We start from the raw sequence: 72,089 nt of genomic DNA, 5'->3' as shown, positions 1-72,089 counted from the left end.
ACTTGAAAAAAGACCCGAGGACATTGAAGTAGCTATAAAGAAGTTAAAAGAGGCAAAGGAGAAAAACAAAGAAAGGTTTGACGAAAAGCATCAATTGCATCCTTAACTAATTCAAAATGATGATTTAGTATTGGTTTATGATGGTATTGTAGACAACCAATATAGCATGGTAAAGAAATTTGCAAGAAGATAGCTTGGACTTTTTATTGTCAAACAAGTATATGACAATAGAACATACTTATTGCGAAAACTTAATGGTACAGAATTAAAGATACCTATAGAAAGGAAGAAAATCAAGTTATTTAAGTAAAGAAGAGAAAATATTAATTTTGATGAGCAACAAAATCCATTATAAGACATTGAGATGGGAGAAGAAGAGCAAATTAAAGGTCAAGAATCTAACTAAGACAAAGAACACTCTATATCAACATATTGAAGAATTAATAGTGCATGCAAGAGGATGCACAAGTTCAGGAAAAATAGATGTCATGATGTAACATGACTAATAGGTGAAAAGAATAAAAAATCTATTATATTATAAAATATCTTACTTCAAATATTGTAATAAATTATCTTAGAAAATAGACAATAGTCTAAAAGAAAGTTGAACTAAAGGTTTAAATACTATCTTTTTATAAAGTAGGCTTCTATTTATTTTGTAAGACCATAAATAAGACAAAAAAAAATAAATTAGAAAAATAAAGAATATAAACATATGTAGGAAGAAGTTAGGAGTTGTTTGGAATAAAAATTAACACAAAAGTACAATATTTGATATCTTAAGAGGACTAGATATCAACCTAGGTTGAAATCAGATCCCGAGGTACAAAACTAAGCACCTATAACAACTTAGAGATTTTTTTAGCAGATTGAAGAGTGGAATTTGAGAGCAAATTTAATAGGATTTCTTTGAGCATTAATTTTGAAAGAATTTAGTATATAATAACTTTATAAGAGCTTTGCAAAGTCACAATTTTTTTGGATGACTTTGGAATTTGTGAAATAAAAGGAATATAATATTTTGGAGAATTTTGTGAGTTTTGTAGTAGATCTATAATTCAAATTTTGATAATTTATGAGAATAGTTATCTAAAGTGTAGGCTATAAGTTTGAGCTTGATCAAATAATTGAATTGAAGGTTATTAAATTTCAAATAGGTTGAAGTCTCAAAAATTGGACTTTGAAAGGCTATTATGATTTCTGAGATGTATAGCAATCTATAACTTGGATTGAAATAAAATTTATATTTGAGAGTAATTGACTTGATTTTCTACTCACATATAAAATTTGAGAACAATTGAAAAGTTTTATAAGGAGATATTGACACTGGAATTTCAATATTCAGATTGGAGTAAGAAGCTAGCCAACACCTAAGCGGAATTGAGGATTTTTCTTCTATTTGGTAAGTGCAATTATCTTCAAAATTTGTGTAATTATTGCCAAATAAATTTTTGAAACTTGTATATATTTTTAAGTAGAATCAAAGATTCATTTGATAGATATTGAGGTTCTAAATTGTATAAGGATTAAATTGAATAAGATTAGGATTTGGTTTAGAATCTAAGGTTTAATCTAGGATTTGATTTTGGATTTGATTTAAGGTTTGATTTAGGATTAAGGTTTTGTCTAAGGTTTGATTTAGGATTTGATTTAGGATCTAAGATTTGATCTACAGATTGATTTAGAATTAAGGATTTGTCTTGGATTTGATTGAAATTCATTAAGATTTTAATTGGGTTAAATTAGAACTTAGTTGAGATTTATTTAAGATATATTTTTGATTATTCTAATATTTTTTTAGAAATTCTTAAAGATTCTTTTAAGATTTATTGTGAATATTTTTTTAATAATTTTTAAGATTTCTTATTATTTCTTTTGTAATTTCTTTACGATTTCTTTTGAATTTGATTCAAGCTTATTTAGCATTCTTAAGGTTTAATTAGAATTTATTTAGTATTCTATTAAAATTAGGATTTTATTGTTATAATTTCTATTCTCTCTTCCATAGTCAAGTACGTGTTGCACTCTCAAGCAAGACTTCAAATAATATAATAATATATCTTAATTTAGAAGGTAAGTTTTTTATATGTATACTACATAATTAACTTGTTTTGCAAGCTATTAATACATGGTTAACTTATTTACTAAGTTTTAAATTTATTAATTAATTATAGATATATGTAAAGTCAAAATAGCATCTATAAAGCTTCTAGGAAGATTTTATCCATGATATCCATCACAGTACCTTTCTTACAAGGACTACATTAGCTGTTGGTCATCTTATTTTTTATTAGTAGATCAAATAATTTTTTTCATTTTTGACTTTACCATGGTATTCAAAAATATCCAATCAGTGTAAGATCCTTGCATGGCTTTCAAATCTTGCTCCATTTCTTCATAATGGCTTTCAAAGTAATAAAACTCATTTGCTACCAAAGTCTTAAAAATTACTCTAAAAATTCTAAATAAATCATAAATAAATTCTAAAAATTCTAATAATAGTTATATAATACAAATATCAATTTAAGGCTATAATTTTTTATCTTTATTTTTTTATAGTAATAAAAAAATTTAAATCTACTATAAATTTTATTTTTTATATAAATAATTAAAAAGACATGAGGTTCTTTCTTATGCTTCTAATAACTAACTAATATTTATAGTTTTTTATAAGTAATACATATAAATAAAAGAAGAATATAAATAAAAGAAGAATATAAATATTTATTTCAATAAATAATATTTAATATTTAATAATAAATAAAAATACTAAATAAAATAAGATAATTGCTTCAAAACTTACAAAGACTCCATCTCTACAACTACTATTTTAATTTTCTATCTTTCTAAGGATTTCTATATGACTCACTATATATTGTAATTTTAAGCATTCCAAATGTATCTGTTTCTCCTAAGATATTTAATACGTCCATTTGATGGTTAAAAATATATATATATATATATATATATATCTAACTTTTCTTTAAGATATTTTCAAGGATATAACTTGATAAAAATAAATAAATAAGTCAAAATTTTCTCAAAGAAATATGAAAAAATAGAAATAACTCAATATGTATATTAAGAAAGAAATTGGAATGGCTATTGCCAAAAGACAAGAAAACTAAAGATCCTTGAAATTACACTAGAAACAAGAAAGGAGTTGACAAGAGTAAAGAAGGCTTCAGTCTTATCTCAATATATATTATCTACCTAGCAGCTACGTGGCGATGTTCTATACGACCTCCAAAAACTTGTTGACTTTGTACAACACGTATCTTAACTTGCAAGGCAAGTTTTCTATGTACGTACCACATAGTTAGCATGTTCCGTAAGCTACCAATAAGTGTGGCACGTGATTAACTTGTTGACCAAGTTTCTAATCTATCAATCAAGTATAAATACATATAAAGTCAAAGCAGCATCTATGAAGCTTTTAGAAAGCTTCTCTAGAAGATATAATACAATTAATCTATTTTTTTCTACTTTTATCTATTCATATCACCTAGATAATAATTATAGTAAATCTATGTCCATATCATTACCCCCCCTTCTAAAGACGAGTTCCACGAGGAGTGGAGATCACATGTCGAGAAAGTCTATGATGCGACAAATTATATTTATCACATACTGTGGTCTTTGTTCTCTTTGAAGATGATTGATAGGGCCTCTCAACCATCGATAGTGTTCCATATTAAGGCGAAAAGACCACCTTATTATTTGATCATTGTTAAGGCCTTTATAACTTCCTTCAAATAAAACATTTGGAACACTATCAGGAATTGTTCCTACTTCTAGTAAAATCACCAAATATCGGAAGTCCTTTCTAAGGTCGTAATATCAAATACATTGTATCTTGCCATCTATTTGAGAAAGAATATGTCATTCTTGAGGATCTTCATCTTGATTACATCTTCAAAAAGGTTGTAACAATCGTAATGTTTCATCCAATAGGTCAGCAAATGAAGGTTCTTGAGTCGAATCCACTGGTTGTTGATTCTCCATCTCTTTAGCATCACAAGTATAAGTAAACTACAAACAAGGATTGAAAGTAGAATGTTATCTTGTCTAGATCTTATTTCTTTTATAAAAAAGGTTTTCATCTTGATTTTGATGGATATTGTCGATGAAAAGCCTCCACCGCCTTTGCTACATTTGCAAGATTCTGTACTGGCTTCCATGTGCATTCACTAATATTATATCCATGCCAATGGACAAGATATTCTAATTTGTTTCGGTGCCACCTTGAATCTAAGACTTCTTCCACTTCAAACTCTTCATTATTTTCCACTTCTATAGGAGGAGGTGGAGCTTGTCATCTTCTTGGTATGTCCACTGTTTTGTATGATTTAAGAAGAGACACATGGAATACAGGATGGATTTTCATTGACTCCAATAGATGTAAAAAATATGCAACTGGATTGATTTGTGCAAAAATAAAAAAATGGTCCAAGCCTTCCATAGTCCAACTTGTCACAAAGACAAGTGGTCTTGATATTGCGACAAAAGAACCATACCTTGTCACCCATATCGAATGATGGTTGTTTCTTTCGATAGACATCCGCATTGATCTTTTGTTGTTCTTGAGCTTCTTTTAATTGCACCTTCATCGTTGCATGTAGCTCTAACAAATGAATTGCCAAATCTTTCACAGCAGGATTATCAATTTTTAAAAAGTCAAAAGTATCAAGTCATAGATGATAACCATAATTGGTAAAGAAAGGTGTTTGTTTTATAGAAGAATGTACTGTGTTATTGTAAACAAACTTTGCCAATGACAAAAGAGTTGTCTAATCATCTTGTTGGTAGTTGATGGTACATCTTAAATACTGCTCCAAAACTTGATAAACTCACTCTGTTTATCCATCAGTTTCAGGATGGATTGCCTAAGATAGTTTTATATCCATTTTTAGAATCTTAAAAAGAGTCCACTAAAATCTTGATACAAATTGAGTTCCCTTATGTGATATAATATCCTTGGATAATCCATGATAGCGATAGATATTGTCAAGAAAGAGCTTAGTTGTTTCTTCACCTGTAATAGATTTTGTACATAGTACAAAATGTGCCATCTTTGTAAAACGATCTACTATCACGAATATAGAATCATAAAAACTTGAGATTGGAAGATCCATGATGAAATCCATAGAAACAAAAGACCATTATTGTTTTAAAATGGATAATGGCTGAAGAAGTTCATAAGATCGATGACGAGGAGTTTTTGAACTTGAGCAAACATCACAAGATTGTACAAAATCTTTGACTGCTTTCCACATTTGTGGCCACCAAAAGTCTTAAGATATTAGTTCCAAAGTTTTATTGTATCTAAAATGTCCTGCTGCTAGAAAGTCATGATAAGATTGAAGAATACGTAATTGAGCTTCATCTTCTGGAACATATAGGCGTTCTTCAAAATATAGTAGATTATTCTTGAATTCAAACTTAGAAGTATCATGAAACTTTGAAGGATTTTCATTAATATCATGAATAAGTGGATTACAAGATATACTTGAATGAACTTACTTAATGAAAGTTGAATCAATAGTTGGTGTTGATTTCATTGCTCGAAGATGAAGATGCTCTAGCTTCAAGAGAATTATCTGTTGTTGATCAAAAACATCTCCTTCATTTTGGTGTAAAATAAGATCATTTAGAGAGTGCATCCGACAAACTTGGTCATTTTTCTAATCAATAAGTGATCTTGAATTCAAATCTTGATAAAGATATACTCCAACAAGCTTAGCGACGATTCAAAATACATGTTGACAAAAAATATTCAAGGTTCTTATAATCCGTATACACTGTGACTGAGCTAGAAGCACCTTCTAGATAATGGCATCATTCTTGAAACGAATCTATGATTGTAAGAAGTTTTTTGTCGTGGATCTTGTAGTTGATGTCGACTGCTAAAAATTTTCAGGAATAAAAAGCTATTGGGTGAAGTTTATCATTTCTTTCCATTTGTGACAATACGACACTCAAAGTAAAATCTAATGCGCTTGTTTCCATAAAAAATGGCTTAGAAAAACTAACGCGATACAAGATTTGTGCAAAAACAAACGCTATCTTCAAAGCTTCAAATGCTACTTCTGCTTTCTAATTCTATTGAAGTTTGTCTTTGCAAGTCAAACGTGTAAGTAGAGCTGCAACTTGAGAGAAGTCTTTGATGAAGATCCAATAGTAGTTGGCAAATCCCAAAAAGCATAGGACATCTCTTACCATTTTTGGGATCTTTCAATCCATAATAATTTGAACATTCTGAGGATCCATCATAAGTCCGTCATTTGAAATGATGTATTCTAAGAAGTTGACTTGAGTAGTGTAAAATACACATTTTTCTATTTTTGCATAGAATTCTACATCTCTTAGTTTTTGTAATACTTGGCGAACATGAAGTTCATATTCTTTTGGGTTCTTAGAATAGATTAAAATATCGTTTAGGTAACAGACAACAAAATCATCTAAAAACTCTCGAAAGACATCATTTATTAGATGTTAGAATGCTGTTGGTGCATTTGTAAGTCCAAAAGGCATGACGTTGTATTTGCAATGTCCATACCTTGTTCGAAACGCAATCTTCGATTCATCTCTTTCTTTGATGCATACTCGATTGTATGCTCTTCATGGATCTATTTTTGTATAGATCTTAGCTTGATTCAACTGATCAAAAAGTCTAGATATCAAAAGTAGTAAGTACATATTTTTGATAGTGATTTTGTTGAGTCCTCGATAATCAATACACATCCACAATGATCCATCTTTTTTCTTCACAAATAAAATTGGAGCTCCTGCTGGAGATTTGGAATGGTGTATGAAGTTCTTGCCAAATTTTCTTTAATATACTCCTTGAATTCAAGCAACTCATTTTGTGATAAAATGTAGATTGATCCAAATCGTGGTTGTGTTCTTTTTTGAAGGTCAATTGAAGAGTCATAGGAATGATGTTTTGGAAGAGTATCCACATTCTTCTTCTCAAATACATCTTAAAAATCTTGATATTGGCTTGGAATGCCACTTGAAATCTTTCTACCAATAGAAATAAGTGCGGCATAAATGACACGAGGTAATCCTTCTTTTCCAACATGCAAGAAAGCTCTTGTATCTACAAATATAGATTTAATTATACTAGACTTATGACTTTTTACTTGATTAATTATGCTCTTAGTTATACTTTCTGAAAAGTCAAGACTACGAGAAGTCCAAACTATTTTAGGATTATATTTTTCTAGCCATGATAAACTTAAAATGATTGAATTAGAGGAAGATCTAATGATATTAAATATTACAAAGCTATTATGACCATTAGGTGCTATTTCTATAGGAAAGATTTCATGAGTAACATCTCCTGAAGACAATGCACGACCATCTATGACTTCTACATGAACAGGTTTAGTTTTTTTTACTAAAAATATGTTATGTCTTTTAGCAAATTTTTCATCTAAGAAACATGTTGAGGCTCTTGAATCTAGTAAGGCAGAGGCTTTGAGATGTTTAGGTCTTAAAATAATACTTATCGTAAAACATGGAGAGGATTCTAAGGAGAGAATAGGACCTTCACTAGGTATTGTACAAGGTTCCAGCCGCACAATCTCTATTTTAGCTAAAAAAACTCATTTTCCAACATGCTATCTTTTTCATAGCCAAATTCCTCATTTTATGGTTATATCACTTCTTTGGACAATGTTGAGCAGTGTACTTAGGTTCTCCACAATATAAGCACAATCCTTTTTGACGACGATGAGTCTTTTCTTGCTCAGTAAGAGGTTTGAAACATATTGCATCAATTTATATATCCTCTACTTTTGAATGTATGTGTTGAAGAGATATTGGTGTTGCTATTGAATTATAGTAACATTGAGGTCCACTTGTATGGTTTTCATATCAAAATTCAAAAAGGTAATTGTCGCACTTCACAACAAAGTCAATTGCTTGACTCATTGTTTGAGGATCAGGTAAGTTGAGCATTAATTTTTTTACCTCATATTATAATCCGTAGAAAAATTGGCTAATAAGTGCAACATCATCCTACTTTATATGAATTATAAGTTGTCAAAATTATGAAACATATATCGTTATTGATCAATTTCCTTGTTAGAAAATATAGATCTTATTAATTGCAACATGACTTGCATCATGTTCTCCATACATGGATAGAAATTCTACCAAAAAAGCCTCTAGATTATCCAATATTAGATCTTGTCGTTCAAGAAAAGATGAAATCCATGATAATACTGAATTTGAAAGAAGCGTTCCAATGAATCTAACTTTCAATCCTAGAGTTGGATAGCTTTGGGGTTGAAGTTCAATCACAAGTTGTACTTGATTGATAAATCCTCTAAAATTTAATCTAGTACCATCAAACTTCTTGAATATTGAATTCTTGGTTTTCTAACACTAGAAGGAAATTCCACCATAGGATGAGAGACATGATTTGATAGAGATGTTGAAGCAGCTCCAATCATTTCTATATCTTCACTTCTTGCTAATCTTGTTGCTCCTTGTGGTAGTAAATTGAGTTGATGCATCGCAAGCATTAACTTCCTCAAGTACTCTTGCATTTGTGCCATTGCACTCTTCATTTCAGCAAGTTCTGTCATGATAAGACTTAGAAAAGAGATGATGTCTAATATTGCTGAAGACAAATAGAAGAGAGGACTAAAGAACAAAAAAAATACTAAAGACAATATCAATTTAGAAGAGGGTAATCCACAACTTCTACTATGTTTATGTCTTATCAAGAAAAAGGAGTAATCCACTCTTAATCAAGATTAGGTAAAGCTTTGATATTGTAAGTGTACTCTTTTCAATCTGTCAAGGACAAGAACTTAATAAAGATAAATAAATAAGTGAGACTTCTTTCAAAGAAAGTTGTCAAAATAGAAATAAATTGATATGTATATTAAAAAAGAAACGAGAATGGCTATTGCCAAAAGATAAGAAAAGTAGAGACCCTTGAAACTAAACTGGAAGCAAGAAAGGAGTTGACAAGAGTGAAGAAGGCTTCAGTCTTGTCTCTATATATATTATCTAACTAAGGGCTATGTGGTGATGTTCTATAAGACCTCCAATATGTGTTGACTTTGTAGGACACATGACTTGACTTACAAGGCAAGTTTTTCTATGTGTGGGCTACATAATTAGCTTGGTCTTTAAGCTAACAACATGTGTGGCACATGGCCAACTTGTTGATCACGTTTTTAATCCAAAAAGTCAATTAAAGTTACCTATAAAGTCAAAGTAATGTCTATGAAGCTTTTAAGAATCTTCCATATCAAATACTATAGAATTAACTTATTTTTATCTACTTTTACTTATTTCTACTTATTTATATATGTAATTATTGGCTTACATGAATATGTCCATGACAGTCCAGATATCAAAGGTAGCGAGTATGTGTTCTTGATGGTGATTTTGTTGAGTCCTTGATAATAGGCACACATCTGCAATGATCCATCATTTTTCTTCACAAATAAAATCGGAGCTCCTGCTCGAGATTTAAAATGACATATGAAGTTCTTAGCCAAATTCTCTTTAATATACTTCTTCACTTCAATCAACTCATTTTGTGATAAACTGTAGATTGGTATCACGGACATACACATGTAAGCCAGTAATTCCATGTATAAATAGATAGAAGTAAGTAAAAGTAGATAAAAGTAAGTTCATTCTATAATATTTGATTTGAAAGCTTTTTAGAAGCAACATAGATGCTGGTTTAACTTTATAGGTATCTTTCATTGACTTTTTGGATTAAAAACGGGGTCAATAAGTTGGCCATGTACCACACATATTGTTAGCTAAAGTCCAAGCAATCTTTGTGGCCCACACGTAGAAAAACTTGTATATATCCTATAAAGTCAGCACATATTGGAGGTCGTGTAGAACATCACCATGTAGCCCTTAGTTAGATAGTATATATAGAGACAAGAATGAATCCCTCTTCACTTTTGTCAACTCCTTTCTTGCTTATAGTCTAATTTCTAGGATCTTTAGTTTTCTTGATTTTTGGCGATAGCCATTCCAGTTTTTTTTTTTTTTTTTTTTTTAATATACATATTTAGTTATTTTTATTTTTTCATCTTTCTTTCAAAAAAGTCTCACTTATTTATTTATTTTTATCAAGTTCTTATCCTTGAAAAATTGATAAGAATCCTACTTACAATATCAGAGCTTTGCCAAATCTTGATTAAAAGTGGATTACTTCTTTTTTTTTATAAGACATAAGCATATTAGAAGTTGCGGATTACCCTCTTCTAAACTAATATTGTCCTTAGCATTTTCTTTGTTCTCAAGCCCTCTCTTCTATTTGTCTTGAGCGATATTAGACATCTTCTTTTTTCTAAGTGTTATTATGGCAGAACTTGCTGAAATGAAGAGTGCAATGGCACAAATGCAAGAACAATTGAGAGAGTTAATGCTTGCGATGTATCAACTTAATTTACTACAACAAGGAGCAACAAGATTGGCAGGAAGTGAAGATATAGAAATAATTGGAGCTGCTTCAACATTTGCACCAAATCATGTCCCTTCTATAGTGGAACATCCCTCTAGTGTTAGAGAACCAAGAATTGCCCTACCCGAGAAGCTTGATTGTACCAAATCAAAGTTTAGAAGATTTATCAATCAACTACAACATGTGATTGAACTTCAACTCCAAAGCTATCCAACTTCAGGATTGAAAGTTAGATTCATTGGTATGCTTCTTTCAGGTTTAGCATTATTATGTTTTTCAGCTTCTCTTGAATGACGAGATTCAATATTGGATAATGTGGAGGCTTTTTTGGAGAATTTTTAATCCATGCATAGAGAACATGATGCAATTCATGTTGCAACCAACAAGATCCATATTTTGTAACAAGACAATCAATCAGTAATATTAAACGCTTCACAATTTTGACAACTTATAATTCATATAAAGTAGGATGATGTTGCACTTATTAGCCAATTTTTCTACGGATTATAATACGAGGTAAAAAAATTAATGCTCAACTTACCTGATCCTCAAACAATGAGTCAAGCAATTGACTTTGTTGTGAAGTGCGACAATTACCTTTTTGAATTTTGATATGAAAACCATACAAGTGGACCTCAATGTTACTATAATTCAATAGCAACATCAATATCTCTTCAACACATACATTCAAAAGTAGAGGATATATAAATTGATGCAATATGTTTCAAACCTCTTACTGAGCAAGAAAAGACTCATCGTCGTCAAAAAGGATTGTGCTTATATTGTGGAGAACCTAAGTACACTGCTCAACATTGTCCAAAGAAGTGATATAACCATAAAATGAGGAATATGGCTATGAAAAAGATAGCATGTTGGAAAATGAGTTTTTTTAGCTAAAATAGAGATTGTACGGCTGGAACCTTGTACAATACCTAGTGAAGGTCCTATTCTCTCCTTAGAATCCTCTCCATGTTTTACGATAAGTATTATTTTAAGACCTAAACATCTCAAAGCCTCTGCCTTACTAGATTCAAGAGCCTCAACATGTTTCTTAGATGAAAAATTTGCTAAAAGACATAACATATTTTTAGTAAAAAAAACTAAACCTGTTCATGTAGAAGTCATAGATGGTCGTGCATTGTCTTCAGGAGATGTTACTCATGAAATCTTTCCTATAGAAATAGCACCTAATGGTCATAATAGCTTTGTAATATTTAATATCATTAGATCTTCCTCTAATTCAATCATTTTAAGTTTATCATGGCTAGAAAAATATAATCCTAAAATAGTTTGGACTTCTCGTAGTCTTGACTTTTCAGAAAGTATAACTAAGAGCATAATTAATCAAGTAAAAAGTCATAAGTCTAGTATAATTAAATCTATATTTGTAGATACAAGAGCTTTCTTGCATGTTGGAAAAGAAGGATTACCTCGTGTCATTTATGCCGCACTTATTTCTATTGGTAGAAAGATTTCAAGTGGCATTCCAAGCCAATATCAAGATTTTTAAGATGTATTTGAGAAGAAGAATGTGGATACTCTTCCAAAACATCATTCCTATGACTCTTCAATTGACCTTCAAAAAAGAACACAACCACGATTTGGATCAATCTACATTTTATCACAAAATGAGTTGCTTGAATTCAAGGAGTATATTAAAGAAAATTTGGCAAGAACTTCATACACCATTCCAAATCTCCAGCAGGAGCTCCAATTTTATTTGTGAAGAAAAAAGATGGATCATTGTGGATATGTATTGATTATCGAGGACTCAACAAAATCACTATCAAAAACATGTACTTACTACTTTTGATATCTAGACTTTTTGATCAGTTGAATCAAGCTAAGATCTATACAAAAATAGATCCATGAAGAGCATACAATCGAGTATGCATCAAAGAAAGAGATGAATCGAAGACTGCGTTTCGAACAAGGTATGGACATTGCAAATACAACGTCATGCCTTTTGGACTTACAAATGCACCAACAGCATTCTAACATCTAATAAATGATGTCTTTCGAGAGTTTTTAGATAATTTTGTTGTCTGTTACCTAAACGATATTTTAATCTATTCTAAGAACCCAAAAGAATATGAACTTCATGTTCGCCAAGTATTACAAAAACTAAGAGATGTAGAATTCTATGCAAAAATAGAAAAATGTGTATTTTACACTACTCAAGTCAACTTCTTAGAATACATCATTTCAAATGACGGACTTATGATGGATCCTCAGAATGTTCAAATTATTATGGATTGGAAGATCCCAAAAATGGTAAGAGATGTCCTATGCTTTTTGGGATTTACCAACTACTATTGGATCTTCATCAAAGACTTCTCTCAAGTTGCAGCTCTACTTACACGTTTGACTTGCAAAGACAAACTTCAATAGAATTAGAAAGCAGAAGTAGCATTTGAAGCTTTGAAGATAGCGTTTGTTTTTGCACAAATCTTGTATCGCGTTAGTTTTTCTAAGCCATTTTTTATGGAAACAAGCGCATTAGATTTTACTTTGAGTGTCGTATTGTCACAAATGGGAATAGATGATAAACTTCATCAAATAGCTTTTCATTCCAAAAAAATTTTAATAGTCGAGATCAACTATGAGATCCACAACAAAGAACTTCTTGTAATGATGGATTTGTTTCAAGAATAGTGCCATTATCTAGAAGGTGCTTCTAGTCCAGTCATCATATATACGGATCACAAGAATCTTGAATATTTTATGTTAGTACGTATTTTGAATCATCGCCAAGCTCGTTAGAATATGTCTTTGTCAAGATTCAAATTCAAGATCACTTATCGACTAGAAAAATAACAAGGTTTGTCAGAAGCACTCTCTAGATAATCTTACCTTATACCAAAGGAAGGAAATGCAGCTTTTGATCAACAACAGATAATTCTCTTGAAGCTAGAGCATCTTCATCTTCGAGCAATGAAATCAATACTAATTGTTGATTCAACTTTCATTAAGCAAGTTCATTCAAGTATATCTTGTAATCCACTTATTCGTGATATTAACAAAAATCCTTCAAAGTCTCATATTACTTCTAAGTTTGAATTCAAGAACAATCTACTATATTTTGAGGAATGCCTATATGTTCCAGAAGGTGAAGCTCAATTACGTGTTCTTCAATCTTATCATGACTTTCTAGCAGCAGGATATTTTGAGTACAATAAAACTTTGGAACTAATATCTAAAGACTTTTGGTGGCCACAAATGTGGAAAGCAGTCAAAGATTTTGTACAATCTTGTGATGTTTGCTCAAGATCAAAAACTCCTCGTCATCGACCTTATGAACTTCTTCAGCCATTATCCATTCCAAAACAATCATTGTCTTTTGTTTCTATGGATTTCATCATGGATCTTTCAATCTCAAGTTTTTATGATTCTATATTTGTGATAGTAGATCGTTTTACGAAGATGGCACATTTTGTACCATGTACAAAATCCATCACAAGTGAAGAAACAACTAAGTTCTTTCTTCACAATATCTATCACTATCATGGATTATCCAAGGATATTATATCACATAGGGAAACTCAATTTGTATCAAGATTTTGGTGGACTCTTTTCAAGATTCTAAAAGTGGATATAAAACTATTTTCGACATTCTATCCTCAAACTGATACACAAACGGAGCGTGTTAATCAAGTTTTAGAGTAGTATTTAAGATGTACCATCAACTACCAACAAGATGATTGGACAACTTTTTTGCCATTGATAGAATTTACTTATAATAACACGATACATTCTTCTATAAAATAAACACCTTTCTTTGCCAATTATGGTTATCATTCATGATTTGATATTTTTAACTTTTCAAAAGTTGATAATCTTGCTGCAAAAGATTAAACAAATTATTTGTCAGAGCTACATGCAACAATAAAGCTGTAGTTAAAAGAAGCTCAAGAACAACAATAGATCAATGTAGATGTCTATCGAAAGGAACAACCATCATTCGATATGGGTGACAAGGTATGGTTCTTTTGTCGCAATATCAAGACCACTTGTCTTTGTGACAAGTTGGACTATGGAAGGCTTGGACCATTTTCTATTTCTGCATAAATCAATCTAGTTGCATATTGTTTACACCTATCAGAGTCAATAAAAATCCATCCAGTATTTCAAGTATCTCTTCTTGAAGCATACAAGATAGTGGACATACCAAGAAGAAGACAAGCTCCACCTCCTCCTATAGAAATGGACAATAATAAAGAGTTTGAAGTGAAAGAAGTCTTAGATTTAAGGTGGCACCGAAATAAATTAGAATATCTTGTTTATTGGCATGGATATGATATTAGTGAATGCACATGGGAGCCAGTAAAGAATCTTGCAAATGTAGTAAAGGTAGTGGAGGCTTTTCATCGATGACATCCAACAAAATCAAGATAAAAACCTTCTTTATAAAAGAAACAAGATTTAGGCAAGATAAAATTCTACTTTCAATCCTTGTTTGTAGTTTCTTTGTAGTTATGACACTGAGGAGATGGAGAATCAACAAACAACGAATTTGACTCAAGAGCCTTCGCTTGCTGACCTACTGGATAAGACATTACAATTGTTATAACCTTCAAGAGGATGTTATCAAGATGAAGATCCTCAAGAATGACATATCCTTTCTCGAATAGATGATAAGATACAATGTATTTGATATCACGACCTTAGAAAGGACTCCTGATATTTGGTGATTTTACTAGAGGTAGGAACAATTCTTCATAGTGTTCCAAATATTTTATTTGAAGGAAGTTATGAAGGCCTCAACAACGATCAAATAAGAGAGTGGTCTTTCCGCCTTAGTATGGGACACTATCAATCATCTTTGAAGAGAACAAAGATCACAGTATGTAACAAATATAATTTGTCGCATCATAGATTTCTTCATTATATGATGACTGCTTCTCATAGAACTCATTTTTAGAAAGAGGGATAATGTCATGGACATATGCATGTAAGCCAGTAATTACATGTATAAATAAGTAGAAGTAAGTAAAAATAGGTAAAAATAAGTTAATTCTATAATATTTACTATAAAATCTTCTTAGAAGCTTCATAGATACTACTTTGACTTTATAGGTGTCTTTAATTAACTTTTTGGATTAGAAACATAGTCAATAAGTTGGCCATGTGCCACACATGTTGTTAGCTTGAAGATCAGGCTAACTATATGGCTCTCACATATAAAAACTTGTCTTGTAAGTCAAGGCATGTGTCTTACAAAGTCAATACATATTAGAGGTCCTATAGAACATTGCCACGTAGCTGCTAGGTAGATAGTATATATAGAGACAAGAGTGAAGCCTTCTTCACTCTTGTCAATTCCTTTCTTGCTTCTAGTCTAATTTCAAGGATCTCTAGTTTTCTTGTCTTTTAGCAATAGCCATTCCAATTTCTTTTCTAATATACATATTGAGTTATTTCTATTTTTTCATATTTCTTTGAAAAAAGTCTTACTTGTTTATTTATTTTTATCATGTTCTTGTCTTTAGCAATTGGTCCAAATGGTGGTTGTGCTCTTTTTTGAGGGTCAATTGAACAGTCATAGGAATGTTGTTTTGGAAGAGTATCCACATTCTTCTTCTCAAATACATCTTGAAAAACTTGATATTGGCTTGGAATGCCATTTGAAAGCTTTTTATCAATAGAAACAAGTGTGGCATAAATGACACAAGGTAATCCTTCTTTTGCAGCATGCAAGAAAGCTTTTGCAACTACAAATATAGATTTAATTGTACTAGACTTATGACTTTCTACTAGTTTAATTATGCTCTTAGATATACTTTTTGAAAAGTCAAGACTACGAGAAGTCCAATCCATTTTAGGATTATATTTTTCTAGCCATGATAAATCTAAAATGACTGGATTAGAAGAAGATCTAATGATATTAAATATTACAAAGCTATTATGACCATTAGTTGCTACTTCTATAGGAAGGATTTCAAGAGTAACATCTCTTAAAGACAACAGATGACCATCTATGACTTCTACATGAACAAGTTTAGTTTTCTTCACTAAAAGTATGCTATGTCTTTTAGCAAATTTTTCATCTAAGAAACATCCTGAGGTTCTAGAATCTAACAAGACAAAAGCTTTGTGATGTTTAGATCCTACAATAACATTTATCGTAAAACAAAGAGAGGGTTCTAAGGAGAAAATAGGACCTTCACTAGGTGTTGTACAAGGTTCTAGCCGCACGATCCCTATTTTAGCTAGAAAAAATTATTTTCCAACATGCTATCTTTTTTCATAGCCATACTCTTCATTTTATGGTTGTGTCACTTCTTTGAGCAATGTTGAGCATTGTGCTTAGGTTCTCCACAATATAAGCACAATCTTTCTTGATGACGATGAGTCTTTTTTTGCTCAGTAAGAGATTTGAAATGTATCGCATCAATTTACATATTCTTTACTTCCGACGTTACAACGTTATTGATCGATTGCCATGTTGCAAAATATAAATCTTGTTGGTTGCAACACGAATTGCATCATGTTTTCCATACGTGGATTGAAACTCCGCCAAAAAAGCCTCTAGATTATCCAATATTGGATCTCGTCGTTCAAGAAAAGTTAAAAACCTTGATAATGCTGAACTTGATAGAAGCGTACCAATGAATCTAACTTACAATCTTGGAGTTGGATAGCTTTGGGGTTGAAGTTCAATCACAAGTTGTAGTTGATTGATAAATCTTCTAAATTTTGATCTCATGCAATCAAACTTATCGGGTTGGGCAATTCTTGGTTCTTTAACTTTGGAAGGGTGTTCCACTATAGAAGAGACATGATTTGGTGCAAATATTGAAGCAACTCCAATCATTTCTATATCTTCACTTCTTGCCAATCTTGTTGCTCCTTATTGTGGTAAATTGAGTTGATGCATCGCAAGCATTAACTCCCTCAATTACTCTTGCATTTCTACCATTGCACTCTTCATTTCAATAAGTTCTGCCATGATAACACTTAGAAAAGAGAAGATGTCTAATATCGCTCAAGACAAATAGAAGTAAGGACTTGAGAACAAAGAAAATACTAAAAAAAATATCAGTTTAGAAGAGGGTAGTCCGCAACTTCAAATACACTTATGACTTATCAAGAAAAAGAAGTAATCCATTCTTAATTAAGATTAAACAAAGCTCTAATATTGTAAGTGGATTCTTCTTAATCTATCAACGATAAGAACTTGATAAAAATAAATAAATAAGTGAGACTTCTTTCAAAGAAAGATGAAATAATAGAAATAATTAAATATTTATATTGAGAAAGAAACTGGAATGGCTATCGCCAAAAGTTAAGAAAACTAAAGATCCTTGAAATTAGACTATAAGTAAGAAAAGAGTTGAAAAAAGTGAAGAGGGCTTCATTCTTGCCTCTATATATACTATCTACCTAGGAGCTATGTGGTGACGTTCTATAGAACCTCCAAAAATATGTTGACATTGCACAACACATATCTTAACTTAAAAGGCAAGTTTTCTATGTAGGTGCCACATAGTTAGCTTGTTCCGCAAGCTACCAATATGTGTGGCATGTGGTTAACTTGTTGACGAAGTTTCTAACCTACCAATCAAGTAGAAATACATGTAAAGTCAAAGTAGTGTCTATAAAGCTTCTAGGAAGCTTTTCTAGAAGATATAATAAAATTAATCTACTTTTATCTATTTCTACCTATTCATATCACCTAGGTTACATTTATAGTAAATATATGTCTATAACAAATATTTAGTCACAAATGAAAGCATATAACAAGCTCCACTTAGTAGCTTTTTATTCCAAGAAATTTTTAGCAGCTAAGATTAATTACAAGATTCACAATAAAGAACTTCTTGTAATTATAGATTCATTTTAAGAATAATATCATTATTTAGAAGGCACCTCTAATATAGTCACTATATATATGGATAATAAGAACCTTAAGTATTTCATGTTGACATGTGTTTTGAATTGTCACCAAGTCGGTTAGAGCATGTCTTAATTAAGATTTGATTTCAAGATCACTTATCGATCTAAAAAATAATAAGGTTTGTTAGATGCTATTTTTAAATATTTTTTATCTTAAATAAAAAGAAGAAGATGGAGCTTATAATCAATAAAGAACAAATCTATTGAAATTGGAGCATTTTCATCTTTAAGCATTAAAATTAATATTGACTATTGACTCAATCTCAAGTAAGTTTAAACTTCTATGTTTCCTAATATTTTGAAGTTTGAATTTAAGAATAATCTACTCTATTTTAAAGCATGATTATACATTCCACATGATTACTTGTTCTTCAAGCTCATCTTAATTTTTTTAGCAACTAAAGATTTTAGATACAAGATTTTGGAGCTAATATTTAGAGATTTTCAATGGTTTTAAATATGAATAGGAATTAAATATTTTATACAATCATGTGATATTTTTTTAATATAAAAAAGAACTCCTTGTTATCAATACTATGGACTTCTTTAGACATTAACTATTCTAAATCAACCATGGTCTTTTGTTTCTATGGATTTTATCATAAATTTTTTAATCTTAAGTTTGTATGATTCTATATTTGTGATAGTAGATTGTTTTATTAAGATGTCACATTTTATATCAAATATAAAATCTATGATAGATGAAAAAGCTTTCTCTTGATAATATCTTTTGCTATCATAGATTATTCAAGGATATTATATTGAATAAGAGGATTCAATTTGTATTAAGATTTTAAAGAATTATTTTTAAGATTCCAAAGGTGAATATAGAGCTTTTTTTGGCTTCTCATCCTCTAATCAATAGACAAATGGAGTGCATAAATTAAATTTTGAAGCAATATTTTTCATAGACCATCAATTTCTAATAAGATTATTGAATGATTCTTTTGCCATTTGTAGACTTTGCTTATAATAATATGGTATATTTTTCTATTCATTTAATACCTTTCTTATCTAATTATGATTAATATCCATAATTTGATGCTTTTAACTTTTTTAAAGTTGATAATCCTATAATAGAAGATTTACTAATTATTTTATTTAAGCTATATATAACAATGAAGGCATAGTTAAAAGTAGCTCAAGAACAACAAAAGACTAGTGCAGATGCCTATTATAAAGAGAAAACCTCAATTTTATGTTGGCAACAAGATATAGATACTTTGTTATAATATCAAGTTTAGCTATCCTTGTCAAAAGTTGAATTACCATTGGCTAAACCATTTTCTATTTGTAAACAAATAATTGACTATAAATTACATCTATCAGAGTCCATGAAGATCCATCCCATATTCCATGTATCTCTTCTTAAGCCATATAAAACAATGAATATCTTGAGAAGAAAATAAATGCCACATTGTTGTATAGTAACATTGCCATTAAATGAAAGAAGACAAAAAATATTTTATTATAGAAGAGCTTAATTAAAAAGATATGAAGTAATAAAATCTTGTAGTATTAGAATTATCTTTTATGAAAATAAAATCTACTTAATTTATAAGATTATAAATAAATAAAAAATAAATTATACCTATATATATATATATATATATATATATATATAAGCATATATAAGAAAAAATTAGAAGTTTATTTTAGCAAAAATTACTTCAACAAAATAAGAATTAATACCCAAAGAAGATTGGTTACGAACTAGGGTCAAAATCAAACTTTGAAATACAAAACTGAGTACCTATACTATTTTTGAAGTTTTTTTATCAATTAGAAGGTAGAATTTGAAAGCAAACTTGAGATAAAATTTTTAAAAGTTGATTTTATATCATTTGAATTAATATTGAGATTTTGAGAGATTTTCAAAGTGATGTATTCAAAAGATTTAGATTTTGAGAAATAAAGTTATGTTTATAAATTTGAGGATTTTGTGAGTTTTATATCATATTTATAAATAAAAATTTATCAATTTTTTTTGTGCTTGTTATAAATGTCGATGAAGAATTTGAAGTCAATTAAAGAATATAAATTTTTTGTAGATTATGGTTTCAAAAATTAAGATTTAGAGGACTAGTAAGGATTTCTAAGATATTTGTCAATTTGCTTATTGGATTAAATTATAATTTTTCTCAAAGTTAGTTATCTTAACTTTCAATACTTATGTAAAGTTTGGAACCAATTAAATGGTGAAATTAAGAAATCATGGTTTAAGAATATTAACATCAAGGTTGGAGAAATAAGCTAGTCAACCTTTGAGTGGAGTTTAGAGATTATCATCTCTTTGATATATGCAATCTTCTTCAAAAAATTTACACTTATTTCTAATTTATTTTTTGGAATGTTTACAACTTTTGAATCAAAATCATCAGTTCAAGTCTTAGTTATTGGATTTTCAATCTACTATAGGATTTATTAAGAATTTATTCAAGATTTAGGATTTGATTAAAAATTGATTAGAATAAGTTTAAAATCTAAGACTCAATTAGGATCTATTTAGAATTTAATTTAATATTTTTTTAGGATTTGATTATAAATGTTTTAGGATTTGATTAATATTTTATTAGAATATAGGATTTTATTAAGATTTGGTCTAGGATTAGGATTTAAGATTTGATTAGGATTTAGAAATGATTTCATTAGGATTTCATTAGAATTTGGTTTAAAATTTGATTAAGATTGGTTTAAGATTTTATTAAGATTTTTTGATGATTATATTAAGATTTGATTAGAATTTGATAAAAACTTCTATTTTTAAAAATTTTAAAATATTTTTAAAATATCTCTTTAAGATTTTTTTATTATATCTATATTTCATTAAGATTAATTTATGACTTTTTTATGTTTCTATTATAAATTCTTAAAACTTTTAATAATTTAATTAATAATTAATTAGTATTATTATAATTTAATTGAATACAGTTTTGATATTATATGTATTTATAGTTGATTGGTAGGTTAGAAATTTGGTCAACAAATTAGCTACATATTACATGTACTAGTAGCTTGTAAAACAAGCTAACTATGGGATGTACATATAAAAAACATGCTTTAAGAGTAAAGACATATGTCTCACAATTTGAACATGTGTTGAAGGCCCTACAGAATGTCATCACGTAGTTGTTACTTAGCTAATATATATGGAGGCAAGACTGAAGCCTTCTTCATTATTATCAATATTTTCATAATACGTGATGTCTTATTTGGAAATGCACTGTGCACTTGGCTGTGGAAGGTGAAGTTGTGTTTTACAAGTATTCAAGAAATTTTAATAGGTTTGATCCATATAAGAAGAATGTAATTTTAATTTTAATTCAAAAGTACTAAAAATCAATACAAAGTGCTCAAAACTACTCTTTTTACTAACCTCAACCATACATAAATCCCAATTACCTTATTACTTTCATATTTAGGTAATTTTGATTTCTCTTTGCAAGTCCTAACACTAGTTAGTGAGATTTGGTGAACTATAATTCCTAATTTGATTGTTCTTTTAGTACAAAAAATTTCATACAAATGTCATTATAAGTCTTCTACATGCTTAAAAAAATTCAGCCCAATCCAACTTACAAATTGTCAAAAAAAGCCCAAAAATCATATTGATGTTACTTGGCCGCCAACTTGAAAGTTGATGCAAATGTTTTAATAGCGATTTCTTTTCCTTCAACCATTAACTTCAATTCAAAATCAATATATAGCTTGATCTTAAAGTCTTCTACTACCATGCCAAATTTCATCTTAATTCTAGATCTTCAAATATCATAGAAATCCTATCTAACTTCAAACCGCCAACTTCTAATACCCTCTTGTTTCAAAATCTAGATGTCTTCTAATTGCATCATTAGATTGATATGAAATTTTATACACACTTAGTATACCTAATTAACTAAGCTTAGTTAAATTTTGAATTATAGATGTAACATCAATTGCACAAACTAGCTGAGAGTGATAGGCCAAATCATATTGCATAAATTCCAAATCATTGATACAAATCCTAACTTTGAACAACAATTGCAAAATCATTCCAAGCCCTCTGAAAACAAACCTTTTATCTCTGAAATTACCCTAAAGCTAGCTCACCAATCCTAATTGCCAATCTTCAAATGTCCCTATACTTTGTCCTAGGCAGTCTTTTTAGTGGCTGAAGATCTGATTTCATCCCTGTCCCACAAATAGCCAATCCCTAGGTATCAATCTAACCTATCTTAGGGATTTTTTAGCCCAATCCTATTCTAAACTTAACCTTAGTATCAACAATGCTAATTATTTATATCTTTTAACTTGATTTTATTAATTTATGAACTTTCTGTGGTAGTAAAAGAGTTTCTACAACCTATAAGGTAAAATTACTAACAACCTTTAATCTACTAGCTATTAAGACAAGAAAATAAACTAAAAGACTTTTATGAAAGCCATTTTTAAATATCTTGAATTATTATTGAGCCAAGATGATTAGATATTAATTAAAAATTCATTTTTGATTATATTTTCACATTATAGTCATGTTACAACACAACATCTACGCCCTTTGAATGTGCGCATCTTTTGGTATGGGCCAAATGAACCATATGTCATAATTGGCATCACATTATGTCTTTTTTTTCTCATCTTTTGTACTTTTATAATTTCTCTATATAGTTGTACTCTCCAAAATTCTTAAATTCTTTAACAACTTTGGGCAATGGCCTCTCACTTCAATCTATCTCGATTATATTCATGATGAAGAAGCACAGTTAGAAATTATACCGATTTTCTTCTATCTTCACTATATATCATTATATAGGCGGAACCATCATTAAGCACTTTTATTTCTATCCGTGTTGCCATAATATAATATTGTCCTAAAATCATTAGATACAATGTCATATCTTGAACAAAGAAATATTGTTCTATTGCAACATCTAAAAACCAAAATGCTTACATAACAAGTATCTAATTTTTGGAGTGTTTTTGTAGTAGCTTCATAAATTCATATACTTCTAAGAAAATTTTATATTATCATATGAAAAATCCAAAGATATTTGAAAATCCAATTTATATCTACATAAGTTTTATAATATTTTACAAAGTTAAAATACTTGTTTCAAATGTTCATATTTTCTAATGTTTACTCTAATATGCTTTTTAATTGATTAATGTTTTATAAAGAATTTGATAATAGTTAGATGCATTATAATTGTGGTTTTTTTCTTAAAAGAAGGATTAAAAAGAGCCAACTCTTTATGGCTTAATTTAAGCTCAATATAGATTTTGTAATTACTAATATGAATTCACTTTACTAGTAAATTTTGCAAATATTAATGAAGTAAAGATTCAACATGTTAATCGCATATATAAAGACTATGATATAATTTTGAAAAAAATTCTTATTTGTAATTGTATCTTCATTTTAAAGCATAAAAAATTAAAATTTTTTGGCATATGTATCTATAATAATTTATAATTGAATAATTTAATATTTTATAAAATTTGATATTTAAAAAAACTTAAAGCACGATTAAAAAACATATTATCTTTTTAATACGAAATATTTTTTAGTTTGATTTATTATTTTAAATATAATTATTGATTATTATTTTTATATTATAATAATATTTATCTATATTTTTTTTCTTAATATAAAAATATTATCTAATTTTTTTTAAAAAAATATTTATTACAAAATTTTATTATACTATTCTAATTTTAAAATATTAGGTTTTATTTTATTTATAATTTTAATTAGGATTTTTATACCAAATAGACAGATTAGAATTCAGCAATGGAATTGTTGAAAATGCTACGATTTTTTTCATGTATGTATATATTACTATTCTTGTATTGAATTTTAAGAATTAATTCTTTTTATCAATACAAATGTTAAATTTTTTGCACATTTTTTTTATTAGATTGTTGTGTATATTTAGGAAAACCAAAACACACAAAATCTAAATTTTGTCTAGTTGACCAAAATTTACAAAAAATATATATATTATTTCTGCTTTAAATTGTTACAACATTACAGGAACTTTTAAATCTTTCTTAATACTTCTTAAAAAAAAAATTTAACATTTGTGTTGTACTATTAATTTTTTTTAAAAAAATTCTGTTAAAATTGAATTTATATCTTTTTTTAAGGTGTTATAATTTTTTTATTAAAATTTTATTATTTAAAAATTATATTTAAAAATTATTTTAATATGGATGTTTTAAAAAATAGTTTTTCAATTTATATTTTTTTATCAACGTTAATAAATATTAATTTCAGATAAGCTTTTCAAGTATACAATTACTTATAGTTAATGCTTTACAATCATTCACAATAAGTCTATCAAATGTACATGACACAAATTATCTTTCAAAAGCAAAATTTATTTATTATACTACTTTTTATTATGTTTCGGTTCGTCACAAGATTTATATGAAAACAAACGTGCAAGTGTACGTACTTGTACAACGTGATACCAATCATTAACAAAATATATGGTGCGAGCCACCATAATGATGGTTCCAAAACAGTGGTCTCTAGCTTGACGGCAAGTTCTTTCGACGTTCGATCTACTGAGTTAGCAACAAGTTGTGGTAACCTCCAGAGAAGTCTTGTAGAAATTTGTTTAAGACTATGTTCCAACAGAACTAAGGATTTTGTTCGCCATGAGAGGCCACAATCGTTTCTGGAAAATTTGAATAACGTCCTTCAAGTTAAATAAGATTAAAATGGGTAGAGTCAAAGCTCAAACATCGCACAAGTTAATAAAGAGATTTTGATATTGCTGAGGCATGGTATGCAGTAATGTTGCCAAAAAATATCACAGTAATACTTGCAGTCAGTTGACATATTCAACACAAGATTTAGCATTTTAGCGTGCTGAAAGAGAAACAAAAAGAACGCGTATACCCAGGTCCATCATCTCTCATGGTTTGAAGCATTTGTTTACAGTCGGTATGACATTAAGCACACCCCAACATGTGGAGTGTAGAACATCGAACAGAGTATTCGAGTACAAATTGCAATTCCACCACTAAAGATGTGAATTGGGAATATTTATGCTTCATCAATCTGCACAATCATTGTGATCATAAATCAAAGTGAGTATTCTGTCACACTTTTCCTCCAGCTTCACATTCAAGGATCTTGTTAACAGATAACGGCAATTCTCGCACTACTTAGATTGATTTTTTGGTTGAAGCATTTTGAACAATTCCATTAAAGAAAGAACTGCATGTGAAACTCTATAATAGTGCAATCTTCATGGAACAGGATGAGTCATGCTAGCATCTGATTCACCTTTTCGACCCTGACAACAGAAGCTCTTTCAAGACACTTGAACACTAAGCTCAGTCTCACGCTCCTTGAGAGTGTCAACCATGTATAAAATGTGATGAAATCACTCCGAAAAGCCATGCTGAAATAGTTTGGCCTTTCATTCGGTCGCAGGATATAGTAAGTGACAATCTCTCAGAAATTGTAATATACCTGCACCAAAGTCAGGCGACTGTGAATTCCATACCTGTGGAGAGGAAACTCGTTGAAGTAAAACCTTTGCAGACAGTGCGGTGGATGAGAAGATCTCAGAATCCTTCATTCGCTGCTACTGAGTAAACGAAAGTATGGATGATTTTACTTGCACGATGCACCCTCCCTGAACCATTAAAAACATGAAAAACAAATTAGACCCACCCGGAAATCACAATTTCGCCATCCACCTTTGACGACTCATGTGAGCCAACCACTGAAGTAAGGTGTTTGAAAGATAGAATTGTAAACAATATTATGAAACACCAATCTGTTTCATGTCATGCAAGCATATTCCATTGCAAAGTTTTGAAGTACAACTAAAATCACTACCTGCTCATAAAGTTCATCATAAAGTCTCGAGACCCTCCAGCGGAATAGCAATGAATGAAGCCTTGTGACTGAACAACACCCTGAGTGCACAATACGATTTTAAGAACTCTTTTTAATGAATAAGGATTTTTTGATGCAAAATCAACATACACAATTAAATAGTTAAGAACACCAAGACAGTCAAAACTCTACAAATTGATTGCTAAATTTGAAAACATCAGTCCTGCAACATGAGGATCTATTGTTAAATATGAGCGCCTCCAAAAGCATATCCATGTACACGAAATGTTGTTTACTTCAGTGTGAGTGTGTGAGAGAGATAGAATGAGAGATAGAATGAGAGATGAATAGAGAAGTTAAGTAAGTACATAGATGAAAGACCTGAGGTTTAGACTTGTCTTGTTTCACAAATAGTAGTCCCAACGGATTCCCTTGCTCATCCATATAAGCTTTTCTACTCTCTATGAGCTCCATAACCCATTCGTAAAGCTGAACAGAAAAAACACACACAAAAAAACGCATTAGCTAGAATGGTTTACAGAACGATAGCATGGGTTTCACAAATTCCAGCTGCAAGAAATGATAGTAAAGCCACAATCGACTTACCTGATTTAATCGAAAGCGTGGACGTTCAAGGTGTGAACCTTCCAATTTTATACCTGTACCTTGACATTCAGGACAAAAGATGCTTGTCTCAGATGTGAACTCAGTCTCGGTTCCGCACCAATCTTGCCCACCATCAACGCCATATGCGGGACGCTGAACATTCAGATGCACAGTTTTTCGACGCTTCAGCTTGCGACTCATGGTCAAAGACGCATTCCAAGTTTTTGCTTCGCAGAAAGCTACCCACTCTATCAAGCAGGCACTGTGAAAGACATGGAAAACCTGCAAGTTCTGAAACTTTTTTGGTGAGCTCTCTGACAATATGCGATTGTAAACCAAAATAACGTTCATAAGAAATCTTTAAGCTCCTTAATTCAAACGCCTTCAATTTCTTAAAAACCGGTTTAGTCACGCATTCGAGAAGATGCAGAAACCATTATGCCTTGAAAAACTTACCCCTCTCCTGTTACGACTTCCACAAATCATCTGCCCCGACTTCACGTTCACCAGAGCAGCGACATCTTGACTTGGAGGCAACCTCTGGTGACAAATAAAACAAATTCTATCTGGGTTCTTGGCTTGCTTCCGCTTCCATATTTTTTGAAACGTGACAGGACCTTCCTTCTCGAACCCTTTCTCGACAGGTTCACCATCAATTTCAAGCACTTCGCCGGACACCAATTTTGAGGGCTCAGTTCTCATTGTTAATGTCAATGGTGATAGTGGTGCTTTGGGACGAGGTGTAAGAGAAGTCTCTGTGCTAACAAAAAATTCTCGAGAAACTTGAGCTGAAAGCCTCATCGTCGCTCCTGGAACTTTGACACCTGGTTTGCGTCCATTGCGCAGGCCCTTATTCTCTGAGGTCAGAATGGCTTTCGTTCCTGGAAGGCTTAACGACGACCAGTCACCACCTCTACCAATTCCGTTACTGTAAGGGAACACAACTAGAGCATACTCCATTCTAGTCGCATTGATTTTGCCATTCCAGCTCCTCTCCACGGACTTGTACATGCCCTGCCAAGAAAACCAAGAAGCTTCCACGAATGGTGAACCTGTGGCCTTCGACCTCAAGAAAAGCTCACCACTGCCAATCCACTTCAAGGACGTCGTTGAAGTAGTAGTGGAAGCTACAACTGCACCCTTACTCTCTGATCCACTCCACGAAGATGTCGGTTCCAGCTTCACGCCACCATCTTCCGACGAAGCAAGAGAGGACTTCTTCTCTCCATCCCACCTGGAGAGGAAGTCAAAGCTCTGTTCCTCGCTCTCGTAACTAAGACTCCTTTTCGAAGTATTATTCTTCAAGCCTCTAACCTCGGCGCGCACGGACTCGTAATGGCGTGCATGGCCCTTCCCGTTCAAGTGATCCGCAATAGCGCTATCGTTATAACATCTTGTGCCACATAAAGCACAGTAAAACACCGCAGTGACGCCGTCCCGCCGAAGCTCCACATGCTCATGGCCCTGCTGTCGCAAATCGCGCAGTACTGCTCTCGCCAATTTCTCTCTCATCCCTCCTCTACCGTTGCTTCACTGCTGTCCTAACCACATATTGGAAAATCACAACACCTACAGCCATGTAAGGAACTCCTATTCTGTTGTATTCGTGAACAGCTACCTGTTTCCTCTCCCCTTAAACTCAGTCGCCTCTCACAAATCTCTCCTGCAATCGACCTTGTCCTCTCCATTCCTTCCTCTCCCACTTATAGTCTCTAAACTTGAACAAAAATCTTCGAAAGCTCCTCCCACCCCCGTCACTCCACTTCAACACCCTCCTGGACGCAAACTCCACCAAAAAAACCGATCCCGCTATCAACAGAAAGCTAATGAAGTACAAAAATTGCGAAAAGCATAATAGAACACACTCAACTACAGCGACAGCAAGTGCAATCAGTCGCCTCGCCCTCAACAACCATTGCCAGCAACGTAACGCTACTGCCCCCACCCCCGAGTGACTGTGAGTGAGAGTCCCCTGCACGACACCGCATGGATGAAGGCAATGCGTCCCCCGTCATAGAATTCATCTATCAATCCACTAATTCATCCATCAATTCAATGCTTTCCAATGTGGCTGGTGTCGACGTCAGGGAACTGGCATGATGACGCTCTCCCGCTAATTGTATTCATCGTTCAGTCGCAGCCCAAAATCTAGAATCAGGCACATATGCAAGCAATCACGGCCCCATCTACGAATTCCCTTGTTAGTTCTCTAAGCTGAATAAATATATACATATATACTAGTGGAAACTTTGCTGTTGTCAAAAAAAAAAATTGTAAACTACCAATTATAAATTAATCTTTGTTTGAAGCTTCATATGATGTGAAACTCCATGTTACATGTTGTTCCATGTTGTGGTACTTCTGAGGTCCATGCATCGTGATCTTGTAGCACTACTCTCACCAATTTGCAACAACATGTCAATTTTCATCTCATTGATCAAAAGTTGACTTATTGCTTCATTTTTGATGAAAACAATGAGATATGCAGCCAATCTTAGATGGTTTTTTGTTTCCTCTGGTTTGTCGGATTGAATTACCCCCTTGACTTGTTTTATATAAGAAAAATATATATGCATCCTCATCTTCCTCAACAGTTGAAGAAAGGAAAGAAGTTAGAAAGAAAGTTAGAAAGAAAGCATCCAGAATAAAGGGCCGAGGTGGGGGGAGGGGTGAGGGTGGAGGTGCACTGGGGTTGGAGTGTGATTGTGTGATTGATTGGCTCCATAAGCATAGGGACTCAATGCACTTCTTCTTCTTGTTTTCCATCTTGTGTTCTCCATCTTGTGTTCTCCATATTGAAAAATAAAATAAAATATGGCAACTGTGTTCATGTATTATTGATGTAAATAATATTTGGAAGCAGTCAGTTCATGTGAGCTCAACAAGTTGCAATGATTTACTTATCTTTAAGCCTTCAGTATTATTATAATTTTGTGACAAATGAAGGGTACTTCATCATGACTTTCAAAATGCAACATAAATTGACTATTTTAGTTACCAAGGCTCATTTAACATTTGAAAACTTGCATAATGAAGCCCCATGATGGTGTAAATTGCTAACAAAATTAAATTGATTGTGTTGTTTACAAACTAATAGATTGTTCTTTCATCAAAGTATATATGTACATATTAAACTATATTTTAAACAATAGTTATATTTTTGTTGACTGAATTTTCTTTATTATATTTCTTTAGTATATAAATGTAATTTAACAAACAGCATCTTTTAAATGTGATACCGCATCATCCTTTAGTTTATTATATCAAAAATATTTTTTAGGTAGATTTTTCTTTTTAATGTAAACCAAAATTTATCGATAACCAAGTATACTTTAATACCTTGACCTATGAAGTTAAATAATATTCGATTTGAGTTCCACAGTTTGGATTCATTCTTCAGTTTTGTATACATTGTGCATTTCATGGGAACTAAAATTTTATCAGATACAACCATGTTAGGAATCTCCATGACATACTTAGATGGGAAAAACTTATAACAAATTATTGCTGATTATTATTTTTAATTATATTTAAAATTTTAGTGGTATGACCTTTATATACTCAATAATAAATAATTAAGAAAAAAATTAAAGTGAAATAATTTGAATTATACAGCTCTTATTGATTACAAAGTATAAAATTAGAGGACCTATAATTAAAACTATTACACAAGAATATATATATATATATATATATATAGGCAAAACTGTAAGCAAATTTGGTCTTGCCTTGACATGTACCAATCAAGAAATAAAACTACGTGGAAGTATTTTAAAGACCACAAGGTTTGCAATTCAAGTCTCAAAGTTGGCAAAAGCTTCTATGGTGGCTTTTTAGATCTAAAATAATTCTAAAAAACATATCCATAGTCACGTTGTGTATCTACAGACACTTATTTTTAATTCTAAAAAGACTTCTTGAGACAAATGTTAACCATCTAACATATTATTGTTTATTTATTGTTTATTTGAACATTATATGTACTATTAAAAACATCATAAGAATTATTTGTTCAAATGACACAGCATTAACATTTTAGACTCAATTCTGATTTTAGCATAGATTGTATGAATTTAAATCTATAAGAAAAATCTGTATCCAAATAGTAAATATAACATCAACGTTAAGAGTTATAACGCAATTTTATTAATATAAGATTATTACACCACACAACTTTTAATTAAATAAAAAGTATGAATATAAATATTTCACATTACAAAACAGATGTGTTGCCTTTTCTATTGCATTTATCACTTCCTGAAAATTAAAAAGAAAAATACAAACAAAATCAAAGATTTTCACTGTTCCTAAGTTTTATGATTTAAGTTTTAGAAAATAATTTCTTGTGCCAACATATTTGGTCCTCAATGTACAACCACCAACAATAGCAGCATTCAGCATTCCTTATCCTGTAGTTATCAAATCTATGACCAAATACATGCACAAATTAGAATTTTTGTGTTGATTTGCTGCCAGAATCATGGAACTCAAAATAGCACCTGAGGTAAGACTTAAGATGTAAACTCTTGAGCAATTGTAAATCAGAAGTCTTTTACTGTTGTCTATTGTCAAGTAATGGTCAGTAGGACACCATTTTTCCTGATTTTGGAATCCCCCTTCAGCAGGTTCTGCTTTGGCTCCACTTGGAGCTGAGCCTCATTGGGCTTGATGATCAACTCTGTGATTCCATGTGCATCTCAATGTGGATCAATACAAAATTTCACATGTGAAAGCCTGTGCAACTTTTAATATGCATGCCTTTCAAATACTGTTGCTGCAATATCAATTGAATATAATGGGAACTAGATTAGATTATTATTATTTTTATTTATTTTCTGGCGTTTGTGAGTTACAAAATATGCTTTCAATAAAACCCATGATTCATAAATATCTGACACATGTTTTGATAGAAGAATTTTAAAGGATGAATATAAATTCGAGTTCCTAACTAATGAATAATATCATCAATTGCAGAAACTATTATCGTTAGAGGTAACAGGTAGATGGAGTCTAAATTGAAGTACTCAAAACGTCTTGACTTTTTATTGTAATTTATCTGATAAATTAGCAAATTTAAGATTCAATAGTTTAACTACTATCACGTTAAATACATTCTTTTAATTAATGAGGTATTTTTTTGTACGATATTCCAAGAATATCCTTAATGAGACACATCTTTGAAGTATTTAAGGTTTGAAAGCAACATCAGGATTAATTTTTCTAGCAAGCCAAATACCATTTAATATGCCCTCTAGAGGTTATCTATTCTAACCTATGTGGCTCTTTTCTAATTCTTTTATTATTAGACTTGAAATATGTTATTACTTTCATTTATGAGTTTTAAAAAATAATGTAGATAGATTTTATTGCTCATAAAAGTCAAAGTCTTAATAAGTTCTTCAAATTTAGAGAATTGGTAGAATTCAAATCAGAAAGAAAATTAGTAGAATCAAAAGTGATTGCGGTAAAAATTATACTTCACAAGCCTTTATTTATTATTGGAAAAACCATAGTATAGACAAAAATAACTTATTACAAAATATAGTTTGCAACATAACAATATTTTCAATTGAATAATACCACATTACTTGAAATAATTAGAAGTCTTTTTTTTGGTACAAAAATCTTAGTACAACTTTGAAAAGAGGCCATTAAAACCTCATTATATAAATAATAGGTACCTAATCCAAGCACTAAATAAGTTAATTTCTAAAGAGGTATGTACAAACATCAAACTTGATACTTCTATCCTTGAGATTTACAGATTTGTTGTGTTTGTTCACATCTTAGATGTAATATGTACCAAGCTACATTCAAAAAAAATTTAATGCATTCTAATTGGATATAATAATCTTAGAAAAATCCATCTTATTTATAATCCTACTACAAAAAAAAAAAATCACAAATAGTAAAGATGTGTTCTTTAATAAAATCAAATGTAGAATTTTAATCGCCATTGAATATGAGCCACTTGAGGATATACTATCTTAGGCTAATTTTTGGATTGTCTAATAAATTTTGCTTCATCTCTTTTATTTCTACTATCCAATGTCGTAAGTGCTTAATACCTCTATGTTTGCCATTTTCATCCTCATCCATTGCCACTTCTCTAATTGCAACTAATTTCTTTAAAAATCCTTGTACAACTTTACTAACACAATGGACCAACCAACCTTCATTTAAAATTCAATAGTCTCAGCTACCTACATCAATATAACTACCAATCTTCTAGTTACATAAACAAGGCATGCAAAGCATCAAGGTACATGACTATGATATTTACTATTCAACATCCAACTTTAATATGTATATTATCAAACTTGATTTGGTTGAGGTTTACACAACCAAGCTTGCAAAGGAAGACATGACAATAAATTGCACAAGATGCAAAAAAGATACTAGCAACAAAAAAAGAAATAAAATCAATTAAAAAGAATCACACCTAATCATTAGTACCTTTGCCAAAAGAAAATCAAGAAATTACTACAAAATAAAATTTCAAATTTAAAACATAAATAAAAGAAGGATATGAGATATTAAAGGCTATTAACAAGATATGTATTGAACTAATAACTTAAGCCAATAAAAATGTCACTGTAAGAATAAATCTTGTATTTATTACTATACAAATTATAGTAACTATGTTTGACTAGTTTGATGAAGATTAAGATAGATGAAGACTAGAATGAATGAAATTTTTTTAAATAAAGACCAAAATGGATGAAGATTGGTTGAATAAAGATTGATCACATGAAGACCATGATGCATGAAGATTCATCAGATAAAGACTAAAATGGATGAAAATTGATTGAATGAAGATTGGCCAAATAAAGACCAAGATGGATAAAAATTGGTTGGATAGTAATTAATTGGATAAAAAATAAGATAGATGAAGATTATGTTAAGACAAAAGTTAAAATTTGGATGATGGCTAGGATTTCTTTAGTAGCTAGGATTTGAAGAGGAATTTTAAAGACTTTTAATTTACTTTTCCATCAAATTATTGTATGTATATTGGTAATATTTGTATTATTATTTTTATTAGAGAGTTGTAGGAATTTGTAGGATCATTTTAGCTAGGAAAGACTTATGAAGCTAATTTAAGACTAATATATAATATTTATATTAATCTATATCTAATGGTACAATCTTTAGTATTAAAAGAAGTAAAATCCTATATTATAAGTTCTTTTATTATATAGAAAGTTTTGAATAAATCTAATATATTGATATTATAGATCTAATTGTTGTAGAAATGGATTTGTTTTAGATATAAGTAAAAAGGTGAAAACTGATTTTAGATTTAGGTTTTAGGAATTTATGATCAAAAATTGTTGTTAGGCCAAAGATAATACTTAAGACAAGAACTCATTCTTTTAAAATTTTGAAAGATAAGTGGTTGTTATCATCTTTCATGGAAATAGAAAAAACTTTTTTTTTATAAATGCAAGTCTTTTAATTCAAGGATTTGAGCAAAGATATGACACTGACTACCAAAACAACAATTGCCCATGTACTCAAATGGTTTATAATTCAAGTAATAATTTACATAGCAACATCAAAAAAATAGACTATACATCAAATAGACATCAAGTTTGCATTCTCAAACATAAACCTAAATAAAGATATCTATTTATAATAACCTTAAAGATGTATTGAATCTAGATAAAAAGACCTAGCATATAAACTACACAAATCTTTGTACAATCTTAGACAATCTCTCAAAGCTTGATATGATAAGATAGATGATGAGCTTAAAATATATATATATATATATATATATATATATAGGTTTAATGTAGACTATAATCTATATATTCTGAAGATTGATAACATCCTCACAATTTTAGTCTTTATATAGATGACTTATTCATTTCCAAGAACGATGAAAATAATATTAAGAAGATAAAAATAAAGCTCAAAATTTAGATTTAAAATGGTCAACTCTAAAAGGCTAAAGAAATTTTTAGAAGTCATATTTAATTATCTGCTTTATTAAATCTACCTAAATCAAACACAATATGCTACAGACCTCCTTATAAAACTAGCCATGATGAACAAAAGCCATGTAATACTTGTAAGTCCTATCAATACATCTTAATTTGTAGATTGGTTAAAAATATAGTTTTAAATTATTTAATTATAAAAATATTAATTTTAGAAAGTTTTTTTAACTATTTAAGTATTTATTAAAATTTAGAAATATTTATAAGTTATAAAAGTCTTATTAGAAGAAAAGTTATAAAAAAAGAGTTTTAATAAGTCTTGGAGGGAGTTATCTTACTTTATTTAGTATTTTTATTTATTATCAAGTATTAAGGATTAGTTATTGAAACCAATGTCTTCATGTATTATTTATAAAAATCATATCAATTATTAGTTTGTACTTAGAAGAAGCATAAAAATGAAATTCATATCTTTTTAGTTAATTACATAAAAAATAAAAATTTAAGTGGATTTAAATTGATTTTATTATCATAAAAATCACCAAGGTATAAAATATATCCTTAAATGGATATTATTATTATTAAAATATTTTAAAATATAAAATTTATTTAGAATTTATTTAGAATTTTTAAAGAAATTTTAGAGAAGATTTCAAGACTTTGGTGAAATAGAATTTTAAAATCTTGGAAGCCATCATAAAAAAATGGAACAAGATTTGAAGGCCATATAAGTTTTATAAGCTATTTTAATATTTTTAAATATCATGGTAAAGTTAAAAATATGAAAATATGAAATCTATTAGTAAAAAATATGAGGACCAACAACTAATCTAGTCCTTGTAGAAAGAGAGGTTTACAAGGTGGATAAGGTACATAAGGTGCTACAATCCATATAGGTAGGTAGATAAGACTAAGAACCATATGAGCTGTAGCATCTCGGATGTAGGTAGGTAGATAAGACTAAGGTTTTAAGGCCTCTTTAGACAACCTATATACACTACATGTGAATCTTTGTGAGGCTCAAAATCTTCATCTATAAGCAAGTTATCCTTGAAGTAAAATAATTTTAGTTAAATTTTTAATTATTCAATTTATATTTTTAAAATTTTATGATTTATCTATTATAATTTGAATTTATATGTTATTCATCTCATTAGAGAGATATCAAAATTATTTATTTAAAAAAATATATTTTTTAATATATATATAAAAATAAAATAAAAAAATATATAAATATAAATATATATATAAATATATATATATATAAATATAAATATATATATAAATATAAATATATATATATATATAAATATAAATATATATATATATATATAAATATAAATATATATATAAATATATATATATATATATAAATATAAATATATATATATATATTTATTAGATGAAAAATTAGTGAATAGATTGTAAATTATTTTTGTTATATGTAATTACTTGATTGCATTTATTTTGTATTATTTTTTCTTTTATTCTTATTTATTGAATCTTTCACTTTACACCACTAATTACAAGCAACTCTCAATTGAGACCATCTTATAATTTAGATTAAAAGAGAAATTTAACTTTACAGGATTTTACTTCTAAAAGACATCAATTTGACTTCAAGAATAATATTTTAATGTAGTTCATTATATACTTAGATTATTTTGTACAACCATACATTACAAGATTAACTACATTTGTGGAACATACCTAAAAATTATAAGTTACACAAATATAGAGTGGACTTAGACATAGAAACCAAATAGAGCATAGAAAGAAGAAGGGAACCTATAGATGGTGCACTAATTACTTGATAAAGTAAATATCAACCTACTATTTTTCACTCTTCTACTAAGAGTAAGTACAAAGCACAATCTAACAATGTATAGTAAGCAATTTGGATTTATAAACTAGTTATTAATCTCAAATTTTTAAAAAATAAATTTAATTGAATATAAATAATAAACATATTTCATCAAATATTCTACCATCTATCTAATTTTATTGTAATAATCAAGAATCCATAAAATCAGCTAATCATTCCATCTTTTATATACATACAAAATACATAGAAATCCATCATTACTTTATTATTAAAAAATTAATTGATAAACACATTCAATTAGAATATATCCACATAAACCTTCAACTTATAGAATAATATTTAAGAAATATATGACTAATATTGAAGTAATTATAATAGAGATTAACTAGCAAGAAAAATTCTTACTTTAATGCAATTCTATTGATGAATTGAAGGCTCTACAGCAATCAATTGATAAGCCTTCACTATTATAGCATCTCATAATAACCATAATGAGACTATCAAAATTCTTAAATTTATTATGATCAAATATTAGTATTATTTTTAAGTCTAAAATTAAAATAAATTGGCTTAGCACAAATATTCCATTAAAGCTGTATTTGCATTATAAGATCATTGCCAAGAGTCTAAATTAATATGTTTTGATACATATCTTATAGCCACAAATATAAAAAAATTGACTTAATGTTGATGATGCATCTATTAAAGGCAAAGTTTTCCATAACATTGCTAGTTTGCTTCCATTAAATAAATATATGCTTTGGCTAACTTTTATTGCAAGCTTAATTTTAACTTCTAATGAGTTCTCTCTTCTACCAAAAATTAATATGTCTATGATTATAAAGTCTGTATGCCTTGGCAGTAATTATCAATAATCTACATAAAATTACTTTTTTTACTAAAAATAATCCAAAATCAATAAAAGAATCAATAACAACTCAAAAAATAACTATAGTAAGATAAGAAGGAATAAGAATCACTAAAAAAGAGTTATTATTTTTGATTTAGATATGGTTGAGGAAAAAGAAGATCACAAATTTGAGACACTAGTAATCCCAAAAGTGGCATACATTAATAAGTTCCACTGCTAAAAAGTACTACTAAAGATGCGGTTTATTAACTACAAACTAAAGTCATAGAATTTAAGCAATAAAGCCACTACAATCTATAAGAAGCAAAAAAAGAGATTGACTTGCAAACAAAATATTGACATAAAAATAATAAAAAAAAAGATATAACTGCAGATTGAGACAAGGAAAAATAAAATAATATTTTAATTCTAATAAAAATAAAAAAAATATATTAAAAATATATTTTATAAGATTTTATATTCTAGTATTATATAATTATATTAAAAAAGGACTTCCATAGTGAAAAATTTAAATATTAATAAATATTAAAATAAAAAATAATTTTAGAATCAATCATTTATAATGAAATATTATCAAAGATATGAATCTTGAAGAATTAAAAGATCTGGATACTCTTATGTCATTCAAAAAGACTAAATAATTACTCAAAGATGATATAATATTAAATTAGATTTGCTATTGTCAAAGACAAGAACATTAGAAAGTCTTGAAAATAATACTAAAGACTAAAAAAGCATTGACAAGAGTGAAAAAGGCTTCATTCTTTCCTCCATATATATTCTTAACTAAGAGTTATGTGGCTATGTCTTATAAAACCTCCAAAATGTGTTGAATTTTCAAGACATATATCTTAACCTACAAGGTAAGTTTTATATATGTACGCCACATAATTAGCTTTTTTTTGTAAGCTATCAATATGTGATTAACTTGTTGACTAAGTTTCTAATATACCAATCAACTACAAATACATGTAAAGTCAAAGTAGCATCTATAAAGCTTCTAGGAAGCTTATCTAAATAATATTATGAAATAAATTTACTTTCCTTTCTTCTACTTAATGACATAGGTAAATATTTGAGTAAATATATATGTTCATGATATTATTTGCTCTTCAAGGGATAAATTTTGATGCATTCTAATTGGATATGATAATCTTAGTAAAATCATGAAAAATAGTCATCATCTTTTATTGATGTTATAATTCTTTATGTTAATTTTGATGAATTTTATTGATAAAAAGCTTCAATCTCTTTAGTTTCATTTGTAAGATTCTTTGTTGGCTCCTATGTACATTCTCTAATATCATATCTGCACCAATGAACAAAATATTTCAACCTATTTTGGCATTGACTTAAATCTAAGACTTCTTCTACTTTCAATTCTTAATTATTATCTACTTCTGTAAGAAAAAGTGGCATTTATTTTCTTTCCAAGATATTCATTATCTTATATGGCTCAAAAAAAGACATATGGAAGGTGGAATGGATCTTCATAGACTCCTACAGATGTAATCAATAAGCAATAGGATTCACTTATTTACAAATAGAAAAATTTTCAAGTCTACAATAGTCCAACTTGTCATAAGAATAAGTAGTCTTGATATTACGACTAAGTAATCATACCTTCTTACGAATATTAAATTATATTTGTTTCTTATGATAAGTATCTACAATGATCTTTTATTGTTCTTGAGGTTCCTTTAATTACACCTTTATTGTTGCATATAGCTCTGATAAATGATTTATTAAATCTTTTGCAGCAAGATTATTTATTTTTAAAAATTCAAAAGTATTAAATCATTATTGATGACCATAATTAGAAAAAATATTATTTTTTAAATAGAAAAATATATCAAATTATTATATGTAAACTCTACCAAGAAGAAAAGAGTTGTCTAATCATCTTCATAATAATTGATGGTATACCTTAAATATTGCTCAAGAACTTGATTCACTTCTTTTGTTTATCTATTAATTTGAGGATAAAAATTTAAGTAGAGCTTTATATCTATATTTAGAATTTTAGAAAGGATTTTTCAAAATCTTGATACAAATTGAGTTCTCATATTCAATATAATATCTATAGGCAATTCATGATAGCAATAGATATTGTTAAGAAAAAGCTTTGTTATTTCTTTAAATGTGATAGATTTTGTACATGGTAAAAAAGAACTATCTTGGTAAAATAATCTACTATAAAAAATATAGAATCATACAAATCTAAAAATAAAATATTTATCATAAAATCTATAGAAACAAAAGACCATAATTGTTTTGAAATAAGTAATGGTTGAAGAAGTCTATAAGGTCAATTGCAAGAAATTTTCGATCTTAAAAAAATATCATATAATTGTACAAAGTCTTTGACTATCTTCTATATTTAAAGCTATCAAAATCTCTCAATATTAATTCTAAAGTCTTATATCTAAAATATTCAAGTGCTAGAAAGTCATAATAAGCTTGAAAAACATGTTGTCATATTATATATGTTCTTGCTTGAGGATGCATTAATGTTATATTTTAATTTTTTATAATATATAAAAATTAACTAAAATATATAATGTATTTATAACTATTCATGTATATAAGAATAGTTAGTAGGCTAATTTAAATAAAGTTGATATAAGAAAATTTATCTTAAAATTTATCTATTTTGATTATAGTCTTTAAATTATATAAAATTTAGATATTTAGTATAAATTTTTTTTAAAATATTGGGACTCAAAGATGAAGATTCAAACCTCTAAGAAGCTTATTTGGGGAGAAAAACATAAGATATGGATGGATAATGGCAAGAAATGAGGGTCTTCATTCTTATTAGTCAAAAACCATATCCAATAGGCTCTTAAGAGGCTATCCACGACCATAACAAGAATTTTGATGACTTCAAAAGAAGAATTTGAGAATCATTTATAAGGCTTAGGATTTGAGCTATAATTTTTGTAAAAAATTTAAAAGATTTGGAGTTAAAATGAAGAAGTTATAGTTGTTTGAAGTTAAGGTATCTTTTTAAGATATACTATTTTTCTTTTGAAAATATGAGGATATATACAATAGCTTTTGAAGTTTAGCAAAAGCAACTACAAAGGTGGTTTTAAGACCTACATCTTTTGTAAAAGAATTGTTACATTTGAAATTTTTATGAAGGAGTTATAGAGTGTTGAAGACAACTCATGTAATTTAAAGGTAATAAGTGAGTTGTTTTCTTGATAGTAATGGTTGGAGTCATATCTTAAATTTTTTAATGAATTTTTGGCTCAATTTTTCTAAAAATGTGAATTATTAGGTTAAAAAGCTATATATCAAAATTTTATGGTATTTGAGTATTTAATTTATGAAATATGAAGAAAATTGCACGTAAATATTTATAAGCAAGGATTTGAAGCTACTCTTAGGATTTTGGTGATATCTCAAGATTCATAACAAATTTGCAATTGAAACTTATTTTAATAGTCATTTAAAATATATTAGTACTTCATGTAGAATTTTAGTTTATTTGGATGGTCCAATTTTGAAATATGATTTATTGAAGTTTGAAAAAAATTTACTTTAAGGATATATATGGCTTTAGAATATTTTTATTACATTTTGGATGTTTTTTGGTACTTAGGGCTTATATATTGATATAATTATTCCTATAGAAAAACATTTATATATAAACTTGGCACTTTTTTATCTTGAAACTTGATTCAATAATTAGTGACATCCAAAAACTTAGTGCTTTCTTGAAGCAACTCTCTCTACCCCAATACCAAACATCTAGCTGTCAAAAATAAATGCAAATGCAATAACAATCCTACTAAGTCTAATAAAATCTTATATAAATTTTAAGTAAATCTTAATGATTTTAATTAAACTTTAATCAATCAAAAATAAATTTAAAAGTAGTTATAAAAAAAACACAATAAAGCCCTAAATCAATTTTAAGGAAAAATAACAAAAAATCTTTAAAAAATATAAAAGTAAACCTTCAAAGAAATAATTTTTAAAAAATAAATACTAAAATAAATAAATAAAAATAAATAAAAATTTTAAATATAAAAAAATCTATTTAAATCTTAATTAATTTTTTAGACAAATTTTAATTAAAATCTTAATTAAAATTTAATCAAAACTTAAGTCAAATCCTAATGAAATCCCAATAAAATCCTAAATCCTAAACAAACTCCAAATAATTCACAATTAATTTCTAGTCAAGTTCTAAAGAAAAATTCAAGCAAACCATAATTCTAACCAAATCCTAGACTAAATCCTAAGTCCTAATCAAACCATAAACAAACTCTAAACTAAATCCTATAATAAAATAGAACTTCAACAACTAATGATTAAGCAATAGATATCAGCTCAAAATTTGTACTTTTTTTAATATCTTAGTTAGAAACAAACACAATATAGATGAAATTGATCATACTTACTAATTAAAAGAAATGCAAGTTAATTCAATTAGATATTCAATGGCATCCTACTCCAATCTAAATGTTGAACTTTTAGCACTAATACTTCCTTCTTGAACTATTGAATTGCTCTCAAATTTCATCTAAATATTAAAAATTAAGTCTAATAATTTTACTAAAAAAATTCTCTTTAATCTAATTAAAAAATTGCTAAAGAACTTAGAAATACTCACTGACCTTCAAAATCTAATTTCTAAGACTTTAATCCTTAAAATCCTTCTTACACTTTGAACTAATCGTTTGATTGACCTCAAAATTTGCACATACATTCATAACTAGCACACCAACTCACTATCTAAAATTTAATTTTACACACACCACAAAATTTAAGAAATCTTCAAATTTGCAAAAATAATATTATTTCTCAAAATCTAAACTAATTGAGGACAATGGTAGTTTTGAAAAAACTCCAAAAACTCAATATTGATTCAATTGATATAAACAAAATGCCCAAAAATCTCTCTTCAAGTTTGCTCTAAAATTCTACTCTCTAATTTATCAAGTAATCGTCAAGTCGTTATATGAGCATGGTTTTATGCCTTGATATCTGATATTGATCCAGGTTGACAACTAGTCCTTTTTTAGTATCAATTTTTGATGATTTGAGATAAAAAAATTTTTAACATGTTTTTATTTTTTAAAAAATATTTCTATATCAATTTCTTATTTTATTTACTTTGATTTGTCTCATTTATGCGTCCACAAAATAAATACAAGTTCTTTCTGTAAAAATGTAGTATTAAGTCTAAATCTTTTATTATCTTTTTATGTTCTATCTTTATCTTTTTACTAGGTTCTTCTATAATAACATTCATATTTTTATCTTTTACTATATATCCATATTATCACTCAACAATGTAATTGTACTTTGCTTTCTACAATTATAATTGTTCCTCAAAATTGTCAAGGACAAGAACTCGATGAAAAAATAGTTCAGACAAGTAAGCCTTCACTCAAAGAAAAGTAACAAAATATGAATAATAAGTATGTATATTGAAAAGAGAAACTAAAATGGCTATTGCCAAAAGACAAGAAAACTAGAGACCCTTGAAACTAGACTAGAAGCAAGAAAGGAGTTGACAAGAGTTAAGAAGCCTTCACTCTTGTCTCTACATATACTATCTAACTAGGGGCTACGTGGCGACATTCTATAGGACCTCCAATATGTGTTGACTTTGTAGGACACATGCCTTGACTTACAAGGCAAGTTTTTCTACGTGTGGGCCACATAGTTAGCTTGATCTTCAAACTAACAACATGTGTGGCACATGGCCAACTTGTTGACCACGTTTCTAATCCAAAAAGTCAATTAAAGACACCTATGAAGTCAAAGCAGCATCTAAGAAGTTTCTAGGAAGCTTCTATATTAAATATTATAGAATTAACTTACTTTTATCTACTTTTACTTACTTCTACTTATTTTTATATGTAATTATTAGCTTACATGATTATGGCCGTGACATTACCCCCCCTTCTAGAGACGAGTTCCACGAGGAGCGGTCATCATATGTTGAGAAAATCTATGATGCGATGAATTGTATTCGCCACATACTCTGATCTCTATTCTCTTCGAAGATGATTGATAGGGCCTCTCAACCATCGGTAGTGTCCCATACCAGGGCGGGAAGACCACCCAGTTATTTGATCATTGTTGAGGCCTTCGTAACTTCCTTCGAATAGAATATTCGGAACACCATCAGGAGTTGTTCCCACCTCTAGCAAAATCACTAAACATCGAGAGTCCCTTCCCAAATCGTGATACCAAACGCGTTGTATCTCACCATCTATTCGAGGAAGAACATGTCGTTCTTGAAGATCTTCATCTCGATTGCGTCGTCTTGAAGGTTGTGACAATCGTAATGTCTCATCCGACAGGTCAGCAAACGAAGGTTCTTGAGTTGAATCCGTTGGTTGTTGGCTCTCCATCTAATTAGCGTCACAAATACAAAGAAGTTACAAACAAGGATAGGAAATTGAATGTTATCTTGCCTCAATCTTGTCTCTTTTATAAGAGAGATTTTCATCTTGGTTTTGATGGATGTCGTTGATGAAAAACTTTGACTTTACCTGATGCATTTCCTAGATTCCTGGATGGCTCCCATGTGCGTTCACTAATATCATATCCGCGCCAATGAACAAGATATTCCAGCTTATTTCGGCGCCGCCTTGAGTCTAATATCTCTTCCACTTCAAATTCTTCATTATTATCTACTTCTATAGGAGGCGGTGGCATTTGTCTTCTTCCTTGTATATCCACTGTCTTATATGGTTCAAGAAGAGACACGTGGAATACAGGATGGATCTTCATTGACTCCGGTAGATGTAACCGATATGCAACTGGGTTGATCTGTTCAGAAACAGAAAAGGGGCCAAGCCTACGATAGTCCAACTTGTCACAAGGTCGAGTAGTCTTGATATTGCGATGAAGTAGCCATACCTTATCACCCACGTTGAGTTGTGGTTGCTCCTTACGATATAGATTTGTGTTTACCTTTTGTCGTTCTTGAGCTTCCTTCAATTGCGTCTTCATTATTGCATGTAACTCTGACAACCGATTTGCCATATCTTCTGCTGCAGGATTATCAACTTTTGAAAAATTAAAAGTATCAAGTCGTGGATGATAGCCATAATTGGCAAAGAAAGGTGTTTGTTGCGTGGAAGAATGTACCGTATTATTATAAGCAAACTCTGCCAATGGCAGAAGAGTTGTCCAATCATCTTGTTGGTAGTTGATAGTACACCTTAAATATTGCTCCAAGACTTGGTTTACGTGCTCTATTTGTCCATCAGTTTGAGGATGGAAAGTCGAAGATAGCTTTATGTCCACTTTTAAAATCTTGAAAAGGATCCTCCAAAATCTTGACACAAATTGAGTTCCCCTATCTGATATGATATGTTTAGGTAATCCATGATAGCGATAGATATTATCAATGAAAAGCTTAGCTGTTTCTTCACTTGTGATAGATTTTGTACATGGCACAAAATATGCCATCTTGGTGAAACGATCTACTATCACAAATATAGAATCATAAGATCTTGAGCTTGAAAGATCTGTGATGAAATCCATAGAAACAGAAGACCATGGTTGTTCTGGTATAGGTAATGGCTGAAGAAGTCCGTAAGGTCGATGACAAGGAATTTTTGATCTTGAACAAATATCACATGATTGTACAAAGTCTTTGACTGACTTCCACATTTGTGGCCACCAAAAATCTCTTGATATGAGTTCTAAAGTCTTATTATATCCAAAGTGCCCTGCTGCTGGAAAGTCATGACGTGCTTGAAGAACACGTAAACGTGCTTCTCCTTCTGGAACATATAGGCATCCTTCAAAATATAATAGATTATTCTTGAACTCGAACTTAGAAGGATCATGAGACTTGGAAGAATTATTCTCGATATCATAAACAAGAGGGTCTGAGGACATACTGGACTGGATTTGCTTGAGAAAAGTTGAATCAACAGTCAATGTTGATTTCATTGCTCGGAGATGAAATTGCTCCGGTTTCAAGAGGACCGTTCTTTGTTGCTCAAAAGCTGCATCTCCTTCTTTTGGTGCAAAATAAGAACGTCTAGATAGGGCATCAGACAAACCTTGTTGTTTTCCTGGCCGATAAGTGATAATGAACTCGAATCTTGACAAAGACATACTCCAACGAGCTTGACGACGATTCAACACGCGTGCTGACATGAAATACTCGAGGTTCTTGTGATCTGTATACACAATGACTGGACTAGAAGCGCCTTCTAGATAATGACGCCATTCTTGAAAGGAATCCACGATCGCAAGAAGTTCTTTATCGTGGATCTCATAATTGATCTCGGCTGCTGAGAATTTTTTTGAATGAAAAGCTATCGGATGAAGTTTATCATCTGTTCCCATTTGTGATAAAACTGCACCCAAGGTAAAATCTGATGCATCTGTTTCCATAAAAAATGCCTTGGAAAAATCAACACGATATAAGACTGGTGCAGAGACAAACGATGTCTTCAAGGCTTCAAATGCTGCTTCCGCTTCTTGATTCCATTGGAATTTATCTTTACTAGTCAAGCGTGTAAGTGGAGCTGCAACTCGTGAGAAATCTTTGATGAAGATCTGATAGTAATTGACAAATCCCAAGAAACATTGGACATCTCTTACTGTCCTTGGAATCTTCCAATCCATGATTGTTTGGACTTTCTTAGAATCCATCATGAGACCATCATTTGAAATGATGTATCCTAAAAAGTCAACTTGAGCAGTGTGAAATACACACTTTTCCATCTTGGCGTACAATCCTGCATCTCTAAGTTTTTGTAATACTTGACGAACATGTATTTCATGTTCTTCGACATTCTTAGAATAGATCAAGATATCGTCTAGATAGCAGACGACAAAATTGTCTAAGAATTCACAAAATACATCATTCATGAGATGTTGAAAAGCAGCTGGTGCATTTGTGAGTCCAAAGGGCATGACATTATATTCGAAATGTCCATACCTGGTTCGAAACGCAGTCTTCCATTCATCTCCTTCTTTGATCCGTACTAGATTATATGCTCCTCTTAGATCTATTTTTGTATAGATCTTAGCTTGATTCAACTAGTCAAGGAGTCTTGATATCAAAGGTAATGGATACTTGTTCTTGATTGTGATCTTGTTGAGTCCTCGATAATCAACACACATTTGTAAAGATCCATCTTTTTTCTTTACGAATAGAATTGGAGCTCCTGCTGGAGATTTTGAATGGCGTATGAAATTCTTCGCTAAATTCTCGTCAATATATGTCTTGAGTTCAGCCATTTCATCTTGCGATAAACTATAAATTGGTCCAAATGGTGGCTGAGTTCCTTCCTTGAGGTCGATTGAACAATCATATGGGTGATGCTCAGGAAGAATATCTGCATTCTTTTTCTCAAAAACGTCTTGATACTCCTGATATTGACTTGGAATGCCACTTGAAGTCTTTACATTTTCAGAAATAGGTGTAGCATAAATAGCAAAAGTTGACCCTTCTTTTGCTGCGTGTATAAATGCTTTTGCACCTATCAGTACGGGTTTTACTATACTAGACTTATAATTTTTTACTTGGTTGATAGAACTATTAATAACGCTCTGGGAAAAGTCAAGTTTACGCAAATTCCAATCTATTCGAGGGTTATATTTTTCTAGCCAGGATAAACCTAAAATAACTGGATTGGATGGGGATTTAATTATGTTAAAAGCTATGTAGCTATCATAACCATCTATTGTTACTTTTATAGGATGAGTTTCATGAGTGACATTTCCAGAAGACAAGGGACGACCATCTATGACTTCTACATGTACTGGTTTAGGTTTCTGTACAAAGGGTATTTTACGACTTTTAACAAATTGTTCATCTAAAAAACATGCTGAGGCTCCCGAATCTAATAAAGCAAAGGCTTTGTAATTCTTAGGTCCTAAATATAAGTCTATTATAAAACAAGGAGAGGGTTTTGAGGAGAGGATAGGACCTTCATTAGGGATTGTATAAGGTTCCAGCTGCATGGTCCCTATTGTAGCTGGACGAATCCGTTTTCTGACATGTTGTCTTCTTTGACCATCGTACCCCTCATTTTATAGTTGCGTCATTTCTTTGGACAATGTTGAGTAGTGTGCTTAGGTTCTCCGCAATATAAACATAATCCTTCTTGACGACGACGAATCTTTTCTTGCTCAGTTAGGGGTTTAAAACGCACCGCGTCAATTTGCATGTCTTCTATTTTCGAATGTACATTTGGCAAAGATGTTGATGTTGCCATTGATTAATAACGTTGAGGTTCCCGTGAATGATTCTTGGATCGAAATTCAAAAAGTCGATTATCACATTTTATTGTAAAATCGATTGCTTGACTCAAAGTTTGAGGATGACGTAAGTTGAGCATCAATTTCTTTACTTCGTATTGCAATCCATAAAGAAATTGACTGATGAGTGCAGCATCATCCCACTTGATGTCAATTACAAGTTGTCAAAATTGTGAAGCATACACTGTTACTGAGCGATTTCCTTGTCGCAGAATTCGGATCTTATTTGTTGCAACACGAGTTACATCGTGTTCACCATACATAGATCGAAACTCTGCCAAAAAAGCTTCCAAATTGTCCAATATTGGATTTCGTTGTTCAAGAAAAGACGAAAACCATGATAATGCAGAACCAGAAAGTAGAGTGCCAATAAACCTGACTTGTGATCCTGGAGTTGGATAGCTTTGCGGTTGAAGTTCAATTGCCAATTGTACTTGATTGATGAACCCTCGAAACTTTGATCTCGTACCATCAAATTTCTCGGATAAGGTAATTCTTGGTTCTCTAGTGCTTATAAGGTGTTGTACAATTGGAGAAGGAACATGATTTGTTGTAGATGTTGAAGCAGCTCCGATCATCTCTATATCTCAACTTTCTGCTATTCTTGTTCTTTCATGTGTTGGTGAATTGAGTTGATGCATCGCAAGCATTAACTCCCTCATTTGCTCTTGCATTTATGCCATTGCACTCTTCATTTCAACAAGCTCTGCCATAATGACACTAAGAAGAAAAATTTGTTTGATACTGCTCAAGACAAAAGAAAAGAAAGACTTGATAACAAAGAAGATACTAAGAACAATATCAGTTTAGAAGTGGGTAATCCGCAAACTTCTAATACGCTTATGCCTTGTCAAGAGAAAGGGGTAATCCACTCTTACTCAAGAAAAACAAAGCTTTGATATTGTAAGTGCACTCTTGTCAATCTGTCAAGGACAAGAACTCGATGAAAAAATAGTTCAGACAAGTAAGCCTTCACTCAAAGAAAAGTAACAAAATATGAATAATAAGTATGTATATTGAAAAGAGAAACTAGATTGGCTATTGCCAAAAGACAAGAAAACTAGAGACCCTTGAAACTAGACTAGAAGCAAGAAAGGAGTTGACAAGAGTGAAGAAGCCTTCACTCTTGTCTCTATATATACTATCTAACTAGGGGCTACGTGGCGACATTCTATAGGACCTCCAATATGTTTTGACTTTGTAGGACACATGCCTTGACTTACAAGGCAAGTTTTTCTACGTGTGGGCCACATAGTTAGCTTGATCTTCAAGCTAACAACATGTGTGGCACATGGCCAACTTGTTGACCACGTTTCTAATCCAAAAAGTCAATTAAAGATACCTATGAAGTCAAAGCAGCGTCTAGGAAGTTTCTAGGAAGCTTCTATATTAAATATTATAGAATTAACTTACTTTTATCTACTTTTACTTACTTCTACCTATTTTTATATGTAATTATTAGCTTATATGATTATGGCCGTGACAAAAATAGACTAGGTTGTTCTTAAACTTAAACTTAGAAGTATCATAAGACTTACAAGAAGTATTCTTGATATCATGAACAAGAGAATTAAAGGACATACTTGATTTAATTTTCTTGATAAATATTGAATCAATAGTTAATATTTAGTTTATTGCTCAAAGTTGAAAATACTCTAATTTCAAGAAAATCATTATTTGTTGATCAGTAGATGCATTTCTTTCAATTGATGTAAGATAAAAACATCTAGAAAGAGCATCCTATGTTGTAATATAACATAGTTATTGAAGAAAAAAATTATATTATAGAAGATCTTATTTTAAAATATTATAGCAGATTATCTTAGAAATGTAGGTAATAATCGAAAAGATAATAAAAATATAAGGTGCTATTACTGCCTTTTTACAAAATAGGCTTCTATTTACTTTGTAAGGCCATAAATAAGGCAAAATAAAGTATATTTGGAAATTAAATAAAATATTCATGTATATGAAAGAATTAAGAATAGATTTTAGCAAAATTTACCTCAAGAAGCCAAGAATTGATACTTAAAGAGGACTAGTTGTCAACCTAGATAAAAATCAGATCTTAAGGCACAAAATCATAAATTTAAGGTGACTCGGAAGTTCTTTGGTAAATCAAAGAATGGAATTTGGGAGAAAACTTGAGAAAAGATTTTTGGGCATTTGTTTTATGTCAATTAAGTCAATATTGAATTTTTGAGGGGTTTTCAAAGTTAATGATGTTTTTAGTTGGTTTAGATTTAGAGAAATAAAAATATATTTATAAATTCGAAGATTTCTTAAGTTTTTTGGTATGTATATTAGTGAATTTTGGACACTATGTTGGTATGATAGTTGTTAATGTGTGTGAAAAATTTGAAATTAATTAAGCAATTAGATTAAAATATAAAGGTTTTTGTGGATAGAGGTATTAGAAATTAGAGTTTGAAGATCAGTGAGTATTTTCAAGATCTTTAGTAATTTGTCAATTGAATTGAAGTGAATTTTTTTGTGTGGATACTAAATTCAATTTGTAACATTTTAGTTAAAATTTAGAAGTAATTCAATGGTTGAAGAAGAAGATATTGGCATTAGAAGTACAGCATATAGATTGGAGTAGGAGACTACTTAACACCTGATTGGATTATCTTTTATTTCTCTCAGTTGGTAAGTACAATTGATTTCATAAGTCTTGTAATTTTTTCTAACTAAGATATTATAAAATATAAAAATTTTGAATTCATATCAACAGTTTGATTATTAGTTGTTGAGATTCTATTTGTTGTAGGATTATTAAGAGTTGTTTAAGATCTACAGTTTGTTTAGATTTGGTTTTGGATTTGGTCAAGGATTTTTCTAGGATTTAGAATTTCATTAGAATTTCATAAAGGTTTGATCTAAGATTTGGTTAAGATTTAATAAAGATTATATTAAGATTTTATTTTTAGTATTTATTAAAGATTCTTTATATTTCTTTTATAGATTCTTTTAAGATTCTTTTGAATTGGTCAAATTTTGATCACAATTATTGAGATCTACTTAAGATTATTTAAAATGTTATTAAACTTGATAGGATTATTCTTGCATTTCTATTTACCTTCTATAGCAAGGCGCCTGGTGCATTCTCAAGCAAGAACACATGTAATACAATACCAAAAATCCTTATTTTTTTCAAATAAATAAGTGTTCTTTAAATCAAATCTTCATAAACACATGCTCCAACAAGCTTGGTGACGATTCAAAACACATGCTGATATGAAATACTCAAGATTCTTGTGATTTGTATACACAATGATATGTAATAATACCGCTATATGGTAAAAAATAAAAACATGGATGTATTTATAGAAGAGCCTAATAAGAGGATGTAATAGAAAAACAAGGATAAATAATAAGAAGATATTAAAAGGCTTTGTCTTAATGTTGTTTTTCAAAGAAGGTACTTCTATTTGTTTTGAAGGAGCATAAATGCCTCAAATTAATGTAAATGAGACAAGTAAGTAATATAGGCATATTAGGAAGGGAGTTATCAATAGGTTCAAGCAAAAAATACCTCAAATTACTAAATATTGATACCTAAAAAAAATAAGTTATCAACCTAGGTCAAAATCAAATTTCAAGGCACAAAACTACATATCAATGGCAATTCCATAATTCTTTTGGAAGATCAAAGAGTAGAATTTGAGAGCAAACTTGCAATGAGATTTGTAAGCATTGGTTATATGTCAATTGAGTTAATATTCAGTTTTTGGGAGATTTTGAAAGTTAATTTTATTTTTGGTTGGATTATATTTTGAAAATAAAATTATATTTACAAAATTGAGGGTTTCTTGAGTTTTTTCTAGTAAGCATACAAGTGAATTTTAGGCAATATATTTATGTTTTAGTTGTTAGGGTGTGTGAAAATTTTGAGATCAACCCAAAAATTAGATCAAAGTGCATGAAGGTTTTTGTGGATTGAGGTCTCATAAATTGGAATTTGAGAGTTAGTGATTATTTTTACGATTTTTAGCAATCTATTGATTAGATTGAAGTGATTGCTATTTGTATTGAGACTAGACTTGATTTTTAATAGTTTAAGTATATTTTGGAGGCAATTTAACAATTCACAAAAAGAAATATTTGCACTAGAATTTCAATATTTAGATTAGAGTAGGAGGCTAGCCAACACCTAAGCAGAATTTAGATTTGATCTTCTTCAAATTTTGAGTGCTTATTACCAACTTAATAATTAAGATGTATATAAAATCTTAAGCAAGATCAATAATATAATTGATAGATATTGAGGTTCAAAATCACCCTAGGATTAGATTAATTTGATTAGAATTTGGTTTAGGATTTAGGAATTGGATACGATTTAAGATTTTTTTTGGCTTTAGGATTGTTTAGGATTTAATTAGGATTTGACTTAGGATTTAAGTAAAGACTACTAAGATTTAAATTAGGATTAAATTAAAATAAAATTCAAATTTATTTAAGATATATTTAAAATTTTATTCTTATACATGTTTTGAATTTCTTCAGGATTTTTTCATACTTCTTTTGTAATTTCTTTGAGGTTTCATTGTATTTGATTAAAGCTTGATTAGAATTATTAAGGTTTATTTGGATTTATTTAAAATTCTATTAAAATTAGAATCTTGTTGTTGTAATTTTCCTTCTACCTTCTACAGTGAGGTGCTCGGTACATTCTCAAATAAGGCTTCACATAACATGATAATAGTGATTGGATTCGAGGCACCTTCTAAATAATGATCCTATTCTTAAATGAATCCTCAATTGCAAAGTCCTCTTTATTGTGGATTAATTAATCTTGGCTGCTAAAAATTTATTGGAATAGAAAGTTATTAGATGAAGTTTTTCATCTATTGCTATTTGTTATAGAATTGCATCAAAGGCAAAGTTTGATGCATTTGTTTTCATGAAAAAAAGCCTTGGAGAAGTCAACACATGGTGCATTTGTGAGAAAAAAGGCATGACATTATTTGTTTTTCATGACTTAATAACTTATTTTATTAGAGTTAAACCTTTTTAATATATTAATATTAAAAATATAAATCTTAAATTTAAAACAGAAATAAAAAACTAAATAATAATTATATTTATGAATCTAAAGAATATATCTTTTCAAAAACCATAGAAATTTGGAATTTTTAAATTTTAAATATATTTCTTTTATATTTTACAACCATATATACTATCTATTTTTTTAAAAAAAAAAAAATTAGATGTTGATAATAGAAAGACAAAGATTGTATATTCTTTTACCTTCTAAAAAAATTTCACTTCTATTAAAAAAAAAAGGTTTTAAATAAAAATATACAATCTTTCTAAAACTAAGTTTTTCAAGAGTTCAACTATGCAATCTTTATAAAACTAATTTTTTCAAGAGTTCAACTATGCAATCATTATTGTGGCTAAGCAAACTCATTTTTTAATACTTTTTTTCTTTAATAACCTTTTAGATGAAATGCACTCTTATTCATGAATATTAATTTGAGATTTTTTTGTAATTTTAATTCTTTTCTAATTTGAGAATTATAAAAATAATAATTTATATTTAAAATTTAAGGAAAGTTAAGGATTATTTTTACAAATTTAATTAATTTATAGCTTTATATAAACTATTTATAAAACTATAAAACATTCTAACACTAAAGACCTTGCTTTATTGTGAAGTAATATGTTTAAGTAATTCATTGATATATATATATATATATATATATATATATAATCACAAAAAAACACCATACTTAAAAACTTTACAAATATATTTTTATTAATATCATACAAAATCTTTAAAGTTTGAGAACACATAATAATAATTATAATAATAATAATTTTTCTTCTTAATAGTTTGTCTATATGTATATTCATACTTGTGTTTTTTATTTTCTTGATACAGGCATAATTAAATTCATTTGTATTGGAAATTATAGCTGAGCTAAACATTTGCATCAAACTTAATCTTGTACTTGATTACTTTTGAAAGAATTATATTGTTGATTTTCTAAGTCTTTTAGAATTCTTTTGTTTTATGTTAGGTATTCCATGTCCACTAGTCAACTTACAAAAACCTTATATATTAGACCACACTTGAATCAAATATTAACATGTTCTCATGAATAATTAGGAATAAATTTTTGCATTTATCTTTATTAATCCACATTGTGGGATTGTTATTTTTTTTTTATTTTTCTAATATAAATCAATTCTGAATATATCTTATTTTTGTTTTAATAACTGAAATAAAATTAAGTTCTTAATGTATAAATAATTTGAATAATATGCACTTTATTAAATATTGAGTATTTTTTGTGTCATCTTTTTAATCTTCAACAAAAATTGCACACACAATAATAATCATAATTTTTTTTATACAAGCTAAACCACCATTTATTAACATGAAGGATTCTATAGACAATGCTTTTCTAGAACAATGCATCTTCAAATGCATCATTCAAATGATTTGTTCATTCTTAATTAATTGGCATACCCTACATAGAATAATATTTGTACCTTGCTACTATAATGTTCTTTCTATGACTTACTTGCTAGATTGTAACTAGTTATTTGTCTTAGGTCATAGTTAAGGAATCTTCTTCATTATAAAAAATATTGGATATTGATAAAATTAGATGTAAAATAAAGAAAATTCAATTTTATTATTGGACATATCTATTCAAGTTTTTCTACATATTGTTTAACTTATGACAATAAGCATTCTATAGAAGTATTTTATTTTATAAACTATACTATTATTAAAAATTTCTAATTAATAAAAACAAATAAATTATTGATAATTTTATTTTGATAATAGATGCCTAAATAAAAATTTCTATCTAAATACAAAAATATAATCTTTTTTTTATAAATCTACAAACCAAGTCAAAAACTTTTCATGCCAATAATAAAAAAAAAAATTAAAAATAAAAAAATAAAAAAATCCTAAAATCGAACCATATAATGAGATGATAGCATACTTTATTATTACTTTTAATAAATCTTAGTGATATATCAAAGATGAATTATCAAATTTTAGAACAAAAATTATCTAAATTCAATTCTAATTATCAGCTACTAAAAAGGATCTTATTTTGATTAATTTAATAATATTCTTTTCTTAGGATTATAATTTAATTAGAGTATACATAGTTCAAATATTTCACATATAAGAAATTCGAATAATGCTAAAATTACTAAAATAAAAATATACTAAAGAATGAAGAATCAAAATATCTAAACTTGGAGGCAATGTTTATTAAATACAAGTACTTTCTACAAAAACAAAACCATGGAATTAGACATCCTTTATAATAGTAATAATAATAAATAAAAGTTATAAAGACAAAGCTAGCTCATTACAAACCTTTCCACAGTATTAACAATGACACTAACAAAATAATCTTCCAACATTTTGAGAATCAATGGTATTGACATTATATAAAAATATATGCATATTGAGTATTTGGATTTGCCATAGTAATGCACTTTTCTATATGATTTCTGGAAAAACCTATATTGAAAAAGAAACTGTCTCCCTTGTTGTGAAAAAATTCAACCAATTAAATAAAATAATTTATTTCAATAAAAATCAAGTTCAAATGCAACTAAAAAACTCCATATCTTTGCTAATAGAATAAGAAATAATGATTCAATCCTTCATTAATAAATAGATGCAAATATGAGACTCATTTAGTGATGTTGCATCACATCCTAATGTGACCAAAATATTCATCTAACTACTACAGAAAGTCAAGGGTGTCAAAAAAACAAAAACAAAAAAAACACGAAGTGGTGCAGAAGATCGTCAGGTTGGATGCAATTCTGAGGATCTTGTGCACAAATCTCGACAGACGAAGGAGGAATCGGTAATCACAAACCCATGAATCAAAGAGATACAATGCCCGACGTCATCAGCATCGACTGCAGCTATTTGCACGAAGAACATTGCACAGTGCATGACACGGAACAGTATGAGAAAATAGATATACATAGAAACAAAACGTCCATGGCAGTGATCTGATCAACGTGGCGCCGCTCTTCGATCATCCGAAGTGCGGCGCTTATTTACTATGCAAACTTCCAAGCTGTGTTGCTGGGTTGGTGGCTTCCATCCAAGCAGTAGAACATATCAACACTACAGTCCGTCCACCGCACACTGCGTGGGAGAAGCGAATGCACAACACAGTCGCACACTTCTCCTACACATTTCGGCAACGAGAGACCGGGCAGACTTTGCCACCACAGTCTACCCAGTAGTCGGACATCCACCCGGAAGTCGAACCATATTTTACGTACAGCCAGTAGCAGTCGCCGTGTACACATTCCCCTGGAATCCTGCAATAAACCGTCACTTTCTTGCGCTTCGGGACTACTTTCAAGCGTGAACATTTGCTGTTGTTTGAATTCGGAGGGTAGTCCGGGTGTCCATCCTTGTTCTTGTCGCAGTTACGAATCCACACGTTTCCTTTCGTATAGTATTCAGCCGCGATTGCAGTCTCAGCCAAGAGCAACGAGACCAAGATGGTGGCAGCGACCATGACCACAAGCCGTGACCTGCACAAGGAGATATCATATCAACGCAATTGTCAGTGGAGTGAACAAATTACACGGCATCCTGCATGGTCTGTTTCAAGCCTCCCAAGTGCATGTAAGAATGAGACTTTGATCGATCCAGGAGAACACTCACTGCAGCAGCTTCTGGGACCCCATGGCGATGGAAGATGGCAAACTGTCTCTGTCTCCGACGGCGAATACACGAGGTGGTCAGTCACTACACGATGCGGAAATAGATTGTGAGTACCGCTTGGCAGGAAGGCCATATATACGCTTGCTCGGCCACTCACCTGTCTTTCCGACGCCCTTGATGCCTCACGCTCCAAGGCCTTTTGACCTCGACCTCAGGTGCGATGTCACAGATTTTCAACCTTCGAGTGCCACTTGTGAAGCTCCACACAAACATGGAAGCCATCCCCAAATTTCAACATGCAAATTTAACATTACAGAGGCGTATTCCACATGTAAGGTCTAAGCCAGCTGACGTCAACTTTCTAAATATCACTGGACTTTACTAATCTTGTCTAGTGATATTAGAAAGTTAAAATAAGAATATTTTTTTAGAGTATTATAACTTGACAAATAATTACTGTATAATTGTTATAGTAAGTTTTAGTAGGAATTTTTTTTTAATATTTATCAAAAAAAGTTCCAAAAAATATCTTAAAGTTTTGGATTATTAGAATGATTTTGTAGTAAATCAATTATGTACAAATATCCCTAATAATAACTTATGGTCATTGTGGAGGCCGGATTGTATGAGCTATGTAGGATTATGAGATGTATCATTTCTTATTGTAAAAAATTATCTTCTTCCATTTCAAGAAAAAGAATCATGCAATTAATAGAAGTTGCAAAATTAAGGGAAGACCACCTCCCAAAAATACTCTTCAAGAAAAAAAATATCAATTCAAAGCACATCATCTACTCAATTTATGACTATAAAAATCTGTAACAAGTATCTTGAAGGATTTGTTGTGTATAGAGATTGATTTAGGATTTAAAGAGATGCTTTCAATCTTTTGTCTAAATTTTTTGCACTTCATAGTTTATTCATTTGATTAACTTACATTTTTTCTTTACACAAATCAAGACCATATTACAAGCACAACTTATAAATGTAGAAAGGCTTGATGTTTGTAAGTAAAATACAAATCATTGAAAGCTAAGTTCGAATGTATTACAACTTAAGTTACAAACAAGCATGGGATTGTGATCACCCAAACTCATATTCTAAAAAAAATGCTACAATTAGAAAGTCATAATAGACATTGTTTTTTAAAAAAAAACATATTTGTATTGTATATGATTTGAAGTCAAAAGAAGCCTTTTCAATATAGATGTCTAGTACAATATATATATATATATATATAATCTCAATTGAAGAACTAATCAAGATCAAAGTGAAGACCTGTAGTGATGAACTTAGCATGTCGAAAGATTCTAATATATTTTGTAGAGGGTAGTTGCAATATTTTTTAAGAATAGAAAAAATTGTGTTGTATCAAGATTCATGGTGATAGTGATTCACAAGGAAAATTTCCATTAATGCTATTTTATTTGAACTTTAGGCAATCATTACTTGCCATGAGCTAAAGAACTTATTTAACATAGATGAAACTATTCTTAAATTTTGTAGAATCAATTTAGGTGTATGATTTGTTTTTTTTTCTTTTTGCTAATAATGTTTTAAAGTTTATTCTATTTCATTTTTTTATAAAAAAAATGCTACACAACAAGAAATTGAGAGACAAAAAAAAACTAGGTAGATTTTAATTTATTATAAAATTATATTGTTTTATAAATATTTGATAGAAAATTTAGTAACTTCAATATACAAGTCAAGAAAAGTATTATTATACATGTATTTTTATCAAATTTTTAAAAAATAACCTCATAATGTAAATGAATATATATATACATACATTTTATTTCAAAATTATATAAATTATCAAATTTATAATAAGTTATATAATTTTTTTATATTTATATAATATTATTATAATTTTCTAAAATTTTGGATTAACTTTCCTAGTATTTGATTGATATGGATTTGTAAAAACTATTTTTAATTGAAAAACAAATATATCTTTTCATTTATTTAAATTTTGAATTTTAAATTTCTTTAACTTTTTTTAACAAAGTAGTATTTTTTTAGATACAGTAGTTTATTTGGCATATATCTCTTCTTTGATATAAAAATCCTTTAATGGTAATATCATAAACATACATCAGCTTTTCAAAGGTTTTATTGAATCTAAAAAGTATGTTAGCAAAGGCAAAGATCAATTTGAGGTAAAATAATTTTAAAGGCTTTGAAACTAGTTATATTATTATTTTCAAAGTAGTATTTTTAAAAATCAAATGATAAATTATTTTTGAATACATATATATATATATATATATATAGAGAGAGAGAGAGAGAGAGAGAGAGAGAGAAAGAGAGAGAGAGAGATTAATTTGTTTAGAAAATAAAATAAAATAATGCTATATTTCTTCATCTTTGAATTTTTAAGAAATAGATTCAAATTCAATTTGCATGTCTATACCAAAATATTTTAAACATGTTCAATTAAAATTTGATTAGTTTCTTTCTTTCAATAATCTTTTCTAGATCTATATGTATTAAAAATGTAATATAACTCCATTACTAATATTTGACATTTATATCTTCTATTTTTTCATTCTTTTGTACCTATTAATATGGTTGGATTGCTTATGTAGATAAGGATATTGTTTTTAGTGATAATCCTTTTTCTATAATTATAGAGGTGATATTTTCTTCTCTTTGTGTTTTGCAATTCAAACATTTGATAACATAAAATAATAATCAATTAATAAAATAGGATTAATTATTTCTTTTGTGATATTCTTTATGTAAATATCAATATAATTTGTAGTTATTTTGTTATAAGAAATCAACCTTTTCAAACCTTATTATTTATATAATTACTCTTTATTCAACTACAATATCTTAAATATTAATTTCTATCTAAATTATATTTATATAGTGGAAAATATTTTTTTATTTTTTATTGGAGTTTTATAATTTAGAAATAAAATTATAATTTAATATATTCGATAAATTTTATTAGATAATATTAAAATTTTAAAAAATGATGAATTCTTCTTAAATTAATTTTTTGAATCCGTACATTAATAAAGGCTAAATTGCACTAGAACTTTATTTTAATTCTCAACTTACTATTAATTGATTTTATACATATATAATAATTTAATTTTCTTAAAATTTTAAAAGATTCTTAGAACTTTAATAAGTTAGAATCTTTTTTTTGTACTAGGCTCTAAAATCTCAATACTAGAAATTTATATTGAATATATTTTAGATAAAATTTTGAAATAATTAAAATAAATTATATATATATATATATATATATATATTTATAAGAACTATATTTTGTTACATAATAATAATGATTAACAAATCATGTTAATTTTTTAATATTTAAAAGTATTCTAATAATTTCTTATTATTTATCATTATATGAATTAGATTATTATTGTAACAAAGAATATATAAGATATTTGTATTATTAAGACATAAAAATAGATAGTTGGAATCATACTTGAAAAGTTATGGAAGTTTCTAGAATTAGGGCTAAATTAGTAGATCATATAGGATCCATTGATGAACATTCTAGAAAGAACTTAGAATAGTTATTTAAGTGGGATCCACTATAGAACCTTCAAAAAGGAATTTAAGGTGGTTATTTAAGTGGGATCCATCATTTATGAACATTCTAGAATGTCCAAGGTGGTAAAAAAAAAGTATAAATAGGACTAGCTAGGGCCTTTTAGGCATCTGGTCAAGGATGGCTTCAGACCTTCTTTCTTAATAAAGTTCAATTTTGCATCTTCTTGTTCAATTTTTTTTTGTTCTATTTTTGTTTGCACAATTTTGTCTTTTGTGTCTTATTCTATTTAGTTCTTCTTAGTTTTGTTTTGGTCTATTTTGTCTTACTTTTTGATGAGGTTTTATTTGACTATGGATTAAAAAAGTCTTGGACTCTGAAGGTAGAGTGGTCATGTTTCATTGGTATTAGAGCAATTATTAGACTATTCTTTGGTAGTTTGTCAATAGCCATCATCTAGTTTGAGGTCAATTATTGTGGTCATATTAGATACTATGTTGAGGCTATTATAAGCTAGTTCTAAAAAATCAATCAGAAGGTGAAAAGGCATTAGAATAGTGGAGTCCAGCGAGAAAATTACAACATAGAAGATATGGTGAAGCAATTTCTGGTAGAAGTTCAAATACAATATTTCTTAGGGCATATAGCTACTTTGCAAGGGCAAATAAAAGCCTCAATGATAAGGAAGTCAATATTTGCTAGACTAAAATTGAATAAGCCTAATACATACTTTAGGACTTCAAAACAAGAAGATGTATGTCAATGGTTCTTCAACATGTCACAATACCTCTAACTATCTACGGCAAATACCATTAAAGGAATTATATATGCAGCAAGGTATTTTAAAGATGCGGTAATCATTTGGTACCAACATCGAGTTCAAAGCTATGGAGCTTAAGGTGGATTTTGTAATTGGAAGGAATTTGAGACCAAGTTTAAGAATCAAACTTGGTCACCGCAGTCTACCCAGTAGTCGGACATCCACTCGGTGGTCGAACCATATGTTACCCACAGCCAATAGAAGTCGCCGCATACGCAATGCCCTTGACGCCTGCAAAAAACGAGGTTTCGGGACTACTTCCAGACCTGGACATTTGGTGTTGTTTGAATTCGGAGGGTAGTCCGGGTGTCCGTCCTTGTTCTTGTCGCAGTTACGAATCCACACGTTTCCTTTCGTATAGTATTCAGCCGCGATTGCAGTCCCAGCCAAGAGCAACGCGACCAAGATGGTGGCAGCGACCACGATCACAAGCCGCGACCTGTACAAGGAGAATTCATAACACAATTCTCAGTGGAGTGAACAAATTATTCATATAATATTATTATAATTTTTTAATATTCAGTGTGAATTAACTTTCCTAGTATTTGATTGATATGGTTTTTGTGAAAAATATTTTTAATTGAAAAAGAAATGCGACTTTTAATTTATTTAAATTTTGAATTTTGAATTTCTTTAAATTTTTTAACAAAGATTTTTTTTTTTTTTTTTTTTTTTTTTTGGTGTAGTTTATTTGGCATATATCTCTCCTTTGATATAAAACTCCTTTAGTAACATCATAAACATACATCAGCACTTCAAAGGTTTTATTGAATCTAAAAAGTATGTAAGTAAAAGCAAAGGTCAATTTGAGATTAAATAATTTAAAAGGCTTTGAAACTAGTGATATTATTATTTTCAAAGTAGCATTTTTAAAAATAAAATGATAAATTATTTTTGAATATGTATGTAGATAGATATAGGTTAATTTGTTTCAAAAATCAAATGAAATAATGCTATACTTCCTCATCTTTCAATTTTTAAGAAATAGACTCAGATTCAATGTGTGTATCTACACTAAAATATTTTAAACATGGTCAATTAAAATTTGATTAGTTTCTTTCTTTCAATGATCTTTTCTAGATCTGTCAATATTAAAAATGTAATATAACTCCAGTAATAATATTTGAGATTTATATCTTCTATATTTTATGTAATATGTGGTATTTTAAAATTTTAGGACTAGGTATTCTATTTATTTTTATTTTAAAAACTAGAATTGTTATGCATAGATTTGGGATTTGTAGAGGTGCTTTCAATGTTTGTCTAAATATTTTGCACTTCATAGTTTATTCATTGATTAATCTGCACTTTTTCTTTACACAAATCAAGCAATAAATGTGCAAGCACAACTTATAAATGTGGAAAGACTTAAGATTTGTAGGTATAATACAAATCATCTAAAGATGAGTTAGAGTGTTGTTACAACTTAAGTTACAAATAAGTTTGGGATTGTGATCACCCAAACTCATATTTTAAAAATATGCCACAGGTTGGACGCCATGATAGACACTGACCATTCTAAAAAAACATCTTTGAATTATTTATGATTTGAAGAGGAAGGAGGATGGTTAATACAAAAAGAAATATGTCGTCTCAATTGGAGAACTCATTAAGGTCAAGGCTTTTGTTGATGAACTTGGCATGTCCAAGGATGCTATTATATTTCCTAGCAGATAGTTGAAGAGCTTTCTAAGAATTAAAAAAAAAATTGTATTGCATCAAGATTTACAATGAATCCATACAGCAGAAAGCCATTAATGCTATTGTGCTTGAATTTTAGATAATCGTGGCTTACTATGAGCCAAAGGACATTTTTAATATAGAAGAAACTATTTTAAGGTTTTGTAAGATCAATTGAAGTGTATAAATATATATATATATATATATATATATATATTTGAACATTGTGTTTAGATTTATTCTATTGCATGATTCTAGAAAAAATTCTTGCACGATAAAAAATTGATAGACTAAGAAAATACAAGGTAGGTTTTAATTTAATATGAAATTGTAGTGTATTTTAGATATTTTGTAGAAAGTTAGAAACTCTAGCATGGAAGTCAAGAAAAGTATTATTATCCATGTATTTTTATCAAATTTCAGTAAAGAATCTTTACTATATGTAGATATAAATGTTAATGAATATATATACATATATATTTCTTATATATTTTCATTGAATTCTTTTAAATTTTTTGTTTTCATTTTACAATAAAGTTAAAAAAAAGATAGGAAAATATCATAAACATTTTAAGTTTCAAAAATCTATTTAATTTTTAGAGCAATTTAATTATAAATTAAAAATTATAAAAATATCAAAGTATAGATTAAATTATTATATTATTATATAAATTTCTATATTTCTTAATCTTTTAAGAAATTATTATATTATTATATATAAATTTATATATTATTTAAATTTAAATAATATAAATTTATATATTATTTAAATTCCTATATTATATAAATTATTATTAATATAATTATAATATAGAAATTAATTAAATTTTAATATAATAATATAGAAATTAATTTTAAAATATTAATTTAAATACAATAATAATATAGAAATTTATATAATAATATAGAAATTTATATAATAATATAGAAATTTATATAATAATATAGAAATTTATATAATAATATAGAAATTTTAATATATTACTGAAATTATTATATAAATTTAAATAATATAGAAATTTTAATATAATACTAAATTTTAATATAATTCTAAATTTAAATAATATAGAAATTTTAATATAATACTGAAATTTATATAATAATATAGAAATTTTAATATATTAATTTAAATACAATAATAATATAGAAATTAAATTTTATATAATAATATAATAATAATATAGAAATTTAAATAATATATAAATTTATATATATTATATAAATTTCTTTACTATTTAAATTATTTAAATTATTATATTATTATATAAATTTCTATATTATTTTATATTTCTTAATATTTTAATTTAAGATATAAAACTTAATATTTATTTTATATAAAATATTATTATAATTTTTTAATATTCATTATAAAATCAAAATTTAAAATATTTAATTACTATGATTTTTGTAAATAATGTTTTTTAATAAAAAAATCTATAAAAAATTGTGTCACCAAATGTTTTTAACCAAAAATTATATATTTTTGTGTAAGTTAGTATATTTGGAAAATATCTATTTTTTGACATAAAACTCCTCTATTAGTAATATTATTAATGTATATAAGCACTTCAAAGGTCTTATTGAATCTAAAAAGTGCATCAATGAGAACAAAGAGCAATTTGAAGTTAAATAATTTTAAAGGCTTTAAAACTACTTATATTATTATTTTTAAAGTAACATTTATAAAAATAAAATGATGAAATTTCTTTATTCATATATATATATAGATAGATAGATAGAGCAAGAGAGAGAGAGAGTGAGAGAGAGAGAGAGGTTATATTTTATAAATAAAATATTTCACAAAGCTTTTTTATCTTTCAATTTTTAAGAAATTATTTCAAATTTAATGTGATTGTGTTACCAAAATACTTTAAACATAGTCAATTAAAATTTAATATGTTTCTTTCTTTCAATAATATTTTTTAGATCTAAGAAGACTTGGTTGTTAAATGATTCAAATATACTAAAAAGATAATACTAAAAATATAAAAAGATTTATTGATTGATTTAAATATATTTTTCTTTTTAATATTAATTTAGATTTTTTCTTTGCAATGGTCTCATGTCTATTCTATTTTTACTTGCTTTATTTATAATCCTATAAAATAAAAAAAAACCATTTTTGTAAAGATTTCAATATAAAACTTATTTATTAATCTATTAGTTATAGGAAGTTGTTAAAGCCACACCTTCTTTCTTTCCTCATGATTCATTTTTGTATAAGTTTCATGTTCTCCACCTTATTCTTATCCCACGTCCCTCATCCTCACTTCCATGTCCCAACTCCACCACTCCATCTCCATCCGCTGATCTTGACTCTGCCACTTGTTCCCACTCCATGCCTACTTTCTCTAATCCCACCCTACCATCCATAGCATGTCACATTAAATGCATATATAAAACATGAAAATCTCATGTTAGTATTTTTAAGTGATTTTAAATACACATAATAATTTACATAGTCTATTTAAATAAGGCATAATTTTTAATTTTTTAGTTTTTAATTTTATAATTAATTAAAAATATTATTCTATAAAATAAATAATTTTTTAATATTACTTTCATATTTGATTGAAGACCTTCAGATTTAATATGCATTCTCATTCAAATATTATACATAGTACCATTCATAATAAATATGCGTTTTAAACCTTGAGCTTTTCAATATAATATAGTACTTACTATAAATCACTTAAATATATGTACTTCATAGATTTATTCTTATTTTTATTCTTAAATATTTCAATGAAATGGCTAAATTTTCTTATTAATTATGTCTTGTAACATGTCGCATAATTAAGCAATTTTAGGAATAATTTGCAAAATAATATCATAGAAATTTGATATTATTGCATAGAAATTTAATTGTGATGGCTAGTTCTTTTCATTATTACATGATGAAAGGTTTTATAATAGTAATTAGGTGTTAATTGCTTATATTTTTCTAATGTATAAACACATGTCCTTAATTAAACATAGTGGTTATTATAGTGGTAACTTTTAAACACAACATACTATTACAAAATGTATGAGAATATTATAAAAATATTTAAGTAAATCTTGTAAAAACGTGTTGAAACTTCTTTTAAAAGTTTGAATTAAAAAAAGTTAATGGTCTTGGCAATAAATTGTTCAAAAATAAAAATAAATCAAATATTTTTTTTAAAAAATATATACTTTATTTAGAGGTTATTTTTTGTATTATGTACATATGCAATCTTCCTACTATTTAATTGAATTTTATGCATTTAATTTTTACATTTATAAATTAATTTTAATAACATGATATAAATAATATTGTTTTAAAATTTTATGTTGTATTTTTTTTATAGATTGATAAAGCTTATTAGAATCTTATAAATTTTTCTTTCTTTATATATATATATATATATATATATATATATAAATATTTTCTTCTAATTTTTAAGATATATACATTATCTAAGATCTATTAACTCCTTTATAATTTAATATTATATTGAGTGAATTTTTATACTTATAAAGGAATTTATGATTATTAAGACAACAAAATTAAAGTATGTTATAGTTTAGATATAAAAAAAAGACTAAGTTCAAAGTTGCTATACCTACATTTAAAACTATGATACATATAATGATAAAATTTTATTATTTGTGGTATAGAGGGTGGCGACAAGGTAGTGGGGTTGAGACAAGGGGGAGGAGAGGGTGGGTGAGATAGAGTAGCATGGATAGGATAGGAAACATGGGACTTGTACAAAAATAGATCATGAGGTATGAAGGAGGGTGTAACTTTAACAAAGTTGGGATGTGGCTTTAACAACTCCATCTATATATATATATATATATATATATACATATAATTTGTTATTTAACTTTTTATTTTAAAATTATATAACAATACATTATTTTCTTTTTATTTTTTATTTTTTTGTTTTTTTTTTAAATATTTATACAATTTAGTAACATTATTGTATATAACCTAAATCACCCTTGTACAAATTTTTGTATTCTATGACATTTATTGTCTAGATTCTAATTACACACCAATATCTAATCATATTCATAAATTGGTCTTAGCTTGAATTAATATATCTTATTTAATTTCTCCTTCTTTGGTGATCTTTTTAGTTTTAGTCTCTTAAGTTTAACTAATTAGTTTTTTTGCAACCTCTTCAAGTATTTAAATATAAATTCTAAAAAAATCTTATTAATGTTTTTATTTTAAGATAAAAATATTTGAATAATATATATTTCTTTTAAAGACATCAATAATATATATTATAGTATTAATTACATAATAAAAATTATAATTATGCTATAATTGTTTTGGTTGGTTTATAAATCAAAAGAAGAAATTTTAACCATTTCTTAATTTTTCTACATACTTTAGTTATAACATGATTTATTAAAGATTTTTAATTTTTTTTTATTAGCATCCTGATTATATAAGGTAGTTGATTGCAATTAAGTTTTAAATCTTAAATAAAATTTTCTTGGTATATATGTAAAAGATTATCAAATTTAAAAGAACCTCAAATCAGTAATTAATATAATTATTATAAGAAAATAATTAATCAAATAATTATAGAAGCCATAAAAATATTAAAATGAATTAAATTACACAAAAAATATTATTTTTTAATAACAAGAATTTGAAATTTTAGAATATAATTTAAATAAAAAATAGTATCTTATTTGGAAATGACAATGCCTTGTTGAATTAAAAAATATAAAATCACATGTATGTAAAAATAATTAAAAAAAAAAGTTGTTAAACTAAGATTTATAAGAACATATGCATGCAATTTTAGTTTCACAAATTTAAGTATTGAAGCCATTAAAATCTTTAAAAAATATTAAATAAATAGTTTTAGTACCTATTAAATAGGATAAATATTGTGCTATTAGAAATGTTATATTGGACTTCTTTTTTATTAAGAAAAGAGCTATAATTAATTTATACTATATAAATAAGAAAAAAATGGTTAAATATATTCCTTATCTAATTAATAGCCTTAATATATGGAATTTTTATAAATTATACAAGGTTTTATGATTTATTTGATATTATGTAATATTATAATTTTTTATTGCCTTCTTCTCACCAAGTTGTGTTCTTTGAATTTTTTTTTCATGTATTTTTATATTTGAACTTTAAGCTAACTATGATGCTATGAAAGTATTGTTTGGTTGTTGATTTGGTAATTTTAGCTTCTGTTGCATGGTTTCAAGACATAAGCTTGTAAGGTACAAATTTTATCTTAGATCTTTCATTGCAACTATAATATCATGTTATATACAACATCTTTTGGCCAAAACCATGCATGTGTTTTCTTGTGTGTTTTTTTTTTTTTTTTTTTTTTTTTTTTTTTGTTTGTTATGATCATTTTTTTTCGTTTTTTTCTTTCATAAAGATGGTGAGTGTCTTTAGATGACCATTCCTTAAAGATTATTATGTACTTTATATTTACTTTAAAGTATTAGTCTTCTTAAAATATGTATAATTAAGTCCAATCTATTTTAAAATAATTCTAGATCTATATAAAGAAGATGTGAATCTTGAAGTAGAAATTTTGGTCAAATACTTTGTTTTGAAGATATAAAATATTTTTATTTTTTTATTAGATAAAATTCAATAATTTGAGGACTTTTTTTTAAAAAAATATGAGTAATAATTGTAATCATCATTAATTTTTGTATCATTTTTTTTCTATTTTTATACTTTTATTAAGTACTTGCAAAGAATTTCTTGAGCTCAATAATTGTTTTTAAGAAATGATATTGCATTAATAGAAAATGACTTAGTGTAGTATTATTCTAAAAAATTAATATTTTTATTTGTACTGCATGTATAAATTATAATGCACTAAATCTTAAAAAATAGATTAAAGCATGTGTCTATTTCAAATTAGAATAATTGAGTGAATTTCATCTAATTGATATAGTCCAAAGCAATAACATTCTTGCAGCTCAAATAAATTCTTTGTAACAAACCACTTTATTTTTCGTATACCTCAACTTATAAACTAACCTTGTAATTATGTAAATCACAGTATTTAGTTCATATAATTAGGATTTTATTCTTCAATCAGTTTATAATTTTATTTTTTATTAATTATATGTACACACACACATATATATATATATATATATATATATACATACAAATAAACTCCATTCCAACAAATATTATCTGCTGAGTAAGGAATATTTGTTAAAAGATATTAATTAGGTAAGGTATTACTCTCTCTCTCTCTCTCTCTCTCTCTCTCTCTCTATATATATATATATATATATATATATATTATGTAAATTAAGTATAATAATTAGAAATTATATTTTTATACAAAAAACTAATTTTCTTTTAAATCTTAGATTCTTTATTATTTTTCAAAGTGAGTTTGTAAATACTAGTATCTATTAAAATATAGATATTTATGTAAATAAAAAAATTTCTATTTATTAAGTCAAGTCAAATTTAAAAAGAATCATAAGATGTAAATATTTTTTGATTAAATCTATTATCTTAAAAATATTTACATGTAATAATTGAATAATCAAACATTGCCAAAATAATTATAACTCAGTGATAATAATCATAAAGATAATATAAAAAATTATTTAATATTTTGATATTTTTAAAAAATAATTATAAAAATTTAAAATATACTTTTTAATAAAATAAAAAATTTGATCTTAAGATTGATTTTCTATACAAGTTTGAAAAGTAATTGTCTTATTTTCAAAGATTTGTTGAAACATTATAACTACTCTTTCATTTGTTAAATTCTGCAATGAATTTATTTATGTCGAATTTTCAGGTATGTTATTTTATTAGTATATTATTTATGTGGTTTATTCTCTTCAATAATTTCATAATTTTTGGCTTAAATAAAGTATTAAAACTAAAAATATAAGATATCTTTTTGAAAAAATAATAATGAAAAAATATTTTTGGTATGATGTCAAGGATTTTAAGACAAATAACATCTATTATTTAAATATATACTATCAAATTTAAAAAATTACATAAAATATAAGTTAGAGTAAAAATTTCTATGTTAATCAATTTTTGATCTTATTTAAAAGATGATATAAATGTTTTGTTATATCTAATGCAAAACTTCAATATATTAAATAAATTTATTTTTTAAGTAATTTCATGCATAATTGGTTATCTAAGAGATAATAAATAAATAATTTGGATAAAGAAAATTATGTAAAATTATTATAACACCAATATCTAAAAGATAAAAATCATTACATGCAAGGCTAAGATAATCTCCTAAAAACCAATATAATTTAGTTTTATTTTTTTTAATAAAAATAAAATATAAAAAATAGTCAAAGAAGTTAAGCAAACATTGTAATTGAAACAAGACTAGTCTATTTTGAAAGTCTAAGACTTTTCTAATCCATAGCCATATAAAACCTCATCACAAAATAGAAAAAAATGGATTAGAATAAAACTAAGTAGAATTAAATAGAATAGGATACAAAAGACAAAATTGTGCAAATAAAAATAGAACAAAATATAACTGAACAAGAAGATGCAAAATTGAACTTTACAAAGAGAGAAGGTTTAAAGCCATACTTGACTAAATGCCTAGAAAGCCTTTACTGGGCAATAGGTGAGGTATTGTACAAGTTCCTACATTAAATCATGGATGATATAACCTTTTCAAAGAACTTTATACTAAAATTGTGGATATCCATTGCCATAACAAAGGTAGCAATGCTCCAAAATGCTGCCTATTTCATATTCTTGTTGATGATCAATTACAACTAGTGGTGGTGGTAGGTAGTGTCAATTCGGAAAGCACTTTGATTAGTTATGAAATTCTTTCAATTACAAAATATAGAAGATTAGATGGACCCAAATATGTGGTGAAACTCGAGGCAATATAAAATATTAAGGACTATATACAAGATAAGGATTCAAGACCAAAAAATGGAGTTAGCTTGATATTAAAACAATAACTAGATACAAGGCAAGAAGGTCCTAGCTAGACTACAAGACGTGAGTTGTTTAGATTGAAGATTCTCTTAGCCTTGACTTCCATCTATACTAGGTACTAAAAAGCTTCTCGAGAAGTTTCTATGAAGCTTGACAACAAAGCAAGCCTAAGATCCTTCTTTGATAACCTCCTAAATCATCTAAAGCCTCTTAGAATCTTTTAGGATCTCCTATGAATTTCTAGAACTTTCTTAGAATCTATTGAAATCCTTTGGAACCTTCTAAAATCTTCTAAGATCTATAAGAATCTTCTTAAAATCTTTTAGAACTTTCTAGAATCTTCTCGAACCTTCTTTAGTTATATGTTTGTGACATCACCTCCTCATCTAGCTTCAAGATCTTTGAGAAGCAATGTTATTGCAAGTCAATATATGCGTAAGAAGTTGAAGATTTGTCACACGATATGAGCTATATTTTCTAATTTTTTTTTGCGAAGCAAATAGTTTATAGGCCCTTATAGCTATTAGTGTTCCATGCCATCTACTTGTAACCAAGCATGAACTTCGATATCTTTGTTATGGAATTGTCCTACAAACACTCCTTTTAGGAATCTTTCATAAGTAAGTTGTACCTCAAACATGATTACCAACAACCTATTACTAGATATCCTTTGATGTCTTTGTGGTTTAGGCAGCTCTTCATCATCTTCAGGTCATCTTCACAAAGTACTTAGTTGAGATGGTATGACAAGGAGGTTGTCTATCTCTTGACTATCTAAATCACACAAAATAGAGAAGACTAAAAGAATATAAACAGAACATGGTTGTGAATTTGAATTATTGACGTATACTATTCTAAATATTTGAAAAAATTGTTTCTTCAGAGGCTGCTTCCTCTCCTTCTCAATGAAGCCAAGAACTAAGAATCTTCATGGTGAAGCCATCTTATTAAGCTATTGTTCTTCATTTTACCTTTTTTGGTCTAGATGGATGTTGTTGATGAAACTTTTGAACCTTCATTTAAGTATTTATAAGATTGCAAGTTAGTTCATATATAAAATTATTGATAGCATATCTATGTCAATTGACCAGATATTCAAGCCTTCTATGTCTTATCCTTGAATCTAATACCTCTTCTATCTCAAATTCAATATGATCATTGATTTCAATTATAGGAAGTAGTGGTTGTCTTTGATCTAATATGTTTAATTCTTTATACCTTTTCAAAAGTGAAACATAAAAGACTGGATGAATCTTCATGGATAAAGATAATTCTAAGCAATAAGTTACATTATTGATTTGTTTCTAAATAACAAATTGTCCCAATCTCTGATAGTTTAACTTATCACATGGTTTGTTGGTTTTTATATTGCGTCGAAGGAGCCACACTTTTTCACTAACTTAGAATGAAAAATGTTCCTTCTTCAATTCATCTGCCACTAGCTTATGACATTGTTGAGCCCTTTCTAGGAAAATCTTTATAATTGCTTAAAGCTTGGCCATCTTTGTAGTAAACTTCTCTACTATTGGATTTGTCGACTTTGAAGATTCTATCATATCCACTTTAGGTAATGACTCTAGTTTGAGTAGAATGGCGTTTGTTACATAGATACATGGATTGTGTTGTTACATACAAACTCTGTTAATGACAAGTAGGAAGTCCAATCATCTTGTTGATAGTTGATGGTACATTTCAAATATTGCTGAAGAATTTAATTGATCTGCTCCATTTGGCCATGAATTTGAAGGTGAAAGGCAAAAGA

General features: G+C 28.3%; 2 protein-coding genes across 5 annotated transcripts; both read right to left on the bottom strand.

Annotated features, from left to right (window-relative positions):
- Window positions 1–25,087: 25,087 nt before the first annotated feature.
- On the bottom strand, window positions 25,088–28,740 carry LOC112285275 (uncharacterized). 4 transcript variants are annotated; one of them, XR_002970642.3, is made up of 6 exons: window positions 27,249–28,709; window positions 26,793–27,074; window positions 26,568–26,675; window positions 26,187–26,266; window positions 25,849–25,980; window positions 25,088–25,397 (listed from the first exon to the last, which is right to left on the bottom strand). XR_002970642.3 is itself a non-coding variant. In XM_024525949.3 (5 exons), the coding sequence occupies exons 1-5, from the start codon at window positions 28,302–28,304 to the stop codon at window positions 25,959–25,961; spliced, it is 1,557 nt and encodes a 518-aa protein (XP_024381717.1). In that variant the 5' UTR covers window positions 28,305–28,740; the 3' UTR covers window positions 25,124–25,958. The 4 variants fall into 4 exon arrangements, 2 of the variants coding, with proteins under 2 accessions (XP_024381717.1, XP_090108880.1); XR_002970641.3 differs by having other exon boundaries at window positions 25,124–25,397; window positions 26,793–27,083; window positions 27,249–28,740; XM_024525949.3 differs by having other exon boundaries at window positions 25,124–25,980; window positions 26,793–27,083; window positions 27,249–28,740.
- Window positions 28,741–55,653: 26,913 nt separating this feature from the next.
- LOC149988496 (uncharacterized) lies at window positions 55,654–56,509 on the bottom strand. The gene is made up of 2 exons (XM_090252753.1): window positions 56,369–56,509; window positions 55,654–56,235 (listed from the first exon to the last, which is right to left on the bottom strand). Exons 1-2 carry the CDS (start codon window positions 56,389–56,391, stop codon window positions 55,881–55,883), a joined length of 378 nt encoding a protein of 125 aa, XP_090108879.1. The 5' UTR covers window positions 56,392–56,509; the 3' UTR covers window positions 55,654–55,880.
- Between the last annotated feature and the right edge of the window lie 15,580 nt (window positions 56,510–72,089).

The sequence above is a fragment of the Physcomitrium patens genome, chromosome 8, assembly GCF_059467195.1.
Source record: "Physcomitrium patens ecotype Gransden chromosome 8, ASM5946719v1, whole genome shotgun sequence".
In the NCBI taxonomy this organism is placed as follows: domain Eukaryota; kingdom Viridiplantae; phylum Streptophyta; class Bryopsida; order Funariales; family Funariaceae; genus Physcomitrium; species Physcomitrium patens.
The sequence above is the reverse complement of the archived record's forward strand: the minus strand, read 5'-3'. Positions and strand labels throughout refer to the sequence as shown.

What these genes read in the sequence shown, in the direction of transcription:
- LOC149988496 (XM_090252753.1), bottom strand. Translation starts at nt 56,391, where the DNA reads ATGGGGTCCCAGAAGCTGCTGCA. An exon ending in GGGTCCCAGAAGCTGCTGCA is followed by an intron (nt 56,236 to 56,368) that starts GTGAGTGTTCTC and finishes CTCCTTGTGCAG; the next exon opens with GTCACGGCTTGTGGTCATGG.
- LOC112285275 (XM_024525949.3), bottom strand. Translation starts at nt 28,304, where the DNA reads ATGAGAGAGAAATTGGCGAGAGCAGTACTGCGCGATTTGCGACAGCAG. An exon ending in CACGCTTTCGATTAAATCAG is followed by an intron (nt 26,676 to 26,792) that starts GTAAGTCGATTG and finishes TTTTCTGTTCAG; the next exon opens with CTTTACGAATGGGTTATGGA. An exon ending in AAGACAAGTCTAAACCTCAG is followed by an intron (nt 26,267 to 26,567) that starts GTCTTTCATCTA and finishes TTGTGCACTCAG; the next exon opens with GGTGTTGTTCAGTCACAAGG.